We start from the raw sequence: 72089 nt of genomic DNA on the forward strand, positions 1-72089 counted from the left end.
CTGCAGCCATGAAATTAAAAGACGCTTACTCCTTGGAAGGAAAGTTATGACCAGCCTAGATAGCATATTCAAAAGCAGAGACATTACTTTGCCAACAAAGGTCCGTCTAGTCAAGGCTATGGTTTTTCCTGTGGTCATGTATGGATGTGAGAGTTGGACTGTGAAGAAGGCTAAGCGCCGAAGAATTGATGCTTTTGAACTGTGGTGTTGGAGGAGACTCTTGAGAGTCCCTTGGACTGCAAGGAGATCGAACCAGTCCATTCTGAAGGACATCAACCCTGGGATTTCTTTGGAAGGAATGAAGCTAAAGCTGAAACTCCGGTACTTTGGCCACCTCATGCAAAGAGTTGACTCATTGGAAAAGACTCTGATGCTGGGAGGGATTGGGGGCAGGAGGAGAAGGGGACGACAGAGGATGAGATGGCTGGATGGCATCACTGACTAGATGGATGTGAGTCTGAGTGAACTCAGGGAGTTGGTGATGGACAAGGAGGCCTGGCCTGCTGCGATTCATGGGGTCGCAAAGAGTCGGACATGACTGAGCGACTGATCTGATCTTACCTGAATGTCTGTCTATACACAGATTTATGATAACTGTGTAGTACTGTTTAAAATTCATTCTATATGTTGAGTTCAAGTTTTCTCAACTCTTTCTTATGTTTCCAATATAATGCATCAATTTAGAAATATCAGTTATTGTCAAGAGATGGAAGTTTACTAACTAAAACATAAATTTGCAGTCCACATTTCCCTTCCTCTCCCTTTTTTTAAGGATAGACAATCAGTAAATAGAACCTTGTACTGAATGAGGCAAAAAATGTGGCCATACCTGTTTAAATGTGTCATGGGTAACACGGCCTCTTCCTTTTCTGAGCAAATTACAATTTGGGAGTACATACAACTAGCCCTTAGCAAATCTCTGAGTAAATATAATAAATCATACCATGAGAATAAGGCTTTGCCTACACGACTACTATTGATTTCAGTGATGTCATTTCCCAAAGCAATCTTAATAATAGTTATACTGGTGCATCATACTGAGTACACTAGATTTAATGAGTTACTTCAGGCCATACCTTGGGCCTAAGTCAAATGTTCTGTCGATGTAATTCACTAAAGACACACTGTATTTTTTTTTTCTTCTATTTAATCAATAAACCTTTCTAAATACATGTTGAATGAAAATAAAATCTTATATTTGTTTGAGAATATGATTTGGGAAAGGATTATCAAGAGCCAGTTAATCCAGTTTAGCACACACAGTTAATGTATTTAATCCAGTGTTCCTTAAGTGTTACATAAATTTCTTTGATCAAAAATAGTCCTTGTATATTTCATAAAAAGTTGGTGATGGAAAGGAAAGCCTGGCGTACTACAGTCCATGGGGTTGCAAAGAGTCAGACCGACTGAGCAACTGAACTGAACTAAAAAAATGTTAACTAAATTATTAATATTTGAGCCATCACCTGCAATATTTTCTGAAGAATATGTTTCAAAATCTACACATTTTACTTTCAGTTGAAACTAATTCTTTTTATTTCTTTGGAGTGGAAACCTACACAGTCTGAGTTATTATTCCATTATTTTCTGCAATAGACAAATTGAACCTTGCTTTCTAATTGTGATTTGTACAGCTCTCTTCTGTGTGCTCACATTCAAATTTTATAACCTACTCTATTTTATAACCCACTGTATAATAGTTGAATCCTAAATTAATGTGTTTTCATAGCAAGATTCAACAATGGATTTAACATGGACTCTAAAATCTAGACAGATATTAACATTTTAGTGATATCTCAATGTCTGTATGTAAATGTATTTTATAGAAACAAAATAGTAAATTCTTGATAACATAAATCCCAAGAGTTTTCCTTGGGAATTATAAACCTTAAAATGTCTTTGTCTTTAGTTGTGACATATTTTACAATGAGTACATTACTGTCTCAAAATTAAAGAATATAAACAAGTTATGAAATGTATTCTTTCTCAAAATATTTACATTATAACAAACAAACAAACTGGAAATACACATCAAGCAGAAGTCCTTTAAATGTTGTAAAACATAACCCTCTAGTGCGACAATTGCCCTTACTGATTGTTATATGTAAGAATTATATTTCCAGCTTTATATGAAATGAATTTCTTCTTAGTACTACAAATATGTCTTTTTAATCTGAATATTTCTTTATTTGCAGCTGTCATTCTTGTTTTCTTTATAGAAAATAAGAGACAACTATAAGGCCAATTTATTTCTATATCTGAATATATTTTGGCTGAAATCACTTAATCAGTTGTGAAAACAATTCTTACCAGTAGCTAAGCTAGAAGGGGAGTCACATAAAGAACTCAAATATGTAAAAATTTTCTGGTAGGCCTGAAGCTATTTTCTGCATAGATTACTAAAATTATTCTTAGGATAAATATTTGTTCTTGCATTAATTGCTGTAGGTGTATTTTTTTACCTAGCCTCCCATATTTCTTCTTAATAGGTCTAGCTTAAATATTAAAAATGTTGAACTCAATTAACAACCAGGCAGTAATTAAAATATAGAATTATATTTAATTTTTCTTATAGTACTAAACATTCAGCAAGAGTAATATATAGTATATAACTCATATGACATAGGATACACAAAATTAATGAAATGAATGTCTCTTTGCATTTCCCAAGTGGTCCAGCCCAGCATTGTTCCTGGTTACTAAAGGCAGTGGGTTCTTAGTAAAAGCTCACAGGCTCCTTCCTGCACATAATATGGTGATTTGGGAGCATAATATCAAGTCAGTGGAATCACTGTCACAGCCCCTGGAATGCTTTCCTCTGATATCTTTCATTTTGTACCCTGTAATGCTGCTTGGATGATCTTCTACAATTTGAATCTGTTAATGTCAGTCTCTAGCTTAAAGTATCGTTGAGTTGGTCTTGATAGTCTAATTTGAGAAATACACAAAAATCAGCTAGTCTGCCAATCCCATATCCTGCCTTTTACACATACTTGTTCATGTCTCTGATGCTTTGCCCATTCTGCCCTCCATTGCTAGAAAAACTATCTCCATCCTGCTTGGCTCTTGCGCATCCTTCAACACTTGCCTCATGTGTCATCTTGTCTGGGAAGCCTGCCAGCCCTCACCCAGATAGAGTTAGTTGCCTATGCTCTGTGGGCACAGAAGCATCCACTGGGGTTTGAGATGTGAAAACAGTTTGCCAGAAGACATTGTACAATATTCATAAGGTTCAAGGCTGTCTTCATATTTCTGGGCATCTCAGTTCCTCAGAATAGCCCTTTCCCTGGGTAAGATGTTTCTTCCCTGATTTCAGTGGCTTTTGCTTTAATCAAATCCCCTATAGAAAACATGAGCCAACCTCCAGAGTCAGTCTTGTTTGGCTGGTAGAAGTGGGATTGAAGCTGGAATTAACCAAGTCAATAACTTCTTTTTCCTGAATGGGTAACGGTCGTACAAAAAAAATGGTCATACAGTAATTCTTTTGTTATTTGTTTGTTGGTTTTTCTGGCCTGTACCTCTAACCTATGAACTCAGGAGATTTGGCCTCTATGTTTTCTGTTTTTTAGTATTTTGAAGGGGGAAGAACAAATGTATAAAGTTGGCTGTATTAACCTTCTTATTTATCATATACTGTTCTTTTTATTTTTACTATAGATTCAAATCACCATTTGGTGTCATTTTCTTTTCCCAATATAGTTTTGATCACATATCATTGTGTTGTATATTTGTTTTCAAATATATTACATTTACGTATGTTTCAGGCCTAATATTTATTACGAGTATATGCATATTGTTTATACAGCTGTTTGTAAAATCAGTTCAGGAAAGAAAGGAAAAACACATATTTTTCTCTCTTTTATAAACACATGACTATCTTTACTGGTGCTGTTGTTTTGTGTTTGGGGTAGGTTTTCAGAAGTGACTTGCTGTCAGCTTGAAGAACTTCCTTTAGTAATTCTTGTAAAAGTGGATCTTCTGGGAATAAAATCGTTCAGCTTTTACTTGTCAGGAAATCTCTTTGACTTCTGGTCTCTATTGCTTCTGATAGGACAGAGCTGTTCCTTTTCTTTTTGGAATCCTTTTAAGTGATGAATCATTTTTCTCTTGCTGTTTTCAAAGGTTGGAGGTTTTTTGTTTGTTTGGTAGGTTTTGGGATTTCAGCATTTTTAATGTGATGTATTTTAATGCTTAAAATTCTCCAAGCCAGGTTTCAGCAATACGTGAACCGTGAACTTCCAGATGTTCAAGCTGGTTTTAGAAAAGGCAGAGGGACCAGAGATCGAATTGCCAACATCTGCTGGATCATCAAAAAAGCAAGAGAGTTCCAGAAAAACATCTATTTCTCCTTTATTGACTAAGCCAAAGCCTTTGACTATGTGAATCACAATGAACTTTGGAAAATTCTGAAAGAGATGGGCATACCAGAGCACTTGACCAGTCTCTTGAGAAACATGTATGCAGGTCAGGAAGCAATAGTTAGAACTGGACATTGAACAAAAGACTGGTTCCAAATAGGAAAAGGAGTATGTCAAAGCTGTATATTGTCACCCTGCTTATTTAACTTATATGCAGAGTACATCATGAGAAACACTGGGCTGGAGGAAGTACAAGCTGGAATCAAGATTGCCGGGAGAAATATCAGTAACCTCAGATATGCAGATGACACCACTCTTATGGCAAAAAGTGAAGAAGAATTAAAGAGCCTCTTGATGAAAGTAAAAGAGGAGAGTGAAAAAATTGGCTTAAAGCTCAACATTCAGAAAACTAAGATCATGGCATCTGGTCCCATTACTTCATGGCAAATAGGGAAACAGTGGAAACAGTGTCAGACTTTATTTTTTGGGGCCCTAAAATCACTGCAGATGGTGATTGAAGCCATGAAATTAAAAGACACTTACTCCTTGGAAGGAAAGTTATGACCAACATAGATAGCATATTAAAAAGCAGAGACATTGCTTTGCCAACAAAGGTCTGTCTAGTCAAGGCTATGGCTTTTCCAGTAGTCATGTATGGATGTGAGAGTTGAACTATAAAGAAAGCTGAGCACCGAAGAATTGATGCTTTTGAACTATGGGGTTGGAGAAGACTCTTGAATGTCCCTTGGACAGCAAGAAGATCAAACCAATCAGCCTAAAGGAAATCAAACTTGAATATTCGTTGGAAGGACTGATGTTGAAGCTGAAGCGCCAATAGTTTGACCACCTGCTGCGAAGAGTCAACTCGCCAGAAAAGACCCTGATGCTGGGAAAGATTGAGGGCAAGAGAGAGGGCAAGAGAGGATGAGATGGTTGGATGGCATCATTGAGTCAATGAACATGAGTTGAAGAAAACTCTGTAGAGAGTAAACAACCAGGAAGCCGGGTGTGCTGCAGTCCATGGGGTCGCAAAGAGTTGGATATGACCGAACAACAACATAGGTGCTCTAGCCAAGTAAATAATTTATGAGTTAGGGCATAGAAGTTTTAACATGCATGTAGTAAAGGGCATAGATTCAAGGATGGCAGTGCCAACAGAGCTTTGCTTATGAAACTCTTATTTTTTAATTGAAGGAAAATTGCTTTATAATTTTTGTTGGTTTCTGCTATAAAACAGTGCAAATCAGCCATATTTATACATATATTACCTCCCTCCCCTCTGCTTATCCCACCTTTCTAGATCCTCACAGATCACCAGACAGGGGTCCGTGTGCTACATAGAAACTTCTGTAAAACTCTTTTTATAACATTCTAAACTTGGTGAAGTTCCTCGTTACAAATAGTTCTTTTGAGAATGGTTATTCAGTATGGGTGGGGCTTTCCAGGTGGTAGTAATGGTAAAGAACCCAACTGCCAGTGCAGGAGACATAGGAGATGCTGTTTCGATCCCTGGGTCAGAAAGAACGCTGGAGGAGGGCATAGCAACCCACTCCAGTATTCTTTTCTGGACAGCGGAGCTTGGCAGGTTGCAGTCCACATGGTCGCAAAAAGTTGGGCATGACTGAAGTGACTTGGCACACAGGTATTCACTAGGTGTATGACCTTAAGAATCTTCTTGTCTCAATTTTCCAATCTGTAAAAGAGATGTAATAATAGGATCAACCTAACAGAGTTGTCATAAGAGCTAAACGAATTAAAGAATATAAAGTATTTTAACAGCCTAAGTATTTGTTCTAAGTTCCTATAGCAAACCTTCGGGGACAGTTTCCTTAACACTTGAAATAGTTAAAATAAAAACAATAATGTGACTGCATTAATACACTAATAATATATATTATTTTTAAATTTTAATTGTGGCAATAAAATTATTTAATAAACTTAATTCTACTTAGCTAAATTCAAGGTAGGGTCCTAATCTCCCATACTGTTTGTTATCAAACACTGAATCCCATTTACAATTCTAAGTCAATAACTTCTAAAAAAATTACCAATAAAATCTCCCTTTTAATTACAAATAAAATGAAATAATTTTTTTGCATACCAGTTTAACTGTGTTGGACCATATTTAGTTAACATACATTCAGTATTTACCAAATGATAGTTATTGGAAAAATATAGCTACATGGTCAAAACATAATCTATTATGATTAAGAGGGACTGTAGTTGACAAGAGAAAATATCATTATAGAGGATGTCAGTGCACATCTATACTCTGGGCAAATTATAGTTATTCTGAATATAGACAGTTTTAGAATCTGACAAGTTACACAGTCATATCAGTAAAGGACTTGACAGATTTTCTTACTTCCATATTGATTTTTTTTTTCAGTTACTGAATCATAGAAGTAAGAATGTCATGTGAGTAAAACATATAAAAGTAGAAGAAATCTTCACTGGTTATAGTATGCTAATAAATATATAATTTTTCATAGAAAACCAAGTGTTTATCCATATGCCAGATTTAAAGTTAGAGATTTTTAAAAGGATTTTTATTAATGAATAAGTTGTTGAAATGGTAAAGATCTGGGTATAAACAGTAGCAAAATCCAATGGTTTCTTTGGGTAATTTTTATTTGCTGTTGTGATGATTTTCTTCATAATCTTGAAATGAATTTTTTTTAAACTATTGAATATTTAAAAATAATGTTCTACTTTTTTTATACTTTAGCATTAAAACTGAAAGTGAGTGAAGTCACTCAGTCGTGTCTGACTCTTTGCAACCCCATGGACTGTAACCTACCAGGTTCCTCTGTACGTGGGAAATACATTCAAAAATATTTAATACCAGCTCTATGTTAATTTTAAGGAATGTAAAATACACTCAAATATATTTAGAATATAATAGTATGGTTTTTGTTTACCTTGCCTACATATTATATGAATTATTAAGAGTACAGATTAAAGACAAAGTATCATATATACTGCATAAATTCAGAGGTATCAGGCTATCCAACTGAGCACCAAATCCTGATACTCATATGATGTAGTCAAGTCATTTCCTTAATATATTTTGTGGCTTTATATCATTTATTTTCCCCCTCTGAGAATGAAGGAAACAGACTATAAATCAAGCAAATAACTTTTGCATGATAGATTATGAAAAACATTTGATCTTTTGATCTTGAAACCACACAGCCAAAATGCTTTTACTTCCTGGCATGAGTCCCAGATTCTAAATGTCATTTAAAGGAAACATTTTCTTGATATAGTGTTTGATAGTGAACATCATTTTCTAAATCTCTACTTTTTCTTTACTAGTGGATTTCTTTACAAGTTTTCTTACAAAAAGCATCAGAATATGTTACCAAAAGGAAAAAAAATTAATTAAAGCATGATTTCCTCAGGACATCTCATCCTTAAAAATAGCTAAGACATTGGAGAGAAAGAGAGAGAGTACTAAAATTAAACATGTAACAAAATCGCTCACTGTTAACTTCTAGCTATGCATACAGGTTTCTGCTCAGTCCCTGGACACAGGGTCAATCCACCATATCTGTGAACATCACGAATACTTGGTAAACCACAGCAGCAATACCAGAATAAAAACTATGTTAATGTTTGCACAAGCTGGGCTGCCCAAGAATTTTAACTATCCCAGTACTGTAACACCAGAAAATAGAGCACAAGTCTCCTGTTCTTTATGATTTCTGAAATTTCCATGAACTTTTCACACTCTGAAAATGAAAAATTAAAGATATTAATTTGTATCTGTTCATTTATTGCTATTTTAAATATCGTTTGTTCATACAGCAGTGGATAAATTATAAGGATATGAAGTGAATAGTCATGCTAGTAACTAAATTTAATAAATATGTTCTGGGCATTGGGCCCATTTGTATATTACAAAATCAAAACATGCAATATGATATGGTAAGTATAATTTGAGGAAGCCCACTAGTTCTTAAATACAGAAAATTTTATATATTTAAAATATGTATATAGTGTTTCCTTGGTGGCTCAGATGGTAAAAAAAATCTGTCTGCAGTGTCAGAGACACAGGTTCAATCCTTGGGTTGGAAAGATCCCCTGAAGATGGGAATGACTACACACTCCAATATTCTTACCTGGAGAATTCCATGGACAGACTAGCCATGGGGTCTCAAAGAGTTGGACATGATTGAGCAACTAATTATATTATTATAGCGGAATTATTTTTATACATACATGTTAGATTATAAAATACTCAAAAACATTTAGAAAAACCTCATTGAGAAAAATACATTTGTAAGTCTTACATGTTTATTAATTTTTGATTAATACACATTTATTAATTTACTACTAGTTAAAATATGTATTTCTTTCTTTTTTTTCACTTTTCATTTTATTGGGGTATAGCCCCGATTAACAATGTGATGATTTCAGGTGCACAGCAGTGCAACTTAGCAGTATACGTACGTATATCCATTCCCCCTCAAACTCGCCTCCCATCCAGCCTGCTATGTAATATTGAGCAGAGTTTCCTATGCTATACAGCAGGAACCTGATGGTTATCCATTTTAATATATTAGTGTGTACATGCCACTGAAATGAGAAATACATAAAAATATGTATTTATTATGCTGTTTTGTAGAATAAGAACTTGGGACACATGCAATCTAGTCTCAACCTTCTGTCTACCTGAGTAGCAAAATGAATTGTCTCAGTAGGTCTCATTTTCTTGATTGGACAATTTAAAAACTATGTCTCCTATGTATATAAGTAAATCTTTGTTGGTATCAAGAGTACCACTCTAGTCACATCCTACCTTTTGAGTTCAAGCTACAAAACTACAATCTCTGTTAAACTATCTTTGAATAGTACTAAGTCCCTTCAGTCATGTCTGATTCTGTGCAGCGCTATGGACTGTAGCCTGCTAGGCTCCTCTATCCATGGAATTCTCCAGGCAAGAATACTGGAGTGGATTGTCATGCCCTCCTCCAGGAGATCTTCCCAATCCAGGTTTCTAACCCGCATCTTTTTGTCTCCTGCATTGGCAGGTGGGTTCTTTACCAGTAGCGCCACCTGGGAAGCCCTTCTTTGGTCATTTAGCTACAGAATCTTGCATTGTCAAGATTATTCTAGAACTGTAACATCATTTGAGGCAGATAGACTTTATGATGATAAGACATGATAAGGTAGAAAACTTAAAATTCTTGTGACCCAGCTGAGAAAGCTAAAAGCTATAGAACAGGAAAACTCATAACTTGGTAGATAGTGCTTTTGTAGTTTACTAGGAAAGATGGAAAATGCTGCTTGCTGGAGAAATTACAATCTGTGAAGCTGGAGTCAATCAATACCTCTTAGAGCGAAGAAATTTTGAGTTCACTTGCCATTCATAGACATCTGGGAAATCAGAAACAGGTCACAGAGCAGGAAAGGAAAACCACAGACACTAAAATTAAGCGCAGAAGACTGAGGGGATTCTCAGAAATAATTAGTTGATTACAAAAGGTCCTAGTGGAAGAGGTGAATTATTCAGCTAGTCAGAAATCACAGGGAGCTGAATTAATGGTCACTGAGACCTTAAAAGCGTGACCAAATTTTTAATCAGTGACAATTATTTTAATCCTTGTTTCTGATTCTTAAGGTCTGCCCTGATCTTATTCTTAAAATAAGTACAGTCTGCATCAGTGAAAGTCCTGGCAGGATATAGAAACCAAACCGGAATTTTGAAAAGAAGCTTACGAGAAGTGTGTGTGTGTATGTGTGTGTTTAACACACACGTACACACACAAACACACATCAATAAACCTCCAGGAACTAGCAGCAGCAGAAAGCCACCCGTACTCCTGAAGGGACGAGAGAATATTATGTTGTCAGAGCTAGTTCAAAGTCAGACCATGGAAATGAAATGATTTCACAGATGCTTTTGCCCAACCTAGAGGGCTTAACCACTGTTCGAACAAACAGAGAGGAAATAGGGATGAAATATCCTGAACTTGGTCAAACCTTCAAATCTTTTATTCTGAGCCTCCCCCTCACCAAATCCAATTGGAAGCCAGAGGGCAAGAGAACCTGGGTGATGTAATTTGCAGGAAACAGTCTCTTAAAGGGATAAGCATGGCAGAGGTTTTAAGGAATGAGAATATGTATGTGGGTGGAATAGCAGATAAGAGATGGGTATAAATGTATCCAGTCTAACTAAAATATAATCTTTTGGAATCATTAAGTGGTTGAGTCAATAAACTTTTTGGTTAATATTTAAGAATGAAAGCTGTATACTGAAACTTCCACTCTTGTATTAATTTAATAAAATTTCAAAAAGGATAGGCTTAACCACATATTTTATTATAGACATAAAATATGAAATTTAATTCTTAGGAAATTGATATTCTAAGAATTAAATATATATAACATCCCAATTTAATTGTCAGATATGACTTTGAGAATACAGTACACCAAGAATTAAATTATATTATATATAAATATATATATACACACATACACACATACCTATACATGATTTTGTTTCTTCAACATATTCTGTTCTCAGTGGGAAGTTACTTAGTAAAAACAGAGTTCATTGAAATTGACTCATAGGGTCAAAAGTCTTTGGATCTTATATAAGGTCAAGTGCGTTATTTAATGTAAGCATTAACACAGGACTAAAAGAGCTCCTGATATTAGATGAAATAGTTTCAAAGGGTCCAAAAGGTAGGGGCAAGCACTACTGATTCATTCTGCTAAAGATTGATGATGTTTGTAAAGCAAAAGAGATTTATTGACTTATTTATTGATTTGATTTATTGGTTTGGAATGATTTTTTACTCAAAAAGCATTCATGAATGTGCCACAAATACAATCAGAGAAAAATGCAGCGTCTGCAGCTTGGGGAAGAGTGAAACTCAGCAAGCAGCTGCGAGTGAAGAGGATTTAACGAAGAAGAATGATTTTTGCAGCAGAGATACATTACACAGCACAGCACTGTTCTGAGTCAGTAATGATGACTAACCAACACAGGATGAGAATTAGAGTAGCAAATGATGCCAGTAGAGTGAATACAACAAAAGAGAATGAAAAGACATCATGCAATTATGGCTGTTTTCTCTTCCCCCAACTATAGAGTATTACGGCATAAAAATTGGTGAATGGGGAAGAAGTCACACAAAAGAAGCCAAATCAATAATGCATTTCAGTTTGAATAGGTGTCCAGATAGCAGGCATTTATATTACAAATGAATAAACTAATGTATAAATAATATAAAATATTAAGGTCCCAATTGATGACTCAGGTAGAGCTGACTGCAAGAATTCATCACAGCCAAAAAAGAACAGCTGATTCTGGATAGATTACTCTAGAAAATGAGTTCATTGGAAAGATGTTGGACAGCCCATAGGATCTCCAGAGATCCACAGAATCATGTTTGAAGGCCACGTGGCTATTAACAATTTCCAAAGCATTATGCAGATCTGGTGAACTGAAGACATAACTGGCCTTATCTCTGGAAACTAGATGATGCTTCATAAGGCAGAGTCACAGGAACTGCCTCTAGTGACACCACCTCTGCCAAGACTGGCCTTTGAATTTAGCTGTTGTCACTCCAGACACCTGTCATCAGAAAATACGTAGTTGTTCCCATTCTTCTTTAGGTCACTAGCTTCTGTTTCAGAGTCAATGTGCGATTGGCAGAACTTCAGGTGTTTGTTCTTTAACTATAATGAATTGGGATGTTAAGCATCCAATATATTCTGGATATGCCTCTTGGGGGAATCTTCATAGTAAGAAGATTCAAATATTGAATGGACAAAGAATCACAAATAGCCTATGAAGCAAATAAACAAATACTGTTTAGTAGCTCAGTCATGTCTGACTCTTTATGACCCTTGGACTGTAGCCGGCCAGGCTCCTTTGTCTGCGGTATTTTTCAGGCAAGATCATCATCATTCTATGGCTCTTCTTACAGTCAACTATTTATAACTGAATAGACTTACTATTGCAAATGGGATTTTTTTAGAGATTAAACCCATGTTGATGGTTTATCTAAGTAACCTAATTAGCCATTGACTTTTGAACCATGTATTAACTGAAAAATAATAACAGTTGCTGCATTGTTTATTATTTCCTAATTTGATGATTCATGCCTAGTCATATTCCATTCAATACATATGCCACATAAACCAACTTTTGCAATTTCATAAAAAAAATTCTCACTCTCTAGGAGCTACTTCTTTTTTCAACAGTAACCACACCTGTATCTGTCGCAGTACCTTATTTCTTGATCTACCATGGTACAACTCTCTAGTCAATAACATTTTTAAATGTACAGTGTTTATCTCTACTTCTTGTCCTTCAATGTGATACTCTGAACACCTTCAGTTCAATCAGTTCAGTTCAGTCGCTCAGTCATGTCCAACTCTTTGCGACCCCATGAATCGCAGCACACCAGGCCTCCCTGTCCATCACCAACTCCTGGAGTTCACCCAAATTCTTGTCCATCGAGTCAGTGATGCCATCCAGCCATCTCTTCCTCTGTCGTCCCCTTCTCCTCCTGCCCCCATTCCTTCCCAGCATCAGAGTCTTTTCCAATGAGTCAACTCTTCGCATGAGGTGGCCAAAGTATTGGAGTTTCAGCTTTAGCATTAGTCCTTCCAAAGAACACCTAGGACTGATCTCCTTTAGAATGGACTGGTTGGATCTCCTTGCAGTCCAAGGGACTCTCAAGAGTCTTCTCCAACACCACAGTTCAAAAGCATGAACACCTTAGAACTTGAGTATTTCTCTTACTACTTCATTGAATATACTTTCAGGCAGGTAACTAATAACTGTCATGTTGGTGAATCCAGTGGCCTTTTTAAGGGCTTCCTCCTTCACATTTTTCATCATTTTGTTTGCATTGTACAATTCATCTTGGACATTTTCTTCTCTTGGCTTCTAGGTTACCTCATAGAACTTATGTTCTGTTTGCCTCCCTGACTCTGTGGTCACTAATTTTGGCTCTATTTTCTCTGCCTACATTCTGAATGGAAATATCTTCCCCAATATGAACTCTTACCCTCTTCTTTACATAGGCACCTTTGGTCATTCATTCCAGAGAGGAGTTTGTAGAGTCAATAACAGTCAAGGCTAAGTGTGTCAATCCTTCTTCCAAGCTCCTGCTCCATTTCTATAAACATTGCAGAGCAATAATCTTAGAAATTATCAATTTCACCACATTTTCTCCCCAAACTTCTATTCCTACAGACTTGGTATCATAGGTATGTTAAGGTTTGAGAGAAGCCTAGGTGCAAGAAATCTGGTAAAAATAGACATTTATTGAATCTTAATCTCAACTCACAAAATCAAGGATTCTGTAACTATTATGTATGTTAAATTTTCCATGTATGCTAAACATTAAGCCTGGAAGAGAATACAGAGTGCTAACAACTAGAGAATGAGAAGTTTATTAAACCTACTGTCTATCAGCAAGCACACAGCATTTTGTTATTTTTATAACTTATATGTAAAAATATATATTTTATATTGTTAAAAAATATAGTTTCCATTGTCCCTTTATTCAGTTTTTGTAATGAGTCAAGTGATGAAACTGATACTCTATCTTTAAAGAATTTGCAGTTACAAAAATTTCAGTTTCCAACTGTGAATGGCACATCTGAGAATTTTTGCTGCTGGTCAGCGTTTTATGGTATTCACTTTATTCTGATTCTAGTAAATCCCTCAGTGTTCTTCTAGTGATACTTCCTCTTCATCATTTGCTTATCCATTTAAGATATCACACACACACACACACACACACACACACACACACACACACACACCACATACACACTGCTGCCATGAACCTTTCTGCTGAACACTATGCAATCAGTTGATTCTCAATGAAGAACTGAACATAATACTCCATATGTATTAATTCTACTATAATGATCTGCGATCCTAGTCATCTGCAGTATTTCCAGGTTTTTGTAAGTTGGACCAGCTAAAGCATAGCATTTCAGCCATGACAAATTTTGTCAAGCTAAAGCTGTCAAAAATAAGCCAAAGATAGTGGTCAAACTCAAGTTCAATTAAGATGTTGATCAATCGTAATAACTGCATAAACCAGTAAATAAAATTTGAATATTCTATTTTGCAAAGCTTCTGGGATTAGTCTCTGAGCTTCTCTCTCACAGCCCACTACTGAGATGAGCCATTTAAACTCATGAGAACAAATAATGTGCCATTTCATTCCCCTTGTATGATACATTTTAGAAAGGCAAAGATTTTAAGTGTATTTTCTTAATAATGAATGAGAACAGTGTCATTGTTACTGATATCACAGGGCTGAAATTGTCATTGATTAGTAGTCATGTTTAATTTATCAGGCAAAATGATTGCTAACAGGTATGTACAGGAATAGCTATTATGAATTAGAACAATTCTGTTAGAATTCTATGTTGAGAAGTCCACATTCCTCTAATAGATAAAAACATATGATTTCCAGTGGGATTCAAATACTAGTCATAGGTAAAGAAACTCAATCAGCAGAAAGATCATGTAGTGAATACCCTTTCCATCTCTTTCTCATTTAGTTTCCCTGGGATAAAAAAGGAACATTGGATTCTGAGTAGATTTATTTTTTCCATGCAAAAGAAAACATAGCTTTTGCATTTAAAATTATGAGCAGAAGCTGGTGGCCAAATGAGCAATGGCCATGGGAAAAAAATGTAAAGACTGTATTTCTCTTTTTTCTCCCTCTCCTTTTTCTATTAATAATAAAATTTTTACTTTGAACATTAATAAGAACATTTTTGTTATCCATAAGTTTACAATAATCATGGTATAATGTGAATGATACAAAAAGGCAATATAAACCATATAAAGTACAAAATAAACATTCTTGTTCTACCCAGCCAAATTTCCACCTGTTTCCAGCCGTATCCACCAAAGTGGCTTTACACTTTCTATTTTCATACTTTCTGTAGTTATTTCATAAATTCAAATAATGGGCATTTAGATAATCTAGATAAATACTAAACAATGGGCTGTACTTTATCAAATACTGAGCATTTAGTCTCTTTTACTATTCAGGCCTACTCATCATGTCCTTCTTCCAAATTATACTCTTCTAATACTGAGTTTTAGGACTTTGAATATAATTAAACCACCACTTCTTGATCCAACAACCCTAAACAGAACCTCTATTGAGGGTTGAGCAAAGTGGAATGTGGAATTTAACTCATTCACCATCAATTCACCATTGTTTTTGTGTGAGTTGAATGAAGTCAGCAGGAACAAGTTCTCCAAAGGTGTGTTAACATCCTAATCCCTAAAACCTGTGAGTATTACTTTATATGATCAGAGGAGTTTATGCTGATTTATCTGGGTGGGTCTAAATACAGCTATATGTGTATGCATGCTGAGTGGCTTCAGTTGTGTCCAACCATTGTGACCCTATGGACTGTAGCCCACCAGGCTCCTCTGTCCTTGGGATTATCCAGGCAAGAATACTCCAGTGGGTTGTCATGCCCTCCTCCAGGGGATCTTGCTGATCCAGAGATTGAACCTGCATCTCTTATGTCTCCTGCATTGGCAGGAGGGTTCTTCACCACTAACTCCACCTGGGAAGCCCAAATACCCCTATGCTGCTGCTGCTGCTGCTAAGTCGCTTCAGTCGTGTCCGACTCTGTGAGACCCCATAGACGGCAGACCACCAGGCTCCCCTGTCCCTGGGATTCTCCAGGCAAGAACACTGGAGTGGGTTGCCATTTCCTTCTCCAATGTATAAAGGGAAAAGTGAAAGTGAGGTTGCTTAGTCATGTCCGACTCTTCGCAGCCTACCAGGCTCCTCCGTCCATGGGATTTTCTAGGCAAGAGTACTGGAGTGGGGTGCCATCGCCTTCTCCAAATACACCTATAAGTATCCTTATTAAAGAGAGGCAAAAGGATTTATCAATAAGTTATATAGACACGCACAGAGAGAAGACTATGCGAATACAGAAGCAAAGATCCTAGTGAGGCAGCTATAAGCCAAGGAATGCCAATGGCCACAAGAAACTAGAAGAAGTGAGGAAGGATTCTCCCCTGGAGCCTTTAGAGGGAGTGTGACCCTCTCAACACCTTGGTTCAAGACCTCTGTCTGGCCTCTATAACTGTGATGGAATACATATCTGTTGTTTTAAATTACATGTCCGTTGCTTTAAATCTGTTGTTTAAGGCACAGGAAAATGTATTAATTTCCTGTAGTTGCTTATAATGAATTACAAGTAAGCTTTAATTTGTGGCAATCTGCTACAAGCAACAGCAGTGAGCTATACCTTTGATTCTGTGCTGTCAAGTACTGTGAACAGACTTATTGAAAGAAAAATGCCAGTAAATGTAGGGTAACTGAAGAGTGTTAAAAAATCAATGCCTTTTTCTTTGATTTACTCCTCCAGTTACTCAAAAACACTTCATATTTTAATTTATTTAGTATTTGAATCATGACTGATTGTGTTTAACTTTTTTTTTTTCTCAATTGCTTTCCTCTCCATTCAGTAAGTACTGCCATTTCCTCATTAATCATACAATTTGAATAATAAAATCCACATTATTGTTAAAGACATTCTCAGACTCCTTTGACTTCCCATTCTGCATTTGATTGATTTTAAGACCACAACACAGTTGTTATCCTGGGCGTTTTCTCTCTTTTTTTCTTCAATCTTGGATTACTTTCATTGTTTCCTATCTCATATTTCCTTTTCACTTTAGACTGTTTTACATTTTCTGGTATTTATTATCAAATGACTTTTAAAAAATACTTTAAAATTCTATGTATCTGTATTCTGCTCCCACCTGAAAATAATCATTTTGCAGTTAAATTATAGACTCAAAATTATTTTGCTAATAATTTAAAGACATTTAAAGTTGAGTTCTCTCAACTCCTAGGATTTAGAATTGATAAAAATTTTGACACAAACCACATATGATCATGCTTTTTTCATATTCATGGCTGAGTAATTAATGTCCTTTCTTTTTTTCTTATTTCCTGTCTCTAGAAGGTCTTAAAGAGGGGGGTAAACAGGGGCTTTTGTTTTCTTTATTTTTTATTATTTTGAAATCTTGTAGGACTGCATCCAGGCAAGCATCTTACTCTAATAATAATCTTCTCAGCCTTTATCCATCCTTGGGGAGTTTTCTTCTATTATTTTTTTTTCTTTCTTCAAAATTTCTACTAGATATTTGTGTGTGTGTGTGTGTGTGCTCAGTTGTGTCCAGTTCTTTGTAGCCCCATGGACTGTAGCCTGCCAGGCTCCTCTGTCATGGAATTTACCAGGTAAGAATACTGGAATGGGCTGCCATTTCCTCTTCCAGGGTATTTTCCTGACCCAGGCATCAAACCTGGGTCTCTTGCATCTCCTGTATTGGCGAGCAGATTCTTTACCATGTGCCACCTGGGAAGCTCTCCTATGAGATAGATATAAATGTTCTGAATTAATTTTTCAGTGTCTTAAAGTTTTGTCCCATTTCTTGTGATTCAACGGAATTTTTTTGATTTAAGTGTTATTGTCAAGTAGTGAAACCAAGTGGAAGAGTGTGGGGTAAGCCATGAATGGCTGTATACATGGACAGGCGGGTCCAACTTGACTTCATGTTATGTGCAGGTATGCTCAATGCTATTCATAACATGGGATTGGGAAACACAGAAAGTGAGGACATACAAGTCTAAGCAGGAAATACATACAAACACATAGAATTAAGCAAAACCAATAGGCTCACCCATAGCTTGAAAAACATTAAGCAATTCATTTCAAAGTGTGTACTGGAGTCCATTTCCAGTCTTACTCAAAACATGCAAGTCATTCTATGGTGCTCAGTGAAATACAATACGAATTCTATTGATGCTGTTGTTTAGTTGCTAAGTCATGTCCAATTATTTTGTGACCCCATGAACTGTAGCCCACCAGGGTCCTCCGCCCACGGAATTTTCCAGGCAAGAATGAGGGAATGAGTTGTCATTTTCTTCTCCAGGGGATTTTCCCAAGCCAGGATTGAACCAGATCTCCTTCATTGCAGGCAGATTCTTTACTCTCTGAGCCACCAGTGAAGCCCTTCTTTCATGTTTATGTACAACAAGATATTTCCTAAATTCTTTGTGAAATTTTTGAGTTTATCAGACAACATTAACAGGTTGTTAGAATTCAGTAACTACCCTTCCCAAGAAGGACTGAATGCCTGGGTCATACACCCCGCTTGTGCTAAAGTGGGTCCTTTTCTCTGAGATGATACTGTGTGGAATCCCATGCTGATAGATCAAATACTCCGTAAGCCCTTTGATACTGATGCTGGCTACGGACTGGGAGTGGAAAAAGCTGACCTATGTCTGACAAATGTGTTTACTTCTGTCAGAATCGATGCTAGCAGCTTTAAACAGGTTGCTGTCATCATACTTTGGGGTCTCTGAATATCAGTGTCGGACAATCAACCTCAAAATGTTTGATATTCCTTTTGCATATAAAGTATATAATTCCTTGAGTAAATGGTGGGATTTCACTTTGGGAGTATTTAGAATAATTGTTTCCATGTACATACACATCTACTGTGAGGTCCTTCCTTTTAGGGACTTGGCCTCTTCTCCAGACATGGGGCTCCAGGTCAAAAACCTGCACGGATCTGAAAACTAGGGAAGAGACTGTGGCTTTCGACCAGGGCAAATCCTGTCAGTCTGTTGCCATTCCCTTTTACTGGATGCCCAGCTATTTTGTACCTTTGGACCTGGCTTTGGTCAACAACTCCATAACTCTTCATTATCAGGCCTCTTGACCACCCCTCAGGCCTCATTAGAATTTTATTCAATTGATTTCTAACTGCTGCCATTTGGTCTCATTATTCTGGGGTCTTAATGTCTATTCCCACTGCTATCAGTAGACAAATTGTGTAACCATCTCTCTTACCATCATCCCTGGTGTGCAGAGAAGAACAACCGCCCTGCCTTTCAGTGATGCTAATGGTGTTGGTGATGGGCCTCCAGACCATCTGTGAGACAGTGTCATTTCATGGCTTTCCAGGGTGACATAGTATATCAACTCTAGTCTTGCTACTATTCTGATCCTTTTAATAGGGTCTCCTTTCCATCATGACAATTCTTGAACTTCTATTTAGCAAGAGATCATCATGCTTCCTCACTTCTAAGAGATATACTAGAAGCAAGTTTACCTCACCTCCTGGAGTTCTTGACAGAGCTTTATATCCCATATCAAGAGAATGAGCTCTAGAAATTTTTTCTTATTATAATTTGTTTTTTAATTTCTTCCTTTGATAAAATAACCCTCAGAAATTAATCCCATGCTTACCCTCCTTGCTCCTTCTGGTTTTTCTGGTTGGATCTTCAAGTTTCTTTAAGATATAATCCTTTTATTTTTTCATTAGGTGACCCACATTTTTGGCTAAGATTTTTTATTACTTGATCCTATGTGCAATACATATATATATTATATAAGCATAGGAGCTGCAAGAGAAGTTGGGCAGCAGATTCTAAAGAGGACACTGGCTATTCATAAAGGAATCTTCTGACTTATTTTCAAGGGGCATACTTGAAAATACTTATTTCAAGGGGATTACTACCACTTCTACAGAAACAGTAACTTACACATTTGCTTTATGTATCTTTTTCTTTTATAATTAAAAATAGAGTGATGGATGATGGATAAATTAGGAATTTGCAATTAGCAGATGAAACTACTATCTGTAAAATATATAAATATATAAAATATTAAGCACAGGGAGCTATATTCAATATTATGTGATAAACTATGATGGAAAAGAACATGAAAAATAATATGTATACATACATGTAACTGAATCACTTTGTTGTACACCAGAAGCTAACACAACATTGTAAATCAGCTCTACGTCAATAAAAAATATAGAGAGATTTAAACTGTATCTTAGTCTACTTTTCTAAACTTAATGACAACATATGTTTCTCCTTGTTTGTATCTCTACTTTGATATATGTAACAAATATTTGTTGAATATTATATGAGATGCAGTGCTAGTTTGGGACAAAGACTCTAAAATGACTTAGATAGAGATCTTAAATTCAAAGGATTAAAAGTATGTATGCTAGCTTGAACAAGATTGATTTTAACATAATTTTCTAGTACTAAGTAAATTCAGATTATAATATTTTACTTTTTCTGCTATGCTAGTACTTTCATGCTTAAGGTTTGAATGGTGGCCAGGATGGCTATATTTTGTTAATAATTTATATAGTTAGTAATATTTTAAACAATGATGTTCAATTAGTATGAAATGTTACAAGGATGTGAAGGAAGGGAAGTGTTTCTTCAGTCTGTCAATATTCAGAAAAAATATATTTACTCAATATTCTGAAGAAAACTTATGTGAGTAAATGTGCTAATTTTCTAGGTTCTCTATAATAAAATACCAATAAGTGTGTGTCTTAAAAACCTGGTGCTCTGTGATAACCTGAAGGAGTGGGATGGAGTAAGAAGTAGGAGGGAGGTTCAAGAGAGAGGAGAGATATGTATACCTATGGCTGATTCATTTGATATGTGGTAGAAACCAACACAATATTATAAAGCAATTATCCTCCAATTAAAAATAAATTTAAAAAATCCCAAACCAGATATCTATTCCTTGCTTCTCTCCTAGCCTCTTGTGGTTTGCAGCAATCTTTGGCTTTCCTTGTTTTATAGATGTGTTTCTCCAGTCTCTGCCTTCATTTTCACATAATACTTCCCCTGTATCTCTTCACATAGACCCTTTGTGTAGGTCTATCTTTGTGTCCAAATTTCCTTTTTTATAAGGACACCTGTCATATTGGCTCAGAGTTCACCCTTGATTACCTTTGTAAAGATCCTATTTCCAATAAAGTCAGATTCTGAGGTACTGCAGATTAAGACTTAAACATGTTTTTTGGAGGATACTATTCAACTTATAACAGATGAATAAAGATTACTCAAAATTATAACCATATTGCAAGTCAAAACTATGGACTTTTAAACTCACAGAGAATTTTTAAACTCACAGAAAATTTGTTATGTAGATTTTAAAAAGCAAATGCTTTTACTAGCCTTAAAAATTTCCTATCATATTGAATTCTTAGGACTTTTTGCACATTTGATTTCCCTGGTGATGTATAAAAGCTTAAATAATTTAGAAATCTGTGTGTCTTTCATCTGCTCCAGTACACTTCTGTATTCATTTTAAAGACATTATCCATCGCCTCCCATAAGTGTGGCTCTGCAAAGAAATAAGGATACACATCACATTGGAATCTGTGTTTTTTCTTAATTCCTTTTTTATGCCCTATTCTATCAGACTCTTCTAAACTCTGGGAGATAGTGGAGGACAGAGGAGCCTGGCATGCTACAGTCCATGGAGTCGCAAAATGTCAGACATGACTTAGCCACTAAACAACAACAAATATCTATCTACATAATATAGACATATAGTTTGTAGGCTATGTGTTTTTTTTTTTAATTAAATGTATTTTATTTTATAAGGCAATGGATCACAGCCTTAGCTGCACTTAAGAATCACTGGGAAAAAATAAATGTTGAGAGGTTGGGTCAAAACTTCTTTTTAAATGAATAGTTAGACTAATATCAGGAAGTAAATAGCCCTGACTTGATTGTGCCATTGGTTTTCAGTGTATTTTTTAAAAAATATCTTTCCAGATAGCTTGTGATACATTGAATTCAATTACTTTAGAATGGCTTAATGATTCAGTAGGCTTAAGATATCCAGAAGAAAAATCAATGTGGTAATTTCATTCCAGGAAAATAACTTTTTCACAAATACATAGTGTACCAGTAGAAGATACATTGCTTTTATATGAATTTTTCAAGTGATTTTTTTAGTAAAAATAAGCACTCTTGATAGACTCTTATTCAGCTTATTGAATCCTCTTTATTACACTTCAGAAGTATAATGAAGTCTTTTATATATTATGACTCCTCTTCATCTAGTACTTGTCATCATTATTCATTCTACCTTGGAAGAAAAGCTTTTATCAACCTAGGCAGCATATTGAAAAGCAGATACATTACTTTGTCAACAAAGGTCCGTCTAGTCAAAGCTATGGTTTTTCCAGTAATCGTGTATGGATACGAGTTAGATTGTAAAGAAAGCTGAGCACTGAAGAATTGATACTTTTGAACTGTGGTGTTGGAGAAGGTTCTTGAGAGTCCCTTGGACTGCAAGGAGATCCAACCAGTATATCCGAAAGGAAATCAGTCCTGAATATTCATTTGAAGGACTGATGTTGAAGCCGAAACTCCAATACTTCGGCCACCTGATGCGAAGAACTGACTCAGTAGATAAGACCCTGATGCTGGGAAGGACTGAAGGCGAGAGGAGAAGGGGATGACGGAGGATGAGATGGTTGGATGGCATCACTGACTCAATGGCCGTGACTTTGAGTAGGCTCCGGGAGTTGATGATTGACAGGGAAGACTGGCACGCTGCAGTCCACGGGGTTGCAAAGAGTCAGACACAACTGAGCGACTGAACTGAACTTATCAGAATCAGTTCTGTATTTCCCTAAATGGGTTAACCACACACACTCTAAAACATAGTCAAAAAGTTTTTCTCATTTAAATCAGATTGCTGACTTCAAAATACAAATCCAGTAGGATTATCCATTTGCTTGCAAATTGTCAATGGTTTTCTATTCCTTTGAAAGTAAAAATGGTTCCATAGTATGGCAGATATGTATCCATGTCCACAATCTAGGCTAACACTAAGCAAAAAATATTTTGCAGTATTTTTTTCGTGTTTCCTCTATCCCTAGATTTTCTCTGTCCCCAGAGAGCTGCAAATGCCTTTATTTTTCATGGCCTGATCACTTTCATCATTATTGAAATTACCAATCCTCTACTTCATGGCCCCAAATGCTTCCTTCAGACTCTTTTGTCCAATTTCATAAGTAAAAACTTAATAATGATATTTTTGTCTTCACATATTAAAGAATTTTTGAAAATGTCCACTAGGCTCTGACATTATTTTGGTCAAAATGACAAATTCTTGATATGAAATTGCATATTGAAGAGTATTCCAGCAAAGACGATTTGTTGGGTTCATGGAATTTTCTTTGTGAATGTGAAAATTTTCCATGCATGCAGTCAATCACTTATGGTCACAAAAAATTTACTTTAAAATAAATGTAGAAAATATTGAAAAAGTATTTTTTGACAAGACAGTATTTTGCATAACAGTGAAAGATTATAACCAAAATCTTTGGAAAAAATATTCAAATACTCTTAATGTCAAGAAACATTGAAAGTAAGATTGAAAATAATTCCATTAAAATTAATCCTATTTTAATTTCTGTTTATATAATTAATTAATAACACTTTAATTTTATTTAATGAAATTTTCATTTACAATCTGTAACTTTTGAAAATTTTATTGAGTATATTCAACCAAATATTCCTGAATGTATTTGAAAATTAAATGATCTTATTCCAGGGTTAGTGCATATAGATTAATGTAAAATTATAAAATCAGAATAAAGTAAAGGTTTATAAATAAATGTTGTGTTATGGTTTAAAATGCAGAGAAATAACATATTCACAAGTACAACTGACATCTAGTTTTAATGTATTTCAGAACACTCTTCTTAAATGCATTAAATGTAAGCTTTCCAGTTTTTAATTAGGTCTGAAACAAAATTTCTCAAAAGTATGGATAGAGGCTTTCTCTGAATATCGTCCAATGCTGCACACATCATTTTTATATTTTAAATTACTTGGAAGGTAGATATAAGAGGCAAAGATACTCATCTTCACTCTGCTGCTGAGAATGTTGTTTAGTCAGTTTCCAAAGAAATATGAGCAGTTTGGGCAAAACATGAACATTTGTTGAAAGTTGACAATTATGGAATGTTATAACTTGTGTAAAATTGTGTAATTGGTACATTGGGATATGAAACTGATTTGACAAATCAATCAGGCTGGAAACTGAATAAAAAGATTTGCATACTATACCAAGAACTATGTTATATTATCCTCTAGAATGAAAGTTATGACCAACCTAGATAGCATATTCAAAAGCAGAGACATTACTTTGCCAACAAAGGTCCATTTAGTCAAGGCTATGGTTTTTCTAGTGGTCATGTATGGATGTGAGAGTCGGACTGTGAAGAAAGCTGAGTGCTGAAGAATTGATGCTTTTGAACTGTGGTGCTGGAGAAGACTCTTGAGAGTCCCTTGGACTGCAAGGAGATCCAACCAGTCCATTCTGAAGGAGACAGCCCTGGAATTTCTTTGGAAGGAATGATGCTAAAGCTGAAACTCCAGTACTTTGGCCACCTCATGCGAAGAGTTGACTCATTGGAAAAGACTGATGCTGGGAGGGATTGGGGGCAGGAGGAGAAGGGGATGATAGAGGATGAGATGGCTGGATGGCATCACCGACTCAATGAACGTGAGTTTGAGTGAACTCCGGGAGTTGGTGATGGACAGGGAGGCCTGGCGTGCTGTGATTCATGGGGTCACAGAGTCGGACATGACTGAGCGACTGAACTGAACTGAACTGAGAGTGAAAGTGAAGTTGCTCGGTCGTGTCCGACTCTTTGCAACCCCATGCACTGTAGCCCACCAGGCTCCTCCGTCCATGGGATTTTCCAGGCAAGAGTATTGGAGTGGGTTGTCATTTTCTTCTCCAGTAGATCTTCCCAACCCAGGGATTGAACCCGGGTCTCCCGCATTGTAGGCAGACGCTTTACCATCTGAACCACCAGGGAAATCCTATCCTCTAGAGTAATAGTATTTAATTTTGTTCTATGTAAGAATAAGTAAAATCACTATAAAATGTATCTTCTCAGATTCTGATTTTTTCCATTCGAGAGTCTTGTTTAGTATGTCTAAGATAGCACAAAGAATTCATTGATTTTAACAAACATTCCAGGTAATTCTGGTGATAAAGTCTTCTTTGAGAAATTCTATTCCAGTCCATGAGGATCCAAAAGATAGTCTTTAAAAATAAGGCTTGAAAACAGATTGAGCTTTTTCTATTTTATTCTGGGGGCTATGTAGGTGATATCTTAGTATATGCATGTGTAAAAGTGATTATAGTAATTTTTGCCAAAAAACTCACATTTCCAAATAAAGAAATAATTCTATGTATAGTACATGACTGAGAAAATATACAGAATCTATGGCCACATAGACAAATAAATGACAGATGACATATTAGTGACAGTGAATTTATAAACAATTTGTGCTATTGCTATTGCATATCAAGACCTCTTAAAGAAATATGGCTTTTTAATAGGGTGCCATTTTATATAACATTCAATGTCTAAAGCATTTGCATTTATAATTGGCATATAAGTGTTCACAAAAACTGAAATATTCATAAGGCAAGGAATAAGTTTTATGAAGAACTAGAAATCTGATGGATGATTCTGTAAAAATGAACTGTCTGCATTAAAAAGTGACAAGTTTTATACCTTTTCATAATGGTGATCTCGTACTAGCTATAAAGCAGTTAACGATATATAAAATTTTGATGATAAAAAGATTCATTACACTTTATGGCATTATAAGAAGCTATATTGCTGATTATTATTTTTATTCATATATTTTCTTTCCTTGTATTTTTATTCTATTATAAAAGGAATTGTGTGTATTTAAAGTTGTATTAAATTATTAAGCTTGAAATTTTCTGCTTTCAACAAAAAGGAAATCACAAAACATGGATTCCTATCACTTTCACTGGAGGTTTATTGCAGTCGTCATGCTTTCCAATATAAAAGTCTAAGGTTTTAAAAATATTCACAGGATATACATTTCTACAACATTTTATTATTTTGTTTAAATGAGAGATTGCTAATTTGGTGAAAATTTACATTACTTTCAATATTTTTCTTCCTGGATCTCCATATTATTTTCAAATATTAAAAGATGCACTTTGTAAAATTGATGTACACTTATATATTATAATTCTAGATTTAAAGCTTTCCCTGGTGAATGCACACTTTTATTTTCATATAGTGATCAATATATTTTATCCTCAGTAATTCTTATTCCTACTTGATTAAAACATTCTACCCACTGAACCATTGGCCTTTATTCTTTTACCAAGAAAATGGATCCAAATAGAAAAATAAATAGCACTGCTTCATGATTTTTTGTGAAAGATTTCTTTGTTTCTAAGGTTGTGGCAAGACAATATTTTGAAATGAAGGTGTTAGATCCAGACTCTTGAAAGACTAAGTTTGATTTTGAAATTTTAATTTTAAATAAAAGTTAGAACATTGTTGAATCAAAACATATAGAGTTTTCCCAATGAAACAAAGAGAGCTATATAGAGATTTAAGTAGAATTTTCCCTCCTCAAAGAGAAAAGTCAAAAGGAAGGATGGAATATCTAATGGGAACATTTCCCTAACGTAAAGAAAATAAGTGTCTAAAATCTCCCTACATTAAGGGTGGGGAAGTGAGAGAGAAAACCCACTAGTAAAAAATCCAGAGCAGATGTGGCCAACAGTCTGACTTCTCAGGGTAGAACAATTGGCAAGCATGTGTCATAGAAAACCTTCACTTAAGGATGATGCATTAAAGAGTCCCTGAGTCCAGTCTAAAGTGTGAGAGGTCGAAAATGACAGAAGATCAAAAGGGACCTTGAGGTTCTTATCAGGGAGTACTTTGCACATGTGACCTTTTTGATGTGTTCCTGAAAGATACATTTGGTTCAAATATATAATAGTGAGCATCAGTGATTGGTGAGATAAAAAGTTATGGCACTGTGGAGACCAGGAATGTTTATTTACATATGAATGCACATGTATTTCTCATTTAAATCTTATGAGTTTGGAGAACACTATTAGAATCCTATTGGTAGGTTTAAAACTATAAAAATTATTCTAAAAACTATATCATATACACCTTAAAAGTAAGTATAGCGTGTATCACTGAAAAAGCAGAATAAAAGTTATCTAAATTGTTTAACTTGTAAGCAACTTTATCCTCTTCCTCTTGCATATTTTCATATATATATGTGATTCACAGCTATAATATATATGTAATATTTTCACATATATAAAAATTAGCAGTATGTATTGGGGCTTCCCTCATAGCTCAGCTGGTAAAGAATCTGCCTGTAATGCAGAAGACCCGGGTTCGATCCCTGGATCTGGGAGATCCCTGGAGTAGGAAATGGCAACGCACTCCAGTGTTCTTGCCTGGAGAATACCATGGACAGAGGAGCCTGGCAGGCTGCAGTCCATGGGGTCGGAAGAGTCGGACATGACTTAGCGACTAAAGAAAGAAAGAGATTGAATACCTGGTTGGGGATATTTTTAGAAAAGATTTAACAGGATTATCTGTGAATCTCTTTTGTTGCTCAGTCACTTAGTCATATCTGACTCTTTGCAACCCCATGGACTGCAGCTTGCCAAGCTGCTCTGTCATCCATTATTTTACAGGGTTTGCTCAAATTCATGTCTATTGAGTCAGTGATGCTATCCATCTCATCCTCTGTCACCCGCTTCTTCTTTTGCCTTTGATCTTTCCCAGCATCAGGGTCTTTTCTATAATCAGCTCTTTGCAGCAGGTGGCAAGTTTTGGAACTTCTGCTTCAGCATCAGTCCTTCCAATGAATATTCAGGGTTGTTTCCTTTAGGACTGACTGGTTTGATCTCCTTGCAGTCCAGGAAACTGTCAACAGTCTTCTTCAGTACCACAATTCAAAAGCATCAATTTTTTGATACTCAGCCTTCCTTATGGTTCAAATCTCATATCTGTACATGAATGTTGGAAAAACCATACCTTTGACTTAATGAACTTTTGTCAGCAAATGATGTCTGCTTTTTAAAATGCTGTCTAGATTTGTCATAGTTTTCCTTCCTAAGAGCAAGCATCTTTTAATCTCACGGCTGCAGTCACTGTGCAATGATTTTGGAGCTGAAGAAAATAGAATCTGTCACTGCTTCCACTTTTCCCCTTCTATTTGCATGAAGTGATGGGACCGGATGCCATGATTCTATTTTTTTGAGAGTGGAGTTTTAAGCCAGCATTTCCACTCTTCTCTTTCACCCTCATCAAGAAGCTCTTTAGTTCCTCTTCACTTTCTACCATTACAGTGGTATCATCTGCATATATTAGTTTGTTGATGTTTCTCCCAACAACCTTCCAGTTTGTCTTTCATCCAGCTCAACATTTCATATGAGGTACTCTGCACGTAAGTTAAACAAACAGGGTGACAATATACAGCCTTGATGTACTCCTTTCCCAATTTGGAACTAGTCAGTTGCTCCATGTCCAGTTTTAATTGTTACTTCTTGACCTGCGTACACGTTTCTCAGGAGACAGGTCATGTGGTCTGGTATTCCTTTCTCTTTAAGAATTTCTCACCATTTTTCATGATCCATACAGTCAAATGCTTGAGCATAGTCAAGGAAGCAGAAGCAGATGTTTTTCTGGAATTCCTTAGCATTCACTATGATCCTGTGAATGTTGGCAATTTGATCGCTGGTTCTTCTGCATTTTCTAAACCCAGTTTATACATCTAGAAGTTCTTAGTTCATGTACACTGAAGCCTGGCTTGAAAGATTTTAAGCATTACCATGCTAGCATGTGAAATGAATGCAATTTTATGGTATGTTGAAAATGTTCTTTTGCATTGCCCTTCTTTGGGACTGGAATCAAAACTGACATTTTCCATTTCTGTGGCCATTGCTGAGTTTTCCAAATTTGATATTTTGAGTGCAACAGTTTAACAGCATAATCTTTTAGAATTTTAAATAGCTCAGTTGGAATTCCATTCCCTCCACTAGCTTTGTTTATAGTAATGCTTGCTAAGGCTCACGTGACTTGACATTCCAGGATGCTTGTCTCTAGGTAAGTGACCACGCCATCGTGGTTATCCAATCATTAAGACTTTTATTGTACAGTTCTTCCACGTATTCTTGCCACTTCATCTTAATCTCTTCTGCTTCTGTTAGGTCTATCCAATTTCTGTTGTTTATTGTGCCCATCCTTGCATAAAATGTTCCCTTGATGCCTCCATTTTCCTGAAGAGATCTCTAGTCTTTCCCATTCTATTGTTTCCCCCTATTTCTTTGCATTGTTTATTTAAGAAGGCCTTCTTATCTTTCCTTGCTAGTTCCTGGAAGTCTGTATTCAGTCAGGTATACCTTTCCCTTTCTCCTTTGCTTTTTACTTCTTTTCTTTCCTCAGCTATTTGTGAAGCCTGCTCAGATAATGGCTTTGCCTTCTTGCATTTCTTTTTCTTTGGGATGGTTTTTGTCACTAATTCCTGTACAATATTAGGAACAAATATTTGAAGAGCTAAGGAAAATAAAGCAAAGTCATTGATGTGGTAAAAGGTTTTGTATATCCCCACAATTGAAGAGGTTCAGGCTGGCTCGAGCCAATGAGCATGGAGGAGCATAGTATGAATTAAGGTCAAAATGCCAGATCAGGGCAAGATGATGTAGTTGGATGCAGACTTTGGGAAAGAATTTAATTTCTATTCTAAGCACATTTATAAACCACTGGAGAAATTTTAGCAGGAGAAAGACATTGTACTATTTACATATTAAAAAGTTGAAGGGCTGAATGAAAAAAAAAAAAGTAACTGCATTACTCTATATAATGTAGCTATTTATACTGAAGAAAGGGCTTCACAGGTGATGCAGTGATAAAGAATCTGCTCCCATTGCAGGAGACACAGGTCCAATTCCTAAATCAGGAAGATCCCCTTGAGATGGAAATGGCAACCCACTCCAATATTCTTGCTTGGTAAATCCTTTGGAGAGAGGAGTCAGGTGGGCTACAGTCTATGGGGTCACAAAAATATCTGACATTATTTAGGAACTAAGCAACAACAAGAACAACAAAGAAACTGTATAAATATTAGAAAAGGTAGCCAATAAGCATATGATGTGTGGGTTATTATATATATATATATATATATAATTCGAAGTGATTAGGTCATATATTATAAGGCAGTGAGGATGGAGATATAAGTTGAAGACTTAAATTGATTCATATGGATCATGGAATGCTTTGAATGTCTTGCTAAGAAATTTGACTGACAGGAAAGTAATGAAATATTTTACACTTTTGAATGATATCCTCAAATGTATAACTGGGAAAAATATGTTGGGTATAGGAAGACAAGAGATTTGAAAGAATGTCACCATTTTGTTCATTTTTATTCATTCATTTATGTGACAGGTATTTATTGAGCACTGGTCTGGACACTGCAGATACAATTGTGAACCAATGAAATTCTCACCCAATGAAGTTTACATTCCAGTGGGAGATACAGAAAATAAACAAGTTTAAATGCAAATATAAAATCTTGCATAGTGTAAATGCAATGCTGAGCAATAAAATAGGCCAAATGTGGTGATGTCATTAAATTAGAAAACCTCTCTTAGTAAGTTAATTTTGAACAGAAAGGGAAATCTGCTATGGGAGGGAGTTATGATACTATATATGGAAGAATAAACACACATTTCTCAAACAAGTTGATCTTAGGACTCCTTTACTCTCTTAAAATTATCGAAGATCCCAAAGAACTTATGTGTGAACCATACCTATTTCTAGCCTATGCCCATGTCTATGCTTATGTGTGTGTGTGCTAAGTTGTTTCAGTCGTGTTTGACTCTTTGCGACCCTATGAACTGTAGGGTTCCTCCGTATCACCAGGCTTCTCTGTCCACGGAATGCTCCAGGAAAGAATACTGGAGTGGATTGCCATGACCTTCTCCAAGGGATCTTCCCAACTCAGGGATTGAACCCACATCTTTTATGTCTCCTGCATTTGCAGGCAGGATCTTTACCACTTGTGCCACTTGGGAAGCTCATCTATGTCTATATCTGTATCTATATTTATTCCTATATGTATATTTGTATTATATATCTATATCAAGTCACATTGAGAATTAAAATTAATATTCTAAAGTATTAATTCATTTAAAATAACAGCAAAATACATAACATTTTTAACAAAAATCGTTACTGTATTTTCCAAAACCAAAAAAAACTTTATGACAAAGAGTTTTATATTTTGCAAATTTCCTTAACTTCAGACTAAGTAGATCCTATTTGAGTTCTAAAATTAGTTTTCACAACCAATATATTTCAATGTGCTGTTTAGATTGAAGCATATGAAGAAAATATGGCCTTGTGTAGATATGCAATCAGAAAGATTAATAATATTTTCATAATAGCTTTAAGATAACTATGAATATTTATAATTTTTTGCTGTCAATACTACATCACAACTGTTCAAACAGCAATTTCTTAAAAGTTTGCTTGAATATGGAATTTGAAAACACATCAATGAACTTTTCATATTCTGTTCTAATAAAATCCATTTCTATATTGTTTGTTGAATGGGTATTATATTCATATATAATATAATAATATGTACTGGCCATTTGGAAAATAATGATTAATTGAATTATAGTGTTGGCAGATTTAATTATAAAATATCAAATAAAATTATATTTGTTATTCCCACCAACCTCATAGTAAGCCTTTAAATAATGGGAAATTTGATATCAAGAAAAAATTCCCAAAATTCCAAAAGCATGAGATAAATATGTTGAATTTTTTTCTCTAAAGTGATAGATGGATTCACTCAGTCTTTTGAAAAAGTAGCTGTCAAGTCCAAATACCCATAGTTTTACAGATGTTCTCCGAACAAAATGGTATTCCATGGTAGTGGGGTAGGGGGCTAGTTTAGCTCACAATTCAAGCAATTGCCCAAATTGTTTTCCTTGGGACAATCGTTTTACTTTGGTATGCATCAGAAATACTTTACGTGTGTTTCCTGTTTTATCAAACAGAATATTAAAAAGATACCTACTCAAGAATCAATATTTAAATAATTTCTACTGCTTCATCAAGAACCTTTTAAAGTGGAACTCGAATTTTGTTTTGGTGAAGATTGAATGACTTAGTATAATTTGGTGGTGCTGCCTTGATTTCTGTTAAAATGTTCACTCTTTAACCCCCTTTAGTGCAAGTATTTGGAGAAGGCAATGGCACCCCACTCCAATACTCTTGCCTGGAAAATCCCATGGACAGAGGAGCCTGGTAGGCTGCAGTCCATGGGGTCGCTAAGAGTCAGACACGACTGAGCAACTTCACTTTCACTTTTCACTTTCATGCATTGGAGAAGGAAATGGCAACCCACTCCAGTGTTCTTGCCTGGACAGTCCCAGGGATGGGGAAGCCTGGTGGGCTGCCATCTATGGGGTCGCACAGAGTTGGACACGACTGAAGCGACTTAGCAGCAGCAGCAGCAGCAGTGCAAGTATTAACATGACAGAAAAGGCAAATAGCATTGTAATATTGTTATGGAAATGTTTTGAACAGATTGATTCTCTGAAGTTTTCTTGCAGAGCCACAAGGATTACTTAGTTCTTGAGAAGCACTGGCACACATTTGATATTGAATTGAACAATTAGATACTGGATGAGGGATGAACAGCTATAACCCACTGCTTATCAGCAATTTTTTTTTTTAGTCTTAATTTTATTTTATTTTTAAACTTTACAATATTGTATTGGTTCTGCCATACATCAAAATGAATCCACCACAGGCATACATGTGCTCCCCATCCTGAACACTCTTCCCTCCTCCCTCCCCATACCATCCCTCTGGGTCGTCCCAGTGCACCAGCCCCAAGCATCCAGTATCGTGCATCAAACCTGGACTGGCGACTCATTTCATATATGATATTATACATATTTCAATGCCATTCTCCCAAATCATCCCACCCTCTCCCTCTCCCACAGAGTCCAAAAGACTGTTCTATACATCAGTGTCTCTTTTGCTGTCTCGTATACAGGGTTATCGTTACCATCTTTCTAAATTCCGTTGTAGAGATAAAAGGGATATTCTGAAATTAGAACAGAAACCAGAGAAAAAGCTATAGAAGGCTTACTATATATAGTTATAAATTTGCAAATCATCTATCATATGCAGAGTTTCATTTCAAAAAGAGGCTAGTGCCCTAAAAGCTCTGGCTATGATAGGCATTCCAGTTAGTATCTGTTTTCCAATGTCTGCATATCATCTATAAGGTAGGATATCCAGTGACAGTAGTTTATAACACAATTAAGATATACATGTAGGAAAGCCTCACATTCCTGCCAGTTTGTTTTGGGAACTCTCTGGAATAGTTATTCTTACATATAGGTATCTACCCAATACACAGAGATGATTTTAATTGTTTCTAACTTGTCTCCTCATTCTTTATGTTTCTTTACCACTTCTAAAGACTTGAGTGGGCACAAATCAGCTTCCTCTCTTCAGAGATTTTAGGAGTCATTGAAGTGGCCATATAAGTTTTATAGGATCCTGGAGAAGCCTAATATAGTCTATCATGCACCACAAATTGGCAATCTACATTGTTCACATAAGATTCTGATAAAATAATACCTGGAAAATTTCCTATCACTGAAATAAAATGCCCTCTATGGTTACTCTGTCAGATCTAGTCTCTTAAATCTATTTCTCACTTCCATTGTATAGTCATAAGGGATTTGATTTAGGCCATACCTGAACGGTCTAGTGGTTTTCCTTACTTTTTCAATTTAAGTCTGAATTTGGAAATAAGGAGTTCATGATATGAGCCACAGTCAGCTCCTGGTCTTTTTTTGGCTGACTGTATAGAGCTTCTCCATCTTTGGCTGCAAAGAATATAATCAATCTGATTTTGGTGTTGACCATCTAGTGATGTCCATGTGCAGAGTCTTCTCTTGTGTTGTTGGAAGAGGGTGTTTGTTATGGCCAGTACTTTCTCTTGGCAGAACTCTATTAGCCTTTGCCCTGCTTCATTCTGTACTCCAAGGCCAAATTTGCCTGTTACTCTAGGTGTTTCTTGACTTCCTACTTTTGCATTCCAGTCCCCTATAATGAAAAGGACATCTTTTTGCAGTGTTATTTCTAGAAGGTCCTATAGGTCTTCATAGAACTGTTCAACTTCAGCTTCTTCAGCATTACTGGCTGGGGCATAGACTTGGATTAGCATGATATTGAATGGTTTGCCTTGAAAACAAACAGAGATCATTCTGTTGTTTTTGAGATTGCATCCAAGTACCGCATTTCAGACTCTTTTGTTGACTATGATGGCTACTCCATTTCTTCCAAGGCATTCCTGCCCACAGTAGTAGATACAATGGTCATCTGAGTTAAATTCACCCATTCCAGTCCATTTTAGTTCGCTGATTACTAGAATGTCAATATTCATTCTTGTAATCTCCTGTTTGACCACTTCCAATTTGCCTTGATTCATTGACCCAACAATCCAGGTTCTGATGCAATTTTGCTCTTTACAGCATAGGAACTTGCTTCTTTCACAGTCCTATCCACAACTGGGTGTTCTTTTTGCTTTGACTCCACCCCTTCATTCTTTCTGGAGTTATTTCTCCACTGATCTCCAGTAGCATATTGGACACCTACCAACCTGGGGAGTTCATGACCTGGAAAGTTCATGACATTGTACAGGAGATAGGAATCAAGACCATCCCCAAGAAAAAAAAATGTAAAAAAGTAAAATGGCTGTTTGAGGAGGCCTTAAAAATAGCTGTGAACAGAAGAGAAGTGAAAAGCAAAGGAGAAAAGGAAAGATATACCCATTTTAATACAGAGTTCCAAAGAATTGCAAGGAGAGATAAGAAAGCCTTCCTCAGTGATCAGTGCAAAGAAATAGAGGAAAACAATAAAATGGGAAAGACTAGATATCACTTCAAGAAAATTAGAGAGACCAAGGGAACATTTCATACAAAGATGGGCTCAATAAAGGACAGAAATGGTATGGACCTAACAGAAGCAGAAGATATTAAGAAGAGGTGGCAAGACTACGCAGAAGAACTGTACAAAAAAGATCTTCATGACCCAGTAATCACGATGGTGTGATAACTCACACTCACCTAGAGCGAGACATCCTGGAATGTGAAGGCAAGTGGGCCTTAGGAAGCATCACTATGAACAAAGCTAGTGGAAGTGATGGAATTCCAGTTGAGCTATTTCAAATCCTGAAAGATGATGCTGTGAAAGTGCTGCACTCAGTATGCCAGCAAATTTGGAAAACTCAGCAGTGGCCACAGGACTGGAAAAGGTCAGTTTTCATTCCAATCCCAAAGAAAGGAAATGCCAAAGAATGCTCAAACTACTACACAACTGCACTCATCTCACACGCTTGTAGAGTAATGCTCAAAATTCTTCAAGCCAGGCTTCAGCAATATGTGAACCGTGAACTTCCAGATATTCAAGCTGGTTTTAGAAAAGGCAGAGGAACCAGTGATCAAATCGCCAATATCTTCTGGATCATCAAAAAAGCAAGAGAGTTCCAGGAAAACATCTATTTCTGCTTTCTTGACTATGCCAAAGCCTTTGACAGTGTGGATCACAATAAACTGTGGAAAATTCTTCAAGAGATGGGAATACAGACCATCTGACCTGCCTCTTAAGAAACCTGTATGCAGATCAGGAAGCAACAGTTAGAACTGGAGATGGAACAACAGACTGGTTCCAAATAGAAAAAGGAGTACGTCAAGGCTGTATGTTGTCACCCTGCTTATTTAACTTTTATGCAGAGTACATCTTGAGAAACGCTGGGCTGGAGGAAGCACAAGCTGGACTTAAGACTGCTGGGAGAAATATCAATAACCTCAGATATGCAGATGACACCACCCTTATGGCAGAAAGTAAAGAACTAAAGAACCTCTTGATGAAAGTGAAAGAGAAGAGTGAAAAGCTGGCTTAAAGCTCAACATTCAGAAAACTAAGATCATGTCATCTGGTCCCATCACTTCATGGCAAATAGATGGGGAAACAGTGGCTGACTTTATTTTGGGGGGGCCTTAAAATCACTACAGATGGTGACTGCAGCCATGACATTAAAAGACACTTACTCCTTAGAAGGAAAGTTATGACCAACCTGGACAGCATATTAAAAAGCAGAGACATTACTTTGTCCACAAAGGTCTGTCTAGTCAAGGCTATGGTTTTTCCAGTATTGTGTATGGATGTGAGAGTTGGACTATAAAGAAAGCTGAGCACCAAAGAATTGATGCTTTTGAACAGTAGTGTTGGATAAGACTCTTGAGAGTCCCTTGGACTGCAAGGAGATCCAAACAGTCCATCCTAAAGCAGATCAGTCCTGGGTATACATTGGAATGGCTGATGTTGAAGCTGAAACTCCAATACTTTGACCACTTGATGCGAAGAGCTGGCTCATTGGAAAAGACCCCGATGCTGGGAAAGATTGAGGGCAGGAGGAGAAGGGGACCACAGAGGATGAGATGGTTGGATGGCATCATCAACTCAATGGACATGGGTTTGGGTGGACTCGGGGAGTTTGTGATGGACAGGGAGGCCTGGCATGCTGCAGTTCATGGGGTCACAAAGAGTCGGACACAACTGAGTGACTGAACTGAACTATGGTTATTATCAAATATTTCTAGTGCTATGTGGATATGAATAACCTCATACTGTTTCCATACACACCAATATCTAGGTTAGTACCAAATAGAAAAGGAAGTTGAAATGTGGTAGGTATATCCACAGACCTCCTCTGAATGGGTTGGCTCTGTTCTTAGTACTGCTGCTGCTGCTAAGTAGCTGCAGTCGTGTCCGACTCTGTGCGACCCCATAGACGGCAGCCCACCAGAATCCCCTGTCCCTGGGATTCTCCAGGCAAGAACACTGGAGTGGGTTGCCATTTCCTTCTCCAATGCATGAAAGTGAAAAGTGAAAGTGATGTCGCTCAGTCGTGTCTGACTCAGCGACCCCATGGACTGCAGCCTACCAGAATCCTCCATCCATAGGATTTTCCAGGCAAGAGTACTGGAGTAGGATGCCATTGCCTTCTCCGTGACTCTGTATTCTCCCCAAAGATATATTTTGGCTGAAAGAGACAGGCTCTGTGGCCACAAAGAAAGCCCTTATACCTCTACAATTTACTAGATCAAATTGACATATCCTACCATTATCTGCATTGAATGTTAGCTAATTAAAATTTAGACAAGTTCACTTACATTAGATTCAGTGTGGAAACATTTTAAATGTGGCTAAGAGTTAAATCAACTCAAACTACCTAGTTTAAGTTCATGAAAAGCCAAGACCTTAACCATATTACTTAAACTCTCATGAATATAATCACTGTATCTACTTCATAAAGTTGCTTTTGAGATTAAGTGAATTAAAAATGGGTAGAAGACATATAGCTCAAAAGTTTCTCTAGTCACACTGATCCCTTGATTTAAAAAGAATAAGAGCTTCCCCAGTGGCTCAGCAGGTAAAGAATCTGCCTGCAATGCAGGAGACACGTGTTCAATCTCTGGGTCAGAAAGAAACCCTAGAGGAGGAAATGGCAACTCACTCCAATATTCTTGCCTGAAAAATTCCATGGACAGAGTAGCCTAGTGGGCTACAGTCTAAAAGAATCACAAAGAGTCGAGTATGACTGAGTGATTAAACACAACAGAGGACAGTGCTTATCCCATAGTAACTGTTTAAAAGTTTTATTTTACTATTATTATTTATAATGAATAGTTTAAATGTTAGTCTTCTTGCAAATTTAATTGTAGCATGCCTACATTTATACTTTAATTTTGCATATTAACTCATATTAACTCATGAATATGAATTATCTACCCACATTATATAAGTAGTGTTTTGTTTTTTTCTTTCTAATTTAGCTTCTAGATTTTTGCCTTTGCCAGCAAATCCTGTGGCAAAAATTGTTCCATTTCAATTTCAAGTCCAGAACTGGAAGCATCTTCCTCAAAGAGTTGTGGAGGAATAAATATGTATAGCCTGGCCCCAAATTATAAATCTCCTTCCAAGACTATCATTAGCTGGAGAGATTGCGTTTCACAAATAATTAAATCAAGCTTTTGAAGCATATTGTTTAATCTCTTTTACAAAAGAATACAAGCCAAAGCCAAATCAAATAAAACCTTACAACCATCCTTTGGCTAGATCAAATTAGGGCTGAGAACCCTGTGAAATAAGAGTAATTGCTGGGCAGTGGGTATGTAGTTTATTATTTAAAAAAAATATGCAGCTATAATTGAATAAGGATGACATAAGATTTTAATAAAGCACTGGCAATTTTTGGAGCTTAAAGATAAAGGCTATCATTTCCCTTGTGTGTTGGACAGACATGTGTTTTTGGCAACCATGTCGAATTTTTGACCAGGCCCTATTATGGCCATCCTTATCTACATTCCATACACAGAAATAGAAAAGAAAGAAAAATCCCAGTCTGCTGAGGCAGGAAGAAATGCATTGTGCATCTGATATAGTTCATTCATCTACTGAAAAAAAATTCTAGCCATTCACCTGCTTGCAGCAAAAAAAGACTTATGTTCAGTTGTGAAATTAATTTCTACAAAAATGGCAAGATTCTTTTCACTAGCAGACTGTTCTTTGTTAAGATGAATAGTAAAACTAAACAAACAAACACAAAAAAGCACAAGGAGAAAAGAGAAGGAATGTATCTTAACAAAGCGATGCATATATCCCACAAAACAACTTGTTTTCATGTGGTGAGTATTATCTATGGGTGAGATATTTTAAACTAATTCAAAGAACATGGCATTTAAACACTAGAATATTTAAAAGAATTCAAAAAGATTGATTTGGAGGTGAAGAAGGAATAAGAAGTTAATGTTGAGAGTATTTAAAATGTACATTCTCTTGTATTTATGCATAGGCATTATACTATAATAATGTATGTGAATATTCTTTCCTTAATTTATTATATATTTTGACTGAATACTAATTATTTCCTCACAGGATGGTTATCATTTATGGAGAAAGTAACCTTCAATTCTGTTATTGATTAGAGTTTGATGAAGATCATCAAAGAGAAAGAAATTCTTTCAAGTGATAGGAAACAGGAGAAAGTTTCTTACTAATGATAAGAGTTCTTAATGAGAGTATTTAATTCATGTAACTCTATTAAGAATATCTTTCTTATATTTCCATTTATTTATGAAGAGTTCTCAGTGTGACAGAGTGCTAAACACATCTGAAGAAAATTAGAGGCATAGTTAGGATGTAGGAGAACCAATATCATAATGAGAGAATGAATAAATTAAAAAGTCTTAATGATAGAAACCAAATAAACCACACACACACACACACATACATATACACATTTCCATAACTATGATCTAGTTATGTTTCTTTTTAAAAAGATCAATATTTTGATGTCTTGGGTGATTATTCTGTGTGCTTAAATTCTAATTGGCAATGAACTTTAACTATAATTATTTAAACTCTGAAAAATATATATTTTCCTTTTCCTCAAAATGTGAACAATGACTGGCTTAATTTATACATTCATGGAAAAGTGCTATTGGGTTAAGAAAGTATTTTTTAAGTAAATATGCAAAGTTAGTACCTTCTAGCAAAATCATACCTGTATATTCTAGCTAAGTAAGTTATATTTACAAAATTAATTAAATATCTAGCCTCTTAGAGCATCTAAAATGTTTATCACAATAACTTTTAAAGGTAAAAAAATAAATATATCTTTATACATTATATTTTGTTATCTCTGACAAAAGAGATTTAAGTCAGATAAAGTATTTCTACAGGAGTTCTTTTCCAGTATTCTGTTATCAGTTAAATATTAATTATCCAGAGTCAAATTGTTCATTTCTTTATCCAATATATATTTATTATGCTGCTTACTAAGTAATAATCAACATGCTGCATTCACAGGAAAAAACTAAGATTTTGCCTCTACCTCTAAAACACCCACAGTATGGAATAGGATTTATGGATTAGCAATGATGTTTTTGGAGTTACATAATTTCTTTGCTCTTCCTTTAGCTACCTACTTTCCTGATTGCTAATTCTTCTCCATGAAGACCAAAGAGGGAAAGGTAAGTGTTGATGTACCAGAAACTGTAACACTTAAGGTGTATCAGACGCTGTGTGTAAATAGTAATGTTATCTGATGTTTATGTGTTCTTCCCCGTTAAATGTTGAAAACAGAGGGTAGGTGAGTAGAGGAGAAAGAACCTAACCATGAGAGATTAAAGTAAATGACTTTAGTAGAAAGCAAAAGAAAACAACAATAAAAACAAAAAAGAGAAACAACAACAACAAAAAAATGTATTGGACAGAAGGAAAGGAATTGACCTAAACAAAAGAATATACATATGAATATGTAAAGATGAATAGATATGTAATACATAATATGTAAATATATATAATTTAGAAAACAAGTAACAAAACAATGTCTTTGTTAAATTAAAAAAAAAAATAACGAGTAACTTGTTTTATAAGTGTTGTCTGAATGTTGTAGGAATGGGGACTCTTTCTTGGGCCTGAGAGTGGGCTCTTGTCTAACATTCAACAATGAATTGCTAGAGGAAATGCATGTGTTGATGAAGCAAGAGGCTTAATTGAGAAGGGGAACCTGGGTCAAGAGCGGGAGAGTAAGGGAAACAGCAGGACTGTTCTGCCACGTGGCTCAAATTCTCAGGTTTCATGGTGCTTGGGCTAGTTTCTGGGTTGTCCCTAGCCTGTCATTCTGACTTAGGGTCCTTTCTGGTGGCATATACATTGATCATTCAAGATGGATTCCAGCGAGGAGGATTCTGGAAGGTCGGTAGGACATGTGGTGTCTCCTTTTGACTTTTTCTGAATTCTTCAGGTTGGTGGTAACTTGTTAGTTCTATGCTTCCTACAATGATCTATCTTAAAATAACTCATGCAGATGGTTACTATGGTGCCTGACCAGGGTGGGTGGTTTCAGTCAACCTTTTTTCTAAAATGGAGATTAGAATATTTAGACTAATTTGAAGAGTTGGGTAAATGGAAAATGGAAATTAAGAAACAAAAATTCAGAATTGTTAGTGTACTAAACAAGGATGAAGTTTTCACACTTCAAAGTAGAATAGGAAGACAGAATGAGAGCTAAAAAGAACTTTTGTTTTACAGATAGTGGATACATATATGCATTCTTTTCTGTTGAATGACATTCTATCATTCAATTTTTATAATTTGCTATTTTTAGTTTACCCTCTAAATTAAGTAGACTACTATATGTTACATATTCTATTAAGAATCTGAATCTACTTATTATTAAATGATTTAGAATAACTAACAATAATATTTCAAAAGTACTATCTTGGATATATGTTCTCAAATTCACTTTTTTTATAAAATGGAAAGGTATGGAATTCATATTTGCATATCAGATTTTAAAAGTGTTTACAAACCACATTTTGACCAATGAAATTCAGAGAGAAAGGTAGTGGCAATCATTCTCCATCACATGCACTGTTGAAAAGATAACTAGATAAAACCACAGAGTGAACCAGGAACATCAAATAATTCTCAGTAAAAAACATTTTATAGCTTTTAGAAATGCTTTAAGAAAGATCTTCCAAGTTAGAGATAAAATATTTAATGCTTTTATATTGTGATGGACAGGTTCTGTTCAGTTCAATTCAGTCACTCAGTCATGTCCAACTCTTTGTGACCCCATGGACTGGAGCACGCCAGGCTTCCCTGTCTATCACTAACTCCTGGAGCTTGCTTAAGCTCACATCCATCGAGTTGGTGATGCCATCCAACCATCTCATCCTCTGTCATGCCCTTCTTCTCCTGCATTCAATCTTTCCCAGCCTCAGGGTCTTTTCAAATGAGTCAGTTCATCGCATCAGGTGGCCAAAGTATTGGACTTTCAGCTTCAGCATCTGTCCTTTCAATGAGCATTCAGGACTGGTTTCCTTTAGGATTGACTGGTTTGATCTTGCAGTCCAAGGGACTCTCAAGAGTCTTCTCCAACACCACAGTTCAAAAGCATCAATTCTTCGGTGCTCAGCTTTCTTCACAGTCCAACTCTCACATCCATACATGACCACAGGAAAAACCATAGCTTTGACTAGACAGACCATTGTCAGAAAACTAATGTCTCTGCTTTTTAATATGCTGTCTAGGTTGGTCATAGCTTTTCTACCAAGGAGCAAGCATCTTTTAATTTCATGGCTGCAGTCACTATCTGCAGTGATTTTGGAGCCCCCCAAAATAGTCTGTCACTGTTTCCATTGTTCCCCTGCCTATTTGCCATGAAGTGATGGGACTGGATGACATGATCTTTGTTTTTTGAATTTTGAGTTTTAAGCCAGGTTTTTCACTTTCCTCTTTCACTTTCATCAAGAGGCTTTTTAGTTCCTCTTTACTTTTTGCCATTAGGGTAGTGTCATCTGAATATTTGAGGTTATTGGTATGTCTCTTGGCAATCTTGTTTCCAGCTTTTGCTTCATCCAACCCAAAATTTTGCATGATGTACTTTGTACATAAGGTAAATAAACATGTTTCTACATTGTGATGTGGCCGGTCCTGTTAGCCTCTCAAAGGTCTAATTTCTCTTCCAAAGCACTCAGCTGGATTGCATATCTCATTTTCCTTAGCATTTAAATGTGGCTCAGGGCCTGCATGTGTGCTCAGTCATGCCCAACTCTTTGAGACCCTGTGGACTGTAGCCCACCAGGCTCCTCTATCCGTGAGATTTTCCAGGCAAGAATACTGGAATGGATTGCCATTTCCTCCTCCAGAACATCTTCCCACCCCAGGGATCAAACCAAAGTCTGTGCTGAGGTCTCATGAATAGAATATGAGCACTATGATGTGGATCATGTCCAAGACAGTGTTTCTGAAAAGTGTTTTATACTATAATCTTTCTACTCTTCTGGTGAGAGGTGCCCCAGTGATAATGAGGCCACGGTGGTAGCAGAATCAAAGATGAAGTTGTCTGAATCTATGAATATTAAGTGGCAGAAAAGTGTCCACAAACCAAGGACAACTCCCTGCATGCTCTGTATCAAGAAGTAAAGTTCCCTTATGGTTAAATCAATAAACACAGGGCTTATCGGTGCCAAAAGCTAAAATAATTCTAACATGGTGAGTCTATAACCTCATAGTTTAACTATTAGTCTTTCTTTTGAAAATTAGCTTATAATCAAGAAATCAGGAAAACCAAGTCATACACATTCTTATTGAATCTAATTCATATGTTCAAATGTTCCTCTATTACAATGTGTGACAGTCACATTGTAACACATATTAAATTAAAATATAGGAAATTCCCACTTTTTGTAGACCAAAGTAGTTGAACATAGGCAGTTTCATATGGTTCAATCTTATACTTGAGTTTATATAAAGTATGTTTTGATATCAATATGGAAAGCCAAACCAAATTTAGAATTCAACTTTTCATATTGTAGAATATAAACAAATACCAATTGGGAGTTCAACACTTTAAATTCCAGAACTCTTAACATAGGATTTTTTTTTTCCTTTTTTTCCTTTTCTTCCTCTTTTTTCCTAATTTACTGACTTCCAGTTCAAAATCACTGTATAAATTAAAATGTGTTCATTGAATCTTAGTTTTCTCTTAGAGCCATAATTTTTCCTAACTTCATAAACAGTGCCTCACTGAGTCAAAATGGAATTTTCCTTCAATGATAACTCACATATCTACCACTATATTTATAGACACTACTGTCTCATTACAGAAATCCTTCCTTTTCCTTGATTCCCTCTCACCAAATTTGAATTACTATCCAACAATTACAAAGGAATGAATTCCTTTTTATACACAGAATTTTCTCTTTGTTTCACTCAGTCATGATTTCAGGCCAACAACCTCAGACTGGACCCTAATTGTTTCTCTTATTTACAAACACTATTTCTCCAAACCCATTCCTGCTTCTGACAATATCAAGATATTATAATTGTTTTATTTTTAAGATACCTGGATATACTTATGGGTTATCATTCTGCCTTCTTTACAGATGGTAAAGTAGCAAGAAGAAAATACTCCTAATTATAAAAGATCGTTGCTAAGGAAGGCTGTAGAGTATAGCGATTAAAACACAGTCTAAGTACAATGAAGTTTAGACTGCCTGAACTTGAATGCTGGTTATTTCTCTACAGTGACATTTTGACCGTAAGCAGATTATTTAACCTTATAAAAATTATGCTAATATTTAAATGAATTAATTCTGGTAAAGCACTTAGAACAGTGCTTTTCAAATAGCAAACAGTAAGTCTGAGTTATCTTATTGTTATCATACTAACAGATATGCTTTGGCCAGTTAAATACTATTTGATTGATTTTGTAGAACTCTTGATCTCTTTTCTTAATTCTTATTAAGTCAAACAATATTTGTTTCAATTCATCCAAACATAACCTTTGAGTTGATAAAGAAAGCTTTTAGTTAAAGATCTTTTTTTCTGGGGATCTAGGTAGATTGAGTCAACAATCTAGCAGACTTTATTCTCAGAAGAGAGGATGCTTAAACTTCAGTAAGGGAGTTTCAGGTTTGATAGCTTTGTGACCTGAAGGAACTCTTCTTCCTTATTCCATTAAGCCTTGCTAAAGCAAACCCATCCTCTGTCAGGCACCCCGATACTTAAACACTCCCAGTAACATCTCTTCTCTTTACCTCCCCATACCCTCTTCTCTTTCCAACTTCAGTTCACTTTTGTTTACATTCACATACCTATTAAGGCATCTTTATACAGATGATATAGTTACCAATCTATTTACTCTTTGCAACTTCATGCAAAGGTTAGGATGGCAGCTCTGAACAGGTATATATTTTCAATATATTTTGTAGACTGATTATTGACTTAAATGTTTTTCTCTCATTTTAAGGTTATTGTCTCACATTAGAAAATTTTACATATAAATGTTTTGGAACCTAAAAATATGTAATGCAATATATATTTTAAATATATAATATATATTTAAATAAATATATTTATATATACACATATGTGATGCTAACAAATTGACTTTTAAACCAAGTTTAAATTTTATTAAAAATCTATAGTTTTTTTTTCTTTTACTTCTGTACATTGTTATTGTGTAACAGTGTTGGAAGATAATTTAACTACTCATCCCTTCAGAATGGCTTGTGGGCCCTTTGTAATAATATTCAGTATATGCATTGCATTTAAATAAAGCAGTCATAATTTTCATCATGCCAAAATGATATTAAACTTCCTTGAAGAGAAAAGGGAGGTGTAGCTAAATCTTCTATTAAGTGGCTGAAATCTTATGGGTTAGAATTGGATAAACCTGGTTTTGAATCCTAGAATACTCACTTACAAACTGGCAAGTTCATTCAACTGAAAATTGGGGATACCAATACCAACCTTGTTGGCTTGTTAAGTGGATTATGTGATATAAATTGGTTAAAAATGATAATAGCTAGCATTTTTATTACAGTCAAAGAAAAGTGCTCTCTTCCATATCAGCCTTAGGAAGGCACTGTTCTCAGCTTAGCATTTCACTTCATTTCTGATGAATCGTTTCAATTGTCATATTGGCACCAGGGCTGTTTTCATTAGGACAGAGCCCCATCTTTTTATATCAGGGCATCCCACTGTGGCTAGGTCATTATTTAACCATGACAAAAGTTTGAAAATTATTAGCATGTGGGACTCGGGCCACCACATTTTGCTTTAGCCATTACTAGTGGTTTGTTGATGCTAATATATGGCACCCTGCAGTGATTTTTTTCCCCTTTACTCTTTGACTTTCTCTTTTGTAACATTTCACATGCAGAGCTGGAGTGATTAATATTTTATGCCGTTGTTCTTATGTGCAGCATGATACTACGGATTCCATTCAACTCTCCAGTAGCTCTGCTACCCCTGAAAGGTAACTAATAGCTCGAGCTGAGCCTCGCATGGCTCTGGGAGGTCTCCTGCGAAAATGAAACAGACAATATCTTGTCACATCATAAATTTATAAGGAGTTAATTAAAGGCTTTCCTTTGCATCTTAAACACATTCAGAGTCCCATATCACAAAGAATGATTCCTGTTTAATTACCAATGGCTTGTAAAAATTTGCTGCTCAAAGTGTATTTTAATGTCAGGCAGATTATTAGTACAAATGGAAAACTGCCTGGAAAATGTCCAAAGAATATAAACTTGCACCAAACTATGTGCATATATTTTTCTCCTAATTATTTGTGTAGAGAGACATAGCATTTAATTTTAAAACTTTTGAAACTGTCATCATAAGTATCTATGACTTTATTTTAGCACATTAAAGTATAAGATTGAATATTCATTTATTATATGCTTTGTCATTTCTTAGTATACTCTATTAATTACCATTTTTGCCATTTTATGTTATTTAAAAATAAATACATGTTCTACAACTATGCTGCTGGAGGATATTGTTCAGTTTTTAGAGACTTCCAAGAAATTCTGTGGCGGCATAGGTTTCAGTTCTGATCCAGGACAGTGTCAATTATTACATATTTTATTAGGATGGGAACATGATATAAATCAGATTGTAACACAATTCAGAAAACAAATTTTAAGAGGGAATTTTAAAAGTGAGTTTAAATTAATCCGGAAGAAATTTACCCTAAAAGACACTTGGATGATCCCTGTTAGATAAATTATTTCCACTAATGTATAATGGCTACTCCATTTAAATGCTCTTAACAGAAGTCCTGAAGCTGTTTATAGTGATCTCAATAGATAACGACTCTTCCACTGACAAGTAAATAATCAAAATTGTAATAAGTAACTATGAGGCATGGTAAAGTTATTAGGTAATATAAACAGACTTTTTTTTTTTCAGGATCAGATCATTGATTTTTCAGATGTATATGTTTATTTGACCAGGCCACTATTGGCAGTTGATAACTTACACAGAAGATTGAGGGTAAAATATATCCCTAAGTTCATTTTGATTTTACACAATTTTTTTTTTTTTTTTTACTAAGGGTGAAGAGGAACTCAAAAGCCTCTTGATGAAAGTGAAAGTGGAGAGTGAAAAAGTTGGCTTAAAGCTAAACATTCAGAAAACGAAGATCATGGCATCCAGTCCCATCACTTCATGGGAAATAGATGGGGAAACAGTGGAAACTGTGTCAGACTTTATTTTTCTGGGCTCCAAAATCACTACAGTTGGTGACTGCAGCCATGAAATTAAAAGACGCTTAGTCCTTGGAAGGAAAGTTATGACCAACCTGGATAGCATATTCAAAAGCGGAGACATTACTTTGCCAACAAAGGTTCGTCTAGTCAAGGCTATGGTCTTTCCTGTGGTCATGTATGGATGTGAGAGTTGGACTGTGAAGAAGGCTGAGCGCCAAAGAATTGATGCTTTTGAACTGTGGTGTTGGAGAAGACTCTTGAGAGTCCCTTGGACTGCAAGGAGATCCAACCAGTCCATTCTGAAGGAGATCAGCCCTGGGATTTCTTTGGAAGGAATGATGCTAAAGCTGAAACTCCAGTACTTTGGCCACCTCATGCGAAGAGTTGACTGATTGGAAAAGACTCTGATGCTGGGAGGGATTGGGGGCAGGAGGAGAAGGGGATGACAGAGGATGAGATGGCTGGATGGCATCACTGACTCGATGGACGTGAGTCTGAGTGAACTCCGGGAGTTGGTGATGGACAGGGAGGCCTGGCATGCTGCGATTCATGGGGTTGCAGAGTCGGACATGACTGAGTGACTGATCTGATCTGATCTGATCTGAAGGGTAAAATATAGAATCTGGAAAAATGTCTTTTTGTTACAACAAAATTCTTAAAAGATAGATAATATTGTTAGAGGTAATAAAGTTTTTTTGTTTGTTTTTTAATTTACTTAATCATAATATATTTTCACTTCCTGTTTTTAGTTAATACTATTGATAGGAATGTAAATTTTTTGACAATTCAGACCCTTTGCAGCTTTTACTGAACAAAATCTGTCTATATTTGGAGATAGCAAACCGAGAACAACTCCCATTTTAATTGCATTCATTTATATTGTGTTGGCCTGAAGGTTCATTTGGATTTTTCCATAAATGAACCTTTCACCAACCCAATATTTATGAGTTCTGTTCTCTCAGTCTTCCTTGTGACCATGTATAGAGATGTGACTTAGGCCCTCATTCATGTACACTGCCTGTTTTTCAGAAGAACAATGTAAGAAGGAAATGATGTACAGAAATTTTCTTCTAGAAATTCTGGGAGACTCTAAACTTTCAGACACAATTGTGTTGGTGGTCTAAGAGTGAGGGAGATGCATAGCATCCATATTCAGGAACATGATCACTGGTAACTTAGCTATAGTCATTCAGGTATGGTTTGAACATTGATCCTGGCCGTGTAAGTGTTGTATTTGACTCTGTATCCTGCAGAGATTTAGTGAGCTATCAAATATTCTTTGATAAATTAATTTTTTCTGTCATTCTCTTCAACTGGCAATTTTAGATTCTGCCAGTCACCAAGAAGTTTTTATGGTCATTTATATGATACCTAAAAATGGGCAGTTAATAGGTTATGTAAAATGTCACTATGTTTGAAATGATTAAACCCACATGTCCTTATTAGTAATTAAATTTATTTCATTTTTTTACATATTTGCATTTTAAAATTTTAGTACTCTTTGTAAACCTCTTTGTTAATTTTTTACAAATTGTACTAGTACACCTTAACCTGGATTTATGATAACTAGTTGGGGTTTGATTTGGTAGACTGGTCTAGGGAAAGCCTGAGAGCAGAAGAAATGTGATGTATGGTGGGATTTTTTAATTAAAGCATCAAAAACCCATTTCATTTCCTTCACAATTTTGTTGAACACTTAAAAAATCACATCTACTTACTGTACATTTTTCTCTTATAGGTTGTGCTTACATATTTTGTTAATTTTGTGTCCATTTTATATAGCTATTATAATTCTCATGGAAAACTGAATATATACAAGATGCAAAAGCGTATGCTAAGGTATGTTAATCATTTAACCTTTATAACAATCTCATGAGATATGAGTATTACAGTTTGATAGAAGAGAACTCACTGTATTTAATGACTTATTGATATATGAAAGGTGATAAACCTTGGAGCCTGGATTCAAACCCAGGCTTGTTTGCCTGAAAATTCATGTTTATACCCACCATATCTTTTGCTGTAATGGTATGCTGCTGCTACTGCTAAGTCACTTCAGTCGTGTCTGACTCTGTGCGACCCCAGAGACGGCAGCCCACCAGGCTCCCCCGTCGCTGGGATTCTCCAGGCAAGAACACTGGAGTGGGTTGCCATTTCCTCCTCCGATGCATGAAAGTGAAAAGTGAAAGTGAAGTCGCTCAGTCATGTCCGACTCTTAGCTACCCCATGGACTGCAGCCCACCAGGCTCCTCCGTCCATGGGATTTGCCAGGCAGGAATACTGGAGTGGGTTGCCATTGCCTTCTCCGTGTAATGGTATACTGTGATTTTATTACTCAGTTGGTTGCTAAAGGAGTTTTCCAAATCTATCGGTGACAAATTCCTGAAGATCCCTAGATTTTATTTTCCCAAGTGACTGCCTCAAATGTTCAGATCATCAGGGTACTATGTTAGGTCTAGAACCCATGATACTGTGCTAAAAGTAAATCCAATAAAGTAAGACTTGGACTAAATGTATGGGCTAAATCTGGATGCATACTTGTCTTTGGTCATCATTTGGTTCTATTATAGAGGACTTTAGAAATAAATGTTAAGTTAATTCTGCATTTTAATATTTAGAGGAGAAAAACTAATAATCATATGCATATAAACCCAAAATTGATAGTCCAATTCCTGAACTATTACTTACATTTTAGATCTAAATACCCATTGGACAAATTATAATATACTGAATAATGACCTCACCCCACTCCCCTAACCAAAGTTATGTCCACATCCTAAAACTCAGAATCTATAAATATGACCTTACTTGGAAAAAGTGTTTTTGTAGATGTGATTAAAGATCTAGAATTGACATGTGCCTTGGATTATCAGGTCCAACCCTAAACCTAGTGACAAATTTCCTTTTGAGAGATAAGAAGAAGAGAGACAAATGGAAGAGAAGGTGTGGAATGAAAATGAAATGCAATGAAATGGAATGAAAAGATGTGGGCAGATATTGATGTTAAGAGCCACAAGCTAAGGAATGCCTAAGCCACCAGAGGCCATGCAAAGGTGAAGTGATTCTCCCTTAAAATCCGTGGAGAAAGCACAAACTCACCAACAACTTGATTTAGGACTTCTGGCCTCCAGAAGCATGAGAAAATTACTTTCTGTTATTTTAAGTCATCAAGTTTGTGGTAATTTGTTATGTCAGCCCTAGGAAATGGATACATTTGTCTTTTTACATTTTCTGCCACATTTTCAAATGTAATATATATAAATGCACTTATCATTCTTTCTTGCACTTTTTTTTTTTTAAATTGGGGTAGAGTTGCCTTACAATGTTGTGTCAGTTTCTGCTGTACAATGAAGCAAATCATTAATATATAGATACATATCCCTTCCCTCTTGGACCTCCTTCCCATCCCCCTCCATCCCACACCTCTAGGTCATCTTAGAACACTGAGCTGAGCTCCTTGCGCTATAGAGCAGCTTCCTATGAACACTTCATTATTAATCTGTCTGTTAAGTCACAAGGTTTAAAACTTTAGAGATATTTGGCTCCTCTATTATTTCATCACTTCTTTTATCTATCTGTACTTGCTTTCTTTTACAAGTTTTCTTTTTTTTTATTTTGCTTTGTAATATTTAAAAAAGAAAAAAAAGATTTGTGAATGGAAAACTCCATTAAATAGACTTGGGAGACCTGAAGCAGAGCTCTCATATCCTGTCATAATAGCAGAGCCCAAGAAGAAGCAGAAAGACTTCTTTTCTTCCTGCCAAGGACTCAGTGTGAAAAGCCATGGACTGTTTCTTTACTACAGCCCTCCCGACTTCCTTTCCTCTCTACAAAAGTGCAAAAGTGTTCTCCTTCCTTCGTCCCCTGGAAACTTTCACTTTGCTCTCCATGGTTGCAGACCCCAAAGTGCAACACTCTGCTCATCCCATTTTCCTGGATAAACATCTGGCAGTCAGTTTGTTTCATAACAACATTATTATGTACTAATAATTATAAAAGATGCCAGGGATACAGTATTGTAAGAGAAATAGAATCTCAGACCTCACAGAATATTCAGTTTAATATATTCCTTTAACCAATAATTACATAAATAATAAGTCCTGATATTTGGAATCTGAGGAATAGGTTTCCCATCCTCAAGTCATCCTCATTATCACCCACAGGATACTGACATCCTGCTCGTCCATAGAGACTGGGCAAAGGAGAGCGTAGACAGAAGCAACTAAAGGTGAATGAATGAAATAAAGAGGAGCGGGTATCTAGTGTAGAAAGCTTCTTTGAAGAATTTGGTGAGCAAAGTAAAAGGAGGGCAAAACACAGATTTAAGAAACTAAGTCCTACTTCACTTGGGGCCTTCCTCAAAGAGAGAAACTTACAGGAGTTCTGAGGAACAGTCAAGTAATACATAGTCTGTGCTTGTGTCAGATTGGTCTGTTAGCAAAACTTGACCTGAACTTACCTACATGTATTCATCTCTCTCTGTGTGTGATATATGCTATATATATGGGGTTTCCCAGGTGGCACAGTGGTAAAGAATCCACCTGCCCATGCAGGATATACAAGATACGTCAGTTCAATCTCTGGGTTGGGAAGATTCCCTGGAGTAGAATGGCAGCTGGCTCCAGTATTCTTGCCTGGAAAATTCCCATGTACAGAGGAGCTGGGTAGGCTAAATTCCATGGGGTCACAAAGAGTAGCACATGACTGAGTGACTGAATACATATACATACACAAATATTTGTATACGTGTGTAGGTGTGCATTCATAATTTTTTTTTAATTTCTTACCCTAGGTGAATGTACATGTTGCTTCATAAAAGTTAATATATTTTTATTATGGAATAACCCTAAGACTGTATTGGTGATGCTACATAAAATATGATATAAATATGCTTTTATCTTTTTAAAATTTGGAAACCATATATTTCAAAGCACATCTGGACTTGTGGCAGCTTAAAAAACAGAAGTAAATATGTTGGACATTTTCCCTTTCAAAAGTTTGATAGTGTATAGCTCCACAGAAAATAAAAACAGCAGTTTGCAAACGAAGCTGTCATTAAACATAGTACAGCTTCCTTTAGGACCAATGACATAGGAAGACATTGAATACTTTAGAATGTAATAAGAAAAAAAGCAATAAATGCCTTAGGATCAATCTTTGAGAACTGATATGCATCCTAGGGAAATAGATGGGGAAACAGTGGAAAGAGTGTCAGACTTTATTTTTCTGGGCTCCAAAATCACTACAGATGGTGACTGCAGCCATGAAATTAAAAGACACTTACTCCTTGGAAGGAATGTTATGACTAACCTAGATAGCATATTCAAAAGCAGAGACATTACTTTGCCAACAAAGGTTCGTCTAGTCAATGTTATGGTTTTTCCTGTGGTCATGTATGGATGTGAGAGTTGGACTGTGAAGAAGGCTGAGCGCCGAAGAATTGATGCTTTTGAACTGTGGTGTTGGAGAAGACTCTTGAGAGTCCCTTGGACTGCAAGTATATCCAACCAGTCCATTCTGAAGGAGATCAACCCTGGGATTTCTTTGGAAGGAATGATGCTAAAGCTGAAACTCCAGTACTTTGGCCACCTCATGCGAAAAGTTGACTCATTGGAAAAGACTCTGATGCTGGGAGGGATTGGGGGCAAGAGGAGAAGGGGACGACAGAGAATAAGATGACTGGATGGCATCACTGACTCAATGGACGTGAGTCTGAGTGAACTCCGGGAGTTGGTGATGGACAGGGAGGCCTGGTGTGCTGCGATTTATGGGGTCGCAAAGAGTCGGACACGACTGAGCTACTGATCTGATCTGATATGATCTTATCAACCCAAAATGATAGGAAAGGCAGGAACTCTGAGGTTCTGGTCCTCTCTGACCAAGTGGATTCTTTACTACCTGACCGCTACTTAAATCAACAAAATTGTTTAGTCTCAATGGAGGCAATAGGGAGGCACACTGAATAACTTGAATTCTGGATTGTGAAGACATTTCATAGAGTCTCCAAATGCAAGAATGATTAGGCTCTTGGCCTTGGACAGTTTTGTTTAATCAATATTGTTGCTGTGGAATTGTTAACAGTTCTCCCTTTCATCCACAAAAGCATCTTGACATATAATAATGTACATGTTTTTAAGGGCTGAGGCATGTTACCCCAAAATTTGTATGTTGAAGCTCTAAGCTCAGTGTATTACAGAGTTTAGAGCTGGAAGTTTTGTAAAGGGGTGAGTGATTAAAAATGAGGATATTATAATGATCCCATATGACTTGTGTCCTTATAAGAATAATTTTGGACACCCATATACAGCATGGATGTGCCTGCCCCAAGGAAAGACCGTGTGCGAACACATTTACAGCCATCTACAAGCCCAGAAGAGAGGCCTCAGAAGAAGTCAACCCTGCTGACACCTTAATCTTGGACTTATATCCTCCAGACTTTGAGAATACAAATGTTTGTTGTTTATGACACCCAGTCTATAATGTTTTGTTATGGCAACCTTAGCAAACTAGTACATGGGCTCACTTTATTATTCTCTCTCTCTGTCTTTCTCTCTCTCTCTCTCTCATTGTTGTTTAGTTGCCAAATCATGTTGAACTCTTCACAACCCCATGGACTTCAGCAGTCAGGCTTCTCTGTCCTTCACCGTCTCCTGGAGTTTGCCCTAGCTCATGTCCACTGAATCAGTGATGCCATCCAAACATCTAATCCTCTGTCACCCTCTTCTCTTCCTGGCCTCAATCTTTCCTAGCATCAAAGTCTTTTCCAGTGAGCCAGCTGTTTGCATCAGGTGGCCAAAGTAATGGAGCTTCAGCTTCAGCATCATTCCTTCCAATGAATATTCAGGGTTGATTTCTCATTCTCTCTGCCTTTAATTAATTAACCTAGTTGAGAAATTAATGAGGCAGAACTAATATTTAGGAAGCAATATGGACAGTGTGAAGTAGTGTATCTTTTCAGCATTTTGAAAAGAGCAACAGAATAATATCAGATTTGTCAGAAACAATGATCATGGTATTTGTAGGATTTAAGAAATCCCTTCTTTCTGTAGATAATAAAACCTAGAAACATGCTGATATAGAGATTTACACTGGGGCACTGGGGTTAGAAAGGAGGGCTGGGCTATAGATTTTTATAATTTTACTTTTAAATAAATATAATAATACTGTTTAATAAAATGGCTCATGGAAGAATTTATGTAATTTAGTCAGGGCCAGAGTAGGTGGCCAACCTCACATGATCTATTTACACTGACCTTTGTCCTAAACATACTTAAAATAAATTCAAAAGCAAGTGCATTGAACACGATAATCCCACGTCTCAGTAGTTAAAGAAATGCTCCAAGGACCTTTCTGAAGAAACAGATGCAGTCTAAGGGGAGGTCACATAAGCATTTTGCAAAACTGTGACAGCTGCTTAAAGAGGAGATATAGTTTAAATTCCTTTGGCATTCTAAGCCACATTTCAATGCTTCTTAAAATAATTAACTCTTTAATGACTGGCATATTATATATTTATCAAGAATTTGATGAAAATCCACAATTTTTGCCTTGTTCATGGCTTTTCTGTAGTTTAACCAGCCAACAGAAAATAGAAAGCGGGGCTATCCTTTAAAAGAGAAGAAAGGCACAAATCCTCTTTGGTGTGATATTAAGTGTAGGATGAATTGTCCAATCAATTGTCTTTCTCCCAGTTACACATCAGAAAGCCCACTTCTTGCTATTGGAAGAAAGAGTTTTAGCTAGATTTGAGTTAAGATTCTTTAATATGACCTGATGAAATGTGTGAAACTGTAATAGAAAAATGTTGTTTTTTAGTTGTTAAGTCATGACTGACTCTGCAAACCCCATGGACTTTAGCCAGCCAGGCTCCTCTGTTCATGGGATTTCCCAGGCAAGAATACAGGAGTGGGTTGCATTTCCTTCTCCAGGGATAGAAAAATGTATTTACATACAAACTCTTCCATGAAATAGTACCAGTAGACCCAAAGATCTGCATTAAAGTTTTAACCTGTTAGATCTTGAAGACTTTCCACAAAGAGTAACTTACTATTATTTATAATATGTGCAATCATGTGAAGAGTAGCTCCACATGTAATTAGAGTTCCATAGCATAAGACAAAATAGGTGATATTCAGGAAAGCAAAAAAAAAAGTGACACAGGAAATGGTTCGAAGCAGTATATAGGGAGAAAAAAAACAGAGGAAAAAAAAATAAAAGCATTCTGATGTATACATTTTTCTCAGGGAAGTCTGGGATTTCAGTTCTAAGGCTTACTTGTATATATTCACTTTTACAGGGGAAAACATAGATATATAGAATGATATGTTCTATGGCTATTTACAAAGACATAAGGATAGAAGGATAGTAAGTAAGTGTTGGTCACTCAGTCATGCCCAACTCTTTGCGACCCCCATGGACTGCAGCCCACCAGCCTCCTCTGTCCATGAGTTTTTCCAGGCAAGGATACTGGAGTGGGTTGCCATTTTCTTCTCCAGGGGATCTTCCCAACCCAAGGGTCGAACCCGGGTATCCTCCACTGCAGGCAGATTCTTTACCAACTGAGCTACAAGGGAAGCCCATAGAAACATAGACAGATTGAAATATATAATAATTTAGCCAGAAAAAGAAGCTAAATATTTTAGCCTTTAAAGCATATAGAGATTGTTAAGGAATGATGTTTGTCTCCCCCAAAATTCATATGTTGAAGGTCATTTCCCAATTTGACTGTGTTTGGAGTGAGGATACTGGGAGATAATTAGATCATGAGGGCACAGCCCTTCTAAGTGAAATCCATATTCTAATAAGAAGAGACACCTGAGAGATGATCTCTGTCTCAACCAAGTGAGGATAGAGCAAGAAAGTGACCATCTGCAAACCATGAAGAAGGGTCAGATCAGACACTGAATCTACTGGCATCTTGGTCTTGGACTTCCCAGCCTTCAGAACTTTGAGAAATAAATGTTCTTTAAAAAGTACCCTCCTCACATCAGTCTACAGTTCTTTTGCTATAGCAATCCTAAGACAATAATAATAGTTATACATCACTTTTCTACTTTCAAATAAATTGTTTAAACTTCATTCAGTTAATAGAATCTCCACAGAAAAGGTTGGATTTAATATTAGTCTGAGACTTTAAGAAAAGAGGTACTAATGTATACTCTTCATTAGAACAATTTGACCTTTAGAAATTCAGAGAGTACTAGCATATTCACATTTAAGAAGAGAACTAATTTTTAAACCTCCAGTTAGCTTTTGTTTTCAAATTCTAGAAAATTAAACTCAAAGTTGAATTTTGTTCAAGCGATACATACATATATAAACTGTATTGGTCATATAACCCAATAATCCCTCAGGCTTGATCTGACTCAGAGACTCATATACTTTCAGATGAATTTGGTTCCTCCAGTATTAATATTTCAGTTCTATTTTCTTCATGCTGGCACTTCCGTGCTAGACTGTAAGTGCTGACATGAAGTCTACTGTCTTAATCTGTTCAGTCTACTGTAACAAAATACCTTAGACTGAATGGCTTAAACAGAAATTTATTTTCTCACCCTTCTAGAGACTGGAAGTCCTAGATCAAGAGCCAGGCATGTCAAGTTCTGGTAAGAGCTCTCTTCCTTGCGTTCAGACTGCTGCATTCTCTCTGTCCTCACATGGTGAACATTGAGTGCTCTGGTATCTTTTCCTCTTCAGATACGGATTTATTTAAAAAGGGCAGAACCATTATGATAAACCCTTATTTATCACCTCCTAGGCTGTATTTCCAAATACAGTCATTGTGGAGATGAGGGCTTCAGTGTATGAGTTTGGAGGCAGGGCATAAACATTCAGTCCATAACACTCTGCTGCTGAGCTCTTCAAATTTAGGTCTTTCTCACACACAAGTACATTCATCCCATTCTAACACCCCTAAAGTCTTAACAAATTCCAGCATCAGCTGTAAAGTCTAAGGTCCAAAGTCTCATATAAATATCATTTAATCAGATTGGGTGAAACTTGATATGCAGTTTATCCTGAGGCCAAATTCTTTTCCAGCTGTGAGTCTGTGAAACCAGTCAAGTTATGGGCTTTTAAAATGCGATGATAGACAGGCAGAGGATAGATATTCCCATTCCAAAAGGAAGAACTACGGGAAAACAAATAAGGGCTGACAGGTCTGAAGCAACTCTAAAGGCTGGCAAGGCAAATTCCATTAGATCTTAAGACTCAAGAGTAACTCTCTTTGGCCTGATGTTCCGCCCTCCAGGCTGGCTGCAGTGGTAGTGTCACCCCATGGTTCTGCAGGCAGCCGTCTCTTCAGCTCAGTGGAGTGGGGCTTCAGTTTTCTGTGAGGGCCTGCCCTCTGAAACCGAGGAGAAGCAAGCAGCCTTACTCCCTGGGCCTGCGGAGGGAGCCGCAGCCCTCATGCTCTGTGAATTGTCTTAGGGGTTAATCTCTCCTTTCCTTGAAGGGTAACTCCTGTAAGCAGCCTTCTTTCATTCCACCTCATTTCTCATTTTCATTTAGTCTCTGACAGTGTTTTTGTTGCTACAGTCTCATTTCTCTTCTGGAACCTGCTACATGGCGGCTGATTGAATTTGTCCTTCATATCCATACTACTTTCCTTCACAGATGATTGTGGAGCAACTCCCTAGTATTCTCTTAAGAACAAGCTTTCTCTCTCTCTGGTGTTTTTTTTTTTTTTTTCAGTATGGATAGGCTGAGAATTTTCCAAATCTTCAAGTTCTGGTGTCATTTTACTATTTCTTCTTCAATTCATGACTTTTCTTTCTCATTTTACTATATGCAGTCAAGAGGACCCAAATCACACCTTCAATATTTTGTGTAGAAATCTCCTTAGCTTCACTGTTTCTATTACCCATTCTTACATATGGATATTTTTGCAAGTGAGTAAAATACATGAGTTGAATTTTTTTCCTGTTATCTATCACTTTATATAGATTATCTGTGGTGGTTTAGTCACTAAGTTGTGTCCAACTCTTGTGACCCCATGAACTGTAGACAGCCAGGCTCCTCTTTCCATGGAATTTTCCAGGAAAATGTCCAGTATTCCAAGAATACTGGAGGGTGTTGCCATTTTCTTCTCCAGGGGATGTTCGTAACCCAGAAACTGAACCCAGGTCTCCTGCACTGCAGGCCGATTCTTTACTAACTGAGCTACTAGAGGATATCTATACATTAAATTAATTAGTTGTTTAATTTTAACTAATTAATTAATTAGATACTTTAATTAGTCAATTTATTTACTGAAATTTGCTTAAATATTTTTCCTTGAAAGAAAAAGTTTTGATGGATGAAATTTATACTTGTGTGATCAACTGTCTGCAACAAAAACTCTTGGTGCCCTCTCTCTATTGCTTCTGGTCTCCCCATGTAGTACTCACCAGAGGGCTGCCAGCTGCTAATGTCTGCAACTCTTTCCTCTGGAGCTTATTCTGGTGGGGGGAACCCACTCTACATTGAATAATGTCAGCGCAACCTACTTTCTTTTCCCCTCTATCTTTAGTAAACTCTCCTCACCACTTAGACTTCAACCAACTACTGACAGTTATTGTCAATTTCCTCTCTTTCAGAGTATGGACTGTAACTCTGAGGCTCCAGTTCTCCATGGGTATCCAGAATTTGCCACTGAGTTCCACCTACTTACTAGGAGATCTTGCTTAATATCACACACTTAGTTGACTACCTTTTGAGTAGTGTTCCACCAAATCTTGGAAATGCAGGATATGACTTTACTTTAGAAATTATTGCAGATTATACTATTTGTGGACATAGTTAAATATTTAAAAATCACACTGCATTAGAGTGGGCCTTAAGTCCAATGACAGTGTTCTTACAAGAAGCAAAAAATACAGACACAGAGTGAAGAAAGCCCTGAGAAGAGGGTGGTAGAGACTGAATGTGTGTTGCTACAAACTAATGGATGCCAGGAGCCATCAAAGCCTGGAAAAGGCAAGAGATGACTTAACCCTAGAGCCTTTAGGGTGAGACAACACCTTGAGTGAGAGGGTAAACATCTGTTATTTTAAGGAACCAAGTTTATAGCAATATGTCAGAACTAAAAAATAAGTATTTTCCTTTTTCTGCCTCACGTTTGTACTCCCCTATGTAATTTACTGGAAACATATTTGAAATAAACTACTCATAATTAAATCATAGATTTAAGACCAGGTAACCCAAAACAATATACTGAACAAATTCTTGTGATAAATACTGATTTTTATGAATTTTAATTTGTTCTTCTCAAATTTTCCAGTAACTAAATGCATAATGGTAGGGACACCTTTTGCACATCAGCACTCCCTGGCATCTCTATGGTCCTTGGATGGTTTACAGAGTTGTCATCCTTTGGGGTATAGTCAAGAGTTTGTAAATAGTGCTTCCCATACTCTCTCTCACACTTCTGAAAGCCAGGAGGATCACAGAGATGGCAGTTATGCCTCAGTTTTTGGCTGGAGTACAAGCTTCAAGATTTCTTGAAGAGATCTTTTCAAGAAACTTAGAGATAACAAAGGAACATTTCATGCAAAGATGTGCACAATAAAGGATAGGTATGGTATGGATCTAACAGAGGCAGAAGATATTAAGAAGAGGTGGCAAGAATACACAGAAGAACGACACAAGAAAACATCTTCACAACCTAGATAACCACGCAAGTGTGATCACTTACCATCCTGGAACGTGAGCCACACATCCTGGAATGTGAAGTCAAGTAGGCTTAGGATACTACAAAAAAAGCTAATGGAGGGGATGGAATTCCAGTTGAGCTATTTCATCTATTTCTAAAAGATGATGCTGTGAAAGTGCTGCAGTCAATATGCCAGCAAATTTGGAAAACTCAGCAGTGGCCACAGGACTGGAAAAGGTCAGTTTTCATTCCAATCCCAAAGAAAGGCAATGCCAAAGAATGTTCAAACTACTGCACACTTGCACTGATCTCACATGCTAGAAAAGCAATGCTCAAAATTCTCCAAGATAGGCTTCAACAGTATGTGAACTGTGAGCTTCCAGTGTTCAGCTGGATTTAGAAAAGGCAGAGGAACCAGAGATCAAATTGTCAACATCCATTGGATTATTGATAAAGGAAGAGAGTTCCAGAAAAACATCTACTTCTGCTTTATTGTGGAGAAGTAAATGGCAACCCACTCCAGTATTCTTGCCAGGATAATCCCATGGATGGAGAAGCCTGGTAGGCTGTGGTCCACATGGTTGCAAAGCAAAGGACATGACTGAGCAACTTCACTTTCACTTTCTGCTTTATTGACTACATCAAAGCCTGTGACTGTGTGGATCACAACAAACTGTGGAAAATTCTGAAAGAGATGGGAATACCAGACCACCTGACCTGCCTCCTGAGAAATCTGTATGCAGGTCAGGAAGCAACACTTAGAACTGGACATGGAACAACAGACTGGTTCCAAATAGGAAAAGGGGTATGTCAAGGCTGCATCTTGTAACCTGCTTATTTAACTTATATGCAGAGTACTTCATGTGAAATGCCAGATTGAATGAAGCACAGCTGGAATCAAGATTTCTAGGAGAAATATCAATAACCTCTGCCAGGAGCCAAGTAATATTCCATTGTGTATATGTACCACAGCTTTCTTATCCATTCATCTGCTGATGGAAATCTGGGTTGCTTCCATGTCCTGGCTATTAGAAACAGTGCTATGATGAACATTGGGGTACATGTGTCTCTTTCAATTCTGGTTTCCTCGGTGTGTATGCCAAGCAGTGGAATTGCTGGGTCGTATGGCAGTTCTGATAGATAGAGTGCCTGATGAACTATGGAATGAGGTTCATGACATTGTACAGGAGACAGGGATCAAGACCATCCCCATGGAAAAGAAAAGCAGAAAAGCAAAATGGCTGTCTTGGGAGGCCTTACAAATAGCTGTGAACAGAAGAGAAGCGAAAAGCAGAGGAGAAAAGGAAAAATATAAGCATCTGAATGCAGAGTTCCAAAGAATAGCAAGAAGAGATAAGAATGCCTTCTTCAGTGATCAATGCAAAGAAATAGAGGAAAACAACAGAATGGGAAAGACTAGAGATCTCTTCAAGAAAATTAGAGATACCAAGGGAGCATTTCATGCAAAGATGGGCTCGATAAAGGACAGAAATGGTATGGACCTAACAGAAGCAGAAGATATTAACAAGAGGTGGCAAGAATACACAGAAGAACTGTACAAAAAAGTCTTCAAGACCCAGATAATCACGATGGTGTGATTACTGACCTAAAGCCAGACATCCTGGAATGTGAAGTCAAGTGGGCCTTAGAAAGCATCACTACGAACAAAGCTAGTGGAGGTGATAGAATTCCAGTTGAGCTATTCCAAATCCTGAAAGACGATGCTGTGAAAGTGCTGCATTCAATATGCCAGCAAATTTGGAAAACTCAGCAGTGGCCACAGGACTGGAAAAGGTCAGTTTTCATTCCAATCCCAAAGAAAGGCAATGCCAAAGAATGCTCAAACTACCACACAATTGCACTCATCTCACATGCTAGTAAAGTAATGCTCAAAATTCTCCAAGTCAGGCTTCAGCAATACATGAACCATGAACTTCCTGATGTTCAAGCTGGTTTTAGAAAAGGCAGATGTACCAGAGATCAAATTGCCAACATCTGCTGGATCACGGAAAAAGCAAGACAGTTCCAGGAAAACATCTATGTTTGCTTTATTGACTATGCCAAAGCCTTTGACTGTGTGGATCACAATAAACTGTGGAAAATTCTTCAAGAGATGGGAATACCAGACCACCTGACCTGCCTCTTGAGAAATCTGTATGCAGGTCAGGAAGCAACAGTTAGAACTGAACATGGAACAAGAGACTGGTTCCAAATAGGAAAAGGAGTACATCAAGGCTGTATATTGTCACCCTGATTATTTAACTCATATGCAGAGTACATCATGAGAGACACTGGACTGGAAGAAACACAAGCTGGAATCAAGATTGCCGGGAGAAATATCAATAACCTCAGATATGCAGATGACACCACCCTTATGGCAGAAAGTGAAGAGGAACTCAAAAGCCCCTTGATGAAAGTGAAAGTGGAGAGTGAAAAAGTTGGCTTAAAGCTCAACATTCAGAAAACAAAGATCATGGCATCTGGTCCCATCACTTCATGGGAAATAGATGGGGAAACAGTGGAAACAGTGTTGGACTTTATTTTTCTGGGCTCCAAAATCACGGCAGATGGTGACTGCAGCCATGAAATTAAAAGATGCTTACTCCTTGGAAGGAAAGTTATGACCAACCTAGATAGCATATTCAAAAGCGGACACATTACTTTGCCAACAAAGGTCCATCTAATCAAGGTATGGTTTTTCCTGTGGTCATGTATGAATGTGAGAGTTGGACTGTGAAGAAGGCTGAGCACCTAAGAATTGATGCTTTTGAACTGTGGTGCTGGAGAAGACTCTTGAGAGTCCCTTGGACTGCAAGGAGATCCAACCAGTTCATTCTGAAGGAGATCAGCCCTTGGATCTTCAGAAGGAATGATGCTAAAGCTGAAACTCCAGTACTTTGGCCACCTCATGCGAAGAGTTGACTCCTTTAAAAGACTCTGATGCTGGGAGGGATTGGGGGCAGGAGGAGAAGGGGACGCCAGAGGATGAGATGGCTGGATGGCATCACTGACTCGATGGACTTGAGTCTGAGTGAACTCCGGGAGTTTGTGATGGACAGGGAAGCCTGGCGTACTACGATTCATGGGGTCACAAAGAGTCGGACACAACTGAGCGACTGAACTGAACTGAACTGAACTGATGGCAGTTCTATTTCCAGTTTTTAAGGAATCTCCACACTGTTCTCCATAGTGGTTGTACTAGTTTGCATTCCCACCAACAGTGTAAGAAGGTTCCCTTTCCTCCACTCCTTCTCCAGCATTCATTGCTTGTAGACTTTTCGATAACAGCCATTCTGACTGGTGTGAAATGATACCTCATTGTGGTTTTGATTTGCATTTCTCTGATAATGAGTGATGTTGAGCATCTTTTCATGTGTTTGTTGGCTATCTGTATATCTTCTTTGGAGAAATGTCTGTTTAGTTCTTTGGCCCACTTTTTATTGGGTCTTTTATTTTTCTGGACTTGAGCTGCAGTAGTTGCTTGTATATTTTTAAGATTAATTCTTTGTCCATTGCTTTGTTTGCTATTATTTTCTTCCATTCTGAAGGCTGTCTTTTCACCATGCTTATAGTTTCCTTTGTTGTGCAGAAGCTTTATATTTTAATTTGGTCCCATATGTTTATTTTTGCTTTTATTTCCAATATTCTGGGAGGTCTGTCCTAGAGGATCCTGCTGTGATTTATGTCGGAGAGTGTTTTGCGTATGTTCTCCTCTAGGAGTTTAATAGTTTCTGGTCTTACATTTAGATCTTTAATCCATTTTGAGTTTATTTTTGTGTATGGTGTTAGAAAATGTTCTAGTTTCATTCTTTTACAAGTTGTTGACCAGTTTTCCCAGAACCATTTGTTAAAGAGATTGTCTTTAATCCATTGTATATTCTTGCCTCCTTTGTCAAAGATAAGGTGTCCATAGGTGCGTGGATTTATCTCTGGGCTTTCTGTTTTGTTCCATTGATCTGTATTTCTGTCTTTATGCCAGTACTATACTGTCTTGATGACTGTGGCTTTGTAGTAGAGCCTTAAGTCAGGCAGGTTGATTCCTCCAGTTCCATTCTTCTTTCTCAAGATAGCTTGCAAATGATGATGGTTTCTTTCAAATTATTGGCAAGAAGAATTTTCTACTCCTAGCAAATTTGAAGAAACTCCAGTATAATAATATTAGTTTGTACTTTTATAAAAAGTAAAATTATTACCAGGGGAATTGATTTAATTGTAGTCTCATGAAATGTTGCTACAACAATTTCTAGCTGATGAAAGCAGTTAGGATTTTGTCACAATAACCAAATTGATTAATAATAGATGCTATCCAAAGAACATTTTCTAGGCATTATGTTTTAGGTAAATTGTAGCTAGATAAATATGAATTGTAAATCAATACTATAAGGAATGATATAGGCCTATTTACTATTATTTATACCTAAATATTCAGAGAAGGCAATGGCAACCCACTCCAGTACTCTTGCCTGGCAAATCCCATGGATGCAGGAGCCTGGTAGGCTGCGGTCTTTGGGGTCTCTAGGAGTCGGACACAACTGAGTGACTTCACTTTCACTTTTCGCTTTCATGCTTTGGAGAAGGAAATGGCAACCCACTCCAGTGTTCTTGCCTGGAGAATCCCAGGGATGGGGGAGCCTGGTGGGCTGCCGTCTCTGGGGTCACACAGAGTTGGACACGACTGAAGCGACTTAGCAGCAGCATACCTAAATATTAAAATCTTAAAATATTTCTTTAATACTTGTTTGTAGATTTAAGAGGAGTCATTTAATGTAATGATTCCAGTGGTTTAGTAGTAGTATTATGTTATTATAAAAGATTTAGGTGAAAATGATGATGTTGTTACATTATTGTAAAGTACTTTTTCCATTCACAGCCCAACTCATTGCATTTATAGAATTGCTTGGTTTCATAATTCGTATCAATAGAACCTAAAAAGTAATTTTCAATAATGAAATAGCATTTAAATCCTAGGTTCAGTGTTTGTATAAATAAGAACAAGTCCAGTCTGTTCTTCTGAAAATGTTACTGGGTAAATTTGATCATGATTATTTATTAAACAGCACTGAAGAAATGCATAGTGGGGTTATGACAATAAACAATTATTTGAAGCATTTCTATCTTATCAGATTTTATTAACCACTATCTACTGCTGATTTATAAAATTCTTGATGACAGGCAGAATATTTATCAACAATACTGTGGCATTGTGCTTATCCTTTTAAATCTTCACTTACTGAAAGAGTGAGAAGAGGGTGGCAAAAATTAAGCAGGGCTTTGTAGGAAAAATAATATGACAATTTTTCCCTTACCTGAGACAGTAATTGGAAAAAAGAAAGAGCAGGAATACAATTTCTATGCTACTCACATATCTTTTGGTATTAAATTAAATTACACTAATGATTAAAATTTATGATCTGTATAGTTTTAATTAAAATACTATCAAACCTTATGATATAAACACATTAACTCAATGCTAATATAAAGGACTAGCAGTGCCTCACATATACAATTCCACCAAGGGTGTGTTATTTTTTCCTTCTTTCAAATCATGCTCAATTTAGCTAACTAAAAATATATGTATATTTTACATGTATATCTGGAAAATATTTAGAAAAAATAAAACTGTGTAACCTAGAAAAAAGAAAACTACATATAATCCTTATGGATTTTTACTGCTAATGAATTTAATACTAATGAGCACTAATGAATATTAATACCAATATTCATGAATCAATGGTTTATTAACATTTATATTTTTAGACCCTCTGGAGGAGGGCATAGCAATCCACTTCCATATTCTTGCCTGGATAATCCCCATGGTCAGAGGAGCCTGGTGGGCTCAGTCCACGGGGCTGCAAAGAGTCGGACATGAATGAGCGACTAAGGACACATAATATTTAAAAATTCTTTATATATGCTTTTTCAGTAAACAAATGTTTAAATCAGTAGGTATATGTGATTGGCTGAATAGTGGACCCCAAAGATGTTCATGTTCTAATCCCTGTAAATGTCTTTTTTATGACAAAAGAGCCTTTGCATATATGACTGTTTTAAGGGTGTTATCCAGGTGAACCTGATAAAATTACAAAGATCCTTGTAAAAGGAGGCAGGCTCAGGGAAATAGTGAAAGTCGCTCAGTCACGTCTGACTCTTTGCAACCCCATGGACTTTAGCCTGCCAGGCTCCTCTGTCCATGGACTTCTCCAGGAAAGAATACTAGAGTGGGTAGCCACTCCCTTCTCCAGGTATCTTCCTAATCCATGGATCGAACCCACGTCTCTCACATTGCAGGTGATTATTTAACATATGGGCCACCAGGGGAGTCCAGATACTGCAGTAGGTAGTCTATCCCTTCTCCAGGGGATCTTTCCACACCAGAAATTGAATTGGGTCTCCTGCATTGTAGGTGGATTCTTTACAAGCTGAATTACTAGAGGTTAACATAATTAAGGAAACAGAAAAACATTGGAAAATACTAAGATGCTGACTTTGCGGGAGGGAAATGGAGCCAAGAGGAAAAGAATGTAAGGAATACAGTTCTAGAAGCTAGAACAGGCAAGGAAACTAATTATTTTCTAAAGCTTCAAGAGGGAGCATGATCTAACCAGCAACATGCATTTGGTCCCTTAAAGCTCATTTCAGATTTCCAAGCTCCAGAACTTTAAGATTTACATCTTTTTTGTTGTAAGCCCCTAAACTGTGGTAATATGTTACAGCAGTGATACCAAACTAACAAAGCATCCTATACAAAAAGGAAGGTAAAACCATAATTACGATTTTATTATAGTAACAGCTAGTCTGGACTTCTCAGATGGCCCAGTGATAAGAATCCGCCTGCCAATGAAGGAGATGTGGGTTCGATCCCTGGGTTGGGAAGATCCCCCCAAGAAGAAAATGGCAACCCACTCCAGTATTTTTGCCTGGGAAATCCCATGGACAGAGGAGCCTGGCATGGGATATGCCTAGCATGGACAGAGGAGTTGTAGTCCATGGGTTTGCAAAGTGTTGGACCCAACTGAGCAGCAACAACAGCTAGTCTAGATCAGCTTGCAAATGCTTTTACTACTTTCTCACTTTCCATTGGTCCATCAGCTCTCAGCAACCTCACATTGACTCCTCTTCCTCAGTCTAGTTTTAGTTAGTTAGTTAGTTCAGTCGCTCAGTTGTGTCCAACTCTTTGCGACCCCATGAATCACAACACGCCAGGCCTCCCTGTCCATCACCAACTCCTGGAGTTCACTCAAACTCACATCCATCGAGTTGGTGATGCCATCCAGCCATCTCATCCTCTGTTGTTCCTTTTTCCTCCTGCCCCCAATCCCTCCCAGCATTGGAGTTTTTTCCAATTAGTCAACTCTTCGCATGAGGTGGCCAAAGTACTGGAGTTTCAGCTTTAGCATCATTCCTTCCAAAGAACACCCAAGGCTAATCTCCTTTAGAATGGACAGGTTGGATCTCCTTGCAGTCCAAAGGACTCTCAAGAGTCTTCTCCAACACCACAGTTCGAAAGCATCAATTCTTCGGCACTCAGCTTTCTTCACAGTCCAACTCTCACACCCATACATGACCACAGGAAAAACCATAGCCTTGACTAGACAAACTTTTGTTGGCAAAGTAATGTCTCTGCCTTTGAATACGCTATCTAGGTTGGTCATAACTTTCCTTCCAAGGAGTAAGCATCTTTTAATATCATGGCTGCAGTCACCATCTGCAGTGATTTTGGAGCCCCCCAAAATAAAGTCTGACACTGTTTTCAGTGTTTCCTGATCTATTTGCCATGAATTGATGGGACCAGATGCCATGATCTTTGTTTTCTGAATGTTGAGCTTTAAGCCTTTTCACTCTCCTCTTTCACTTTCATCAAGAGGCTTTTTAGTTCCTCTTCACTTTCTAGTTTATCTGCTTTATAATAGTTGCCAGTTTCTGTGATAAATGTTTAAAATACAAACAACACATTTATGGACTTTCCTGGCAGTCCAGCAGTTAAGACTCTGTGCTTCCAATGCAGGGGATGCAGGTTTGGCTCCTGGTTGGAGAACTAAGATCCCACATGTCAGATGGTGAGGTAATAAAAAATTAAAATAAATAACACATTTATTAAGATATGATCCCTGTTTAGAAAGATTAGCATGGAATTCTAATAGGAAAATAAAACATAAAAAAAAAAGATTACAAATTGGGGCTCTAGAGCTGTTCTATCCAGTGCAGTAACCACTAGCCAAAGGTGGCTACTGAGCACTTTAAATATGATTAGTTTGGGTCAAGATGTACTTAACATAAGGATAAGATACATACTGGATATTGATACTGATTCAGGTTTGCTTGTTCAACATACAGCAAACCAACTGCTAAGATTCCAGTGTTTGCAACACAGAAAAGATTTATCCACAAAGCAGTCAAGTGATGAGATAAGAGAAAAAGTCTCAAATCCATCTCCCTGAAGTCCAAGGACTTGGGATATTTATGAGATAAAGAAACACAGTTGCCTGAGGTGTGGAAAGTGTGGTGAAGGCTAATTGAAGATGAGAAAAAAATGAAGTAACAGTCCTTCTGTGCAGGTGCAACTAAGCTAGTCTTCTTCATGAGATGTATGTTCAGAAAATGGCAGCCTAACATGTTCAGAGGGTGGATTTTGGTGTCCCATTGGACAATGGGACATTCACAGGTGCCAGTTGGATGCTTGGCGGTCCAAATCAGTCTTAGATGGCTGGAGCTTGAACCTGTATACCAGATGCTTCCAAGTTCCTGTGATGTCAGATAATTTCATTATCTGAAGCTGATGCTACACTTCAACAGTGTAAACCCATACTTGCCACAATCTCCATAACAATCTAGCAAGGTCAGTCAATGACCTTCATGGAAGATTTTCTGTACTGTTTTTCTTTGAATCCTCAGTGTCTTGAAGAGTTGATAACCCACAAAAAGAAATCATAATATGTTGTAGAAATAAATGAGAAGGTGGATGAAAAAATATATAAAATTTTGCTTTTGAAGGCTGTCGATGAAGTACACTTGGCATATCTTATGTTAAAATTGGTATTTTTGAAATTTGATAAATTTATTGATTTTAGGGTACTGTGTCATTTTTCATTTTAAGTGGCATTCATTGCAAGGCTATTTTCCAATTGTATCTAATACTCAATAGCTCTTCTCTGAAGTAATAATTATTCTGTAGAAGATCTTGGTTGTATTCTTCTCTCTCTTTCTACATCTTTGTCATGCTCTCAAATTTGGCTGCATTCAGGAGAAATCAAGCTGAACTCATTCAGGAAACAAAGAAAGTTCTTTCCAAACCATGTGATAAGGTTAAATGAAAGAGCTGCCTTCGGCAGACAAGAGATCTTTTCTGATGAATTAAATTATACAGTCCATTAGGGTAGGAAATATATATCCTGACAATTTGATTTAACACATGGATCACATATTTAGCCCTAGGACTGAATTATATCATCAATAGTTGCTTTTGGGTTGCTTCCACAAGTAAAATATTAATGTCCAAACCTCTGAATGACACCACCTTTTCATCTTTTTAGTTATGAAATGAACATTTATTGAGTATACTATGTAGAAATAATGCCATAGAGAAGCTTGAATTCTAATAGAAAAGATTGACTTTTAAAATAATGAAAAGATGTGATAATATCTATGAGTATACAATGCTTGTAAAATCCTATGAGTGTACAGAAGATGGGGGAAATCATTTTTTATTAGTACCTAGCCATGAATAACGTTGTTGGTTTCCTGAGATGACCCTTCAGGTTCAATAATGAGTAGAGAAATAGACAAAGAATACCATATAGGCTTCTTTTCTCCATTGTTAAGAATCTTTCTTGCTAAACCTGAATATAATATTAGATCTTTCTCAACATAACAATCCAGGCAGATGCTACTAATTAATCAATGTTGATTGGTCCTCAAGATAAAAACTTTTCATTATTTTTGTTGATGTAGATAAAATTCTGATGAAACTAAAGTTTTACCAAAGAGTATTCTGCCAAGAACATACAGCACATCAACCTTAAGAACATCCAGTAAGAAAGTCAAATTTACTTGCCGTTATGAATTACATCCAACCATATAAACATGCCCTGAATATAAATTATATGTAAGTGTATGTGTATATATGTGTATATAGGTAGGTAGGTTTGCATATATGTATCTATGTCACGAATGTATATGTGTGTGTTTATGCTATTTTGGAATTTCTTGATTCATGTTTAAAAGGTATAATGTTGGAAAATTAATTTTTATATTCTAAGTACATTGAATTATTAGATATAATGTGATTATGATAAATATGTGCTGAATCCCACCAAACATGTATGAAAAAGTAACAACTTCTAAATAAAGGGACATACTTCAGAAATATTTAATCTTATTAACACTTTATAAAAATATAACAAAGATACATTATATAATTGAAAAAAAACTTCTCATAGGAAAGCCAAAATTAGAATTGAAGGTAGAGATATATACAACCTTATATTTAGAAAATGGATTCATGTCAATATATGGCAAAACCAATACAACATTGTAAAGTAATTAGCCTCCAATTAAAATAAAAAAAAATTATATTATAAAATAAAAAAAAAGAAAACGGAATTTAACATTCCAAACTCTGTTCTTGGAAGTAGCACTTTTTTCATATATAATTCTCTAAATATGTTTATTGCACATAATATGTTAAGAAAGCACAGCATCTCTTCATTTGAATAACTTCTTTGAGATCTGTTACTTATTTTCCACATTGGATTGTACTTGGTTAGGCTACTGCAATTTTTTTCTAATGATGAGTGTCATTCCATTGCCATTATTTTTATATCATTTTTGATTAGCCATTAACTCAACATGTGAACTATGAAACTGTTGTTCATAAGGTAAATATTAACTTCATTTATTTCTTATGACATTTTTACATGAGAAACAGAGCTGCTAACATAATTACAAGATGGTCTGAAGCTGTTAATTTCACAAAGTTCATTGTGATTTCATTGGAAGTCTGTGGATTATCATGGTTGCCAATTAATTTATACAGTGTAATGAGTGCTTTATTTCATTCATCAGAAATTAAAAAGATGTCTACATTACAGTTTTGTGGTTTTACAAAGACTCAGTTATCCTTTATTCCATACATAATGGCAGTGAAATTGGTTTCCAGATATGATGCCTTTCAAATACTCATTAAGAATAACAGAATTAGAAATAAATTTCTGTTATAAAACATTTCCAGTGCAAAATCTTATAACATATTATTATTTTCATCTTTTGAGTTACCTTTGAAAGAGTATTTTTCAGACAAATGCTGTCACAATTTATTGTACATATTTTCACTACTATATTATACCTCACACTCTCAAAATACTATTTTGCTTTTAGTGAAACTCTGTCCACATACTACTCAATAATCATCAAAACAATATTAAAAGATTGACATATATATTTTTATTGCATAGTGAAATCATAATTTCACTGTAACTTTCCTTTGATATTTCAAGTGATATATGTGAGCAAGTATTTTTGCTGCCTTTATTCTTCACTAGTACAATACCTCTTTTTTTTTTCCCAAAGTGAGTCATGAACCATTAGCTTAAACTAACAATAAAATCAAATTCCTGTGGTTCTAATTGCATGCATTTTTATTTTTCAATTTGGAGAGCTTTACAAAGCACACAATGTTCAACTTTTTATAACCTTCCACTCTTAAAATATTTTATTGTGGTCATAGCTTGCATGTTCCTTGAAAATTTTAGGTCCTTTAGGTTCCTTGAAAATTATAGGTCATGGTTTATGAGCACAAAATATTTTAATTTAAAAATCTATCACTATTTCTTTTTCTATAAAGAAACCACTCAGATACTTTCTGATAAGTATGGACATTCAGTATTCTCAATGACAGCTATATAGATTGCCTTTTGTTCATGTCCCATTTTTTTCCAGCATTTCTTTCTAATGCTTATTGTTGATTCATTTAATTACTGATGGATAGTCAAGAGCTCACTATAATTTGACTCTCATTGGAAGTCAAAGTAAAGGTTTATTTTTCAAGTAAGTTTTATTACTCTAGTACCTTTGACCTTAGAACAATTGTCAAAAATTCTCCTTGACCAAATTTTAATTAGACAAATCTGAGCCCATTTTTCTGAATAGGCTTCATCGTTGAGGCTGCCTTGGTCTGCCTAGCCCAGTTGAGGCAAGAATCCTGTTAAGTCAGGTTTGTTGTTGTTGTTCAGTCA

This window comes from Bos taurus, chromosome 1 (assembly GCF_002263795.3).
Source record: "Bos taurus isolate L1 Dominette 01449 registration number 42190680 breed Hereford chromosome 1, ARS-UCD2.0, whole genome shotgun sequence".
Lineage (NCBI taxonomy): Eukaryota > Metazoa > Chordata > Mammalia > Artiodactyla > Bovidae > Bos > Bos taurus.